Source organism: Cyanistes caeruleus, chromosome 2, assembly GCF_971803275.1.
Source record: "Cyanistes caeruleus chromosome 2, bCyaCae1.hap1.1, whole genome shotgun sequence".
NCBI lineage: Eukaryota > Metazoa > Chordata > Aves > Passeriformes > Paridae > Cyanistes > Cyanistes caeruleus.
In genome coordinates this window covers 15337702-15409790 of record NC_141702.1, presented here as the reverse complement: position 1 = coordinate 15409790, position 72089 = coordinate 15337702, and the positions used below count along the sequence as shown (strand labels likewise).

The following is a 72089-nucleotide window of genomic DNA, read 5'->3' as shown; positions in this document are numbered from 1 at the left end:
GAGCCTTTGAGGTTGCTGTTTGCTCCAGGCATAGCTGACTGCTTTGATGCATCTTTAACACAGGCATTTTCAATTCCCCCAAATATATAGAATTATATCATATAACTACAATCATATTAATTATAATATAATAATAACTGATAATACATACATAACATAAATGATCAAATACACTCGATGATGGTAGTCGCAGAGGACCAATGTGGTCACTAGAATACTTACAACGAATCCTTTTACAGATGTAATGGTTTCCAGGTTTAATTATCAGCTCTGTCCTGCTGTCTCTGTCTGACTGAGCACTATTGAGGCTCTGTGGGTGACAGACTGGTGGCTGAACACATGGCTAAAATGAGTACAGGTTAGGGAAAGGCTGGTGCAAATTATCAGAAAGCAGACAAACCTGTGGCAAGAGTAACCAAAAAAAAATTTACCATTTTTCCTGTGCAATCACAACCACCACAGTCACTTACAGCAACCAAAGGCAAGTTTTACACAGCTTTTATCTTTCTTCACTACCAGTAGAGAATTTATGCTGTAAATAGCCATGATTTTGGTTCCTATTGCACTAGAGGCTGCCACAACATCTGTGAATGACCTGAGCAATGTCAGAATGACCAGCAGGACTAGTTGGTCTCTATCACTCCTCAGTGAAAAAAGAGGCAGCATTTAGGAAGAAGGAGGCCAGTAGCCCACAGTACCCTGCACTATTAAGCAGACAGATATATTTTACCTCTTGTTTCTATATTTCAGAAAATCCAGAAGAAAAGATACAGTTTTTTTCTCTAAATTAAAAACTCCAAACAATCCCAAACCAAAGAAAACAAATGATTTGCAAGTGTTCCAGAGTGTTGAAAATTATTTTGGAAAGTGCTTAAGGCTAATTTTGTAAACCACAACAGAGCTGTAGCAGGTAGAAGCACACTTTCATCTTATTTATTTCTCTCCATCTTTAAATGCTGGGTTTGTTAAGGTAAGTTTTTCTTTTAAATCTGCTCAGCATGACATATACTTTCTTGGTTATGAAGTGTCTGGACACACAAGTACAGACACAGACATGTCCAATGAGTTTATGATCTTTCTGTCCCAGATCAACGTTGTGCCAAATTTGGCTTCACTTTTCCGCCAAGCTTTTCCCTTCCAGTGGTGCAAAAAAAAACAGGGCTGATTTTCCCTACACCTGGGACTGAGTTCTTCTGTGTGCTTGTAGCAAGAGGAGTAAATTCATGTCAAAAGGAGGAGGGATGTGCTGTAGTGTGCTGTATCCAGCAGGGAGGCTGCTGGGCAGATGGAATGATACACCTGTGCTTGACTGGGCTGAAAATCACATGGGTCATCAGCATCTTTGAAAGCAGGTGAAACCCCACTTCACACAGCTGTGGGTCTCTAATCACAGCAACCCCCTCTCTTGTGACCACCTCCAGTGTCTCCTGTGAGTCCTCCTATGCCAAAAAAGTACAAGCAGGGACTTGCACACCTTCAAGGTCTCAGTCATTGTACTTTATTTGTGACCAAAAGTGGCCAGCAGGTTCAGAAACCTCAGCTTTTTCCCTCCTCTCCTGATCATCCTTCAGGCTTAGAGAATTTCTGGGAACTTCTCTTGTCCTCTGCCTGTAGCAGAGTGTGCGTGCCCCGGGCTGCCTCTGCACGCTGCAGAGATGAGCACCTCCAGAGGGAGCATTCGCCCCATCTTAAAACACCATCCACACAAGGACAGGCATCTCCTTTCACAGTTCTAGCCGGTGAAAAACTGCTCTCACCCGAGCTTGTAAGTGCCAATGCTCTGGTTGACTTTTGCATGTCAGAGCGTGTAGAATTGGGGGTGAGAAACTGCTCTTTCTCTACTGCCAGAAGGTAAAGCAGTCCAGGAGGGATTGTAGACACCTGGATGCATTTACAGGCGAGTGACAAGAGTTCAGTCCCTGCTCATCTCACTGTATAATACATGAGTGGAGTTTTGAGCTGTGCCTCTCCCAAGGAGGAGAGTGAAACACCTGATATTTGGCTGTGTTGAGTGGCTGCAGAAGCACATACAGGCTTGAGAAGATTTGCAGGTCTAAGAGGCAAAGGAATCCCTCCACAGGAGGCAGAGAGCTGCTCCACATAATTTCTTGGAATTTTGGGGTGACCTGCAACTGGATTGCAGATAACCAGAACCCTGAGATGTACCAGCAGGAGGGCAGAGCCACATGTGAAAGAGAGAGTTCTGCCACATGTGAAAGCAGTTCCTCCTCAGCTGGCAGGAACTTGTTTGTATGTGGTGCTCACTTAGTCCCTCATACCAGTGACACACTGTTAAGTTTACAATGATGCCTTACAGTGCTGTAAAACATGAACTTCAGCTTCTCACTTTAGATTGATTTATGTGCCAGGCATTTTGTACTTTATGGAAAGTACATCAGGAAAGTGAGATTCATCATTTTACTGTTTGGGCTCCAGTTGGTATTATATCTGATTTTTGTATGTTTATATATGGGGGGAAAAAAGGAAGACGGAGATTGAGTTCTGCAGCAGATGAGCTTGAATTCTGCAATTGTCTTTGTAGAAAATTTCTTCTTTCAGCAAATTAAACTTACCTAGTGCCAGGGCAAGAGCATTTACTTCAAAAAGAGGAGCAAGTTCAGTGTTTCAACAATTGGGATCATATGTCCAGAAGAATGAAAGATCCCTGAACTTTTACTGGTTTTCCCAAATTCACAAGGAAATGGTGCTATGCTTTTAAACTTTTAAACTAAAAATACAAGCTTTTTGGACCGTTTTGTTTCAAAAAAAAGAGGAAAGGCTTAATAAAACCTGAAGACCCACAGTTTTGGTGACACACAACTAGTTCTACATCACTGAACTCCTTGATTAAACAAGACAGACAGAAGACCCAAAGAAAGTCTTTTCCTGTGTGGCATTTATACCTCTGCTCAACATTCACTCCTCAGGGATGTCTACGAAATGTGAGACCATGTTAACTGTCAAGCAGGTATGAAACAAATGTGTAAAATCTTCCAGAAGTACACAGGCTAAAACTGAGTAATTGCAGCAATCTCCAGTCTTCCCCAGCTCTGTCCCTTCCCTGTTGTCATCACTCTTTGGCTCAGGCACGAAGTTACCCTGTGGTGGTTTCTCTGGCTGCTGTAAAAAAGTCCTGCAGAGATGCAGGCCTAGGAATGTCAGATCTCTGGCTGCATTTATTTGCAGAGTAGCTAAAAGCAATGGACAAAATAGCCAGATCTGAAGGACCCTTCTGAGACCCAGCAAAAATTTTCATGGTGGATTCTGCAGCCCCCTCCAGGGTACAAAAAAGAGAAATCCAAATACAAGAATTCACCAATAGTTTTATTCTGAGGCAAGAAGCTGACTTCCTGCAAATTGAGGCTGATGGTAGCTGCGAAATGTCTCACCTTGGACAGAAATTTTGGGGAATGAGAGGCAGAGGAGCTGGGCAGGGAGTGCTCAGGGGCACCTTGATTCCTGGTAGGAAGAGAGAGCATGGAGGAGGGTGATGTGGGATAGAAAAAGAGCAAGCCCAGAGTGAGGAGGGGGAGAAAGGAGTGACCAAAACCAAAGATGTCTCCAGCTGCAGAGGAAAGAGGCAGGGCTGCAGGGCTGGGGTCTGTATGGTGAGCTCCAGCTCCCACAAGGGCAAAGGAGGAGTGGGATATCACCAGGCATCCCTCTCACTCAAAACTTCTTCTGAAAAGGAGTTGGGGGCAGTGGGGGCAGGCATCTTGCTTGCTTGCTTGCTTGCTTTCCTTTGAGACCCATCTCTTCCCCTCTAAAAGACAGATCCACAGAGTGCTTTACTGGGCTCAGTGCTTGCTCAGGAATCCCTGGAACATGAATCCCCTCTTTGTCAGACCAGGTTTGCTAAGAGACTTCCATGTGAGAGATGGGCTCCTGCACAGGGCAACATCACGTCTCTCACAAGAGCTCTGTGAAACTCTTCAGGAGAAATGCATTAAAACATCCCTGGGATACTGTCACAGAACTAATAGCACCCCCTCCCTTCTTTTTCCCATCATCTGCCCATCCACAAACCTTCCCTGATATTATAAAAAGAAGATAGGTTCTCTTTACAGTTTCTGATTATATTTTATAATTTAATTGGAAGTAATATCCTCCTCCTAACAGAATCTGTTATAACAGCCTTGTTCAAAAATATCAACTCCAAAAATGTGCTATAGGAATTTCTGTAAAAGTCCTGAGGCTTCTTCAATTAGTTTTTAAATAAATCCTGAAGTTATTGTGGAGCGGGCACTTCCAGAGAATTATGGAAAAATAATCACGATCTTGTAATTGGAAGTCAAAAAGCTCATAGATGCTCATGAAATCCTCATTTCTGCCTCTACAAATGGTGTGATCTCTGGGAACTTGGGTGGAAGAAGGCAGGACTGTCCTTATAGCAGGGTAAGGGTAGGAAATATGTAACTTTGAAAATTTAATAATTTACTTACATTTTTACAGAAAGTGGTCCTGATCATGTTGATTACCCTTTTTTAATCCATTCTAATGCATTAGATAATATTGATTTCCCTGCAGATTTGACCACTACACAGACATGTAAGTATATTATAACCTACTTTCCCATCAACTCTGCTTCTACATAGATTACTTCTTTCTCACCCATGCTGCACACAATAATTTTCAAAACAAAGTGAATAAACTAGCATAAGCATTTAAGTGCGTTTCCACTGATTCCCATACTTAAATTAAACATGCAAATGCAAACATTAAAAGGAATGACTTATTCATGTTCTTAGGCAAAGCATACATATTAAATTAATGTATGTGTATCAAAGAAGACACTAAGTGCTGACTCTTGGAAAGCCTGTGTAAGAAACTGTACTACCGACTGTTCGTTTAATATTTTTAATTGCTTAATATGAAACTTAGAAAGACTGACTGTATTGATTCTATCTTAAATATTTGTCAATATATTCTCATTTAGAGCAACCTCCTCACTTCCAAATATATATTTAATGAAGCATTATTGTACTCTTAAACATTTTAAAGAGTATATTTCACATGACCATCTATACAAGAGAGCAACTTTGATGTAGCATATCAGGTAGGAAGTTATCAGTAACACAAAGCAGCTAGGTAGAATTGCATGTACAAAGTTTCACCAACACAGAAAAACATATTTTTAAGACAGAGATTGGTTTTAATTTTCACTTTTTCTTTGAATCTTGTTTTTATTTGTTGCTCTGGTGAAAATTCCATGTACATGCATTTTTGGATCTGCTTATGCCACAAGAGAAGACTGGGAGGTGAAATCATCTGGTGATATTTTTTGTGAAGTTACTTCTTTTGTCTGCCAAAGGGGTGAAGGCTTAAGTGATCTGCAGTTTAAGTCTCAGAGTTCCTAGCAAGAAAAGGTGAAAGCTTGTCAAGCTTACAAAACCAACAAATAGCTCAAGGACAGAGCTGGAAAGGATGGTTTTGGCACATTCAATTACTGGAAAGCTTTCACAGGAGTAAAATTGTCTTCAGTGGCTGAACTGCCTTTTTACAGGGAGAATTAAAGTGCCAAGGTTAAGGCTGGAACAGACTCAAGTTATCTCACCCAGATTAATAGGTAGGAAACACAAAATGGAATAAGTGAAGAAGAAGGAAAAAACCAACATAGCTAAGATAGGAATCTGCAAAGCAAGGAGAAAACACAAAGTTGTATTCACAAGATGGGTGGCCAGGTAAGCAAAAGGCAGTGGAACAACTTCACTTGCAAGGAAGTTGAGAGAGCTTGGGGTGCAAGAGCTGATTGCTTGGACACTGCGCAATGAGCCCAGGCAGTGAGGTGCAGGAGCCAAATCTTCTGGAGCAGGACCTGAAACCAGGCATTTAGAACAGTGGGAAGTTCCTTCTGGCTGAAGCACAGTATTGAGAGCAAGGCAGAGGTAAGGAGGTAGGGGTGACAGAAAAGCACTTTACATTATTGATGTAGTAGCGTGTGCAGAAGGAAAAGCATGATACAATAAAATTATAGGTCAGTTGGCTTCTTCAAAGGCACTATAAATCTTCACGTTACTACAGCAGTAGGAGAGATCCACTAAACCCTCTAGATAAAATGTGACTGTGGTTAAGGGACAGTGGAATAGTATTAGACAGTCGACAGAACTGTGGGAGACCTCCTGCTCCCGGAGATATATCAGAGCATAATGATATCAATAATAAAACTGAGGCTACAGGTGATGACAGCTCCTTTATTCCTGATTCTGGACTGCTGGCAGACATTTTTAAGTACATATTTATTGAGCTTTCAGGAGGTAGTGCTAATTCAAACACAGTGAGGATGTTATCGAGGAGGTGGCTGTAGAAAATATCCCTGATCAAGCAGATCACAGCGCTTTCTGAACAGAAAGATAAAAAACACTGTGCTTTTCTGCCTTCTTGTGCTTGGCTGTTTTTAGTCTCAGAGGAGTGATAGAACTTTGAGACTTGGCTGCAAAGGAGATTCTTGAAGTCAAAGATATATAACTGTGTCTGCATTTCAGGAAGGAAAAAATCTCATGAAGAACTCCAGACCCAACTGGTGGCAATCCGACCAGAAAGGGATATGAGGAGCAGGCAAAGAGCCTGCAAGAAATGGAAAAAAAAGGTGCTGACTACCATGGAAAATTGTATCTTATAGGTCAGAAAGTGTGGGAAGAAAGTAAGATCTGTCAAAAGCTGGACTGTGTTATACCTTGCAAAGGAAATTAAAAACACATTGTAAAATATTCCTTAGTCATACAAACAAATAGAGAGCAAAAAGAATTTGAGGCAGTTATGAAGGAAAAATTGGGGGTTGCGATAAAAGGCAACCTAAGTATGGGCCAAAAAATTAAAGAAAACTTTGTTTCAGTTTTTAGTCAGCACAGTTACATGCCAAGATGGTGTGACTCAGGTGAATGAGAGCATCTGGAGCAGAAAGAAATCTAAGGGCTTAATATTTTGGACAAAGACAGCAATCTCACCTCTATCTAAAACCCTGACAGAACCAACACAGGAACCTGCCCAAACTAGTAAATTGATATGTTACCTCAGGAACAGATGCTTGGAGAAAAACAAGGATATCTTCTTTATTTTAGAAACCATGAAACATTTTGATCTAGCTAAACACCAACTGTTAGATTGATTTCAACAGCTGGCAGAGATAGACAGAAGAGTGTAGTTTAGCATGGCCTAATCCAAAGTGGGTTTCTAACCTGCTCTCTCTAATAAGCTAAATCAACTCTTAGCAGAGAAAATCCCCACTGGTTTTCTCATCCTAAGTAAAGTATTTCATATGATGTCGCCTTAGAAACAACTCAATAAGGAACATTTAGACAGGTGAAGAAATGGTTAATATGGAAATAGGAGCTAAAAAAACTATTGGGGTAGAAGACAACTATTTAGGGTGCTAATAAAAAACTGATCTTAGAATGAACTATTTTTTTATTAGTGAGCTCAACAAAAAACATGACATTGCTAATGACAGTCGTCACTGACAAAGTCAGGAGAATCAAAATACAGCTCAGAAACACCTGATGGGCTTTCAGGATTATAAGAATAAGTAAACAACAGACTTTCAAGGACAGAGCCATGCACTAAAAATATTTTTGTAGTTTTGCTTGTAAACTTGGAATTAATCTGTTGGTGGGCAAGAAACTTTAGTGGATTAGCTGACCACTGGTGCTTTTAAGACAGGTAACTATGGTGAAGGAAAATGTAAACTTGGTGTTTGCAACCATAGATTTCCCTAATAGTCAGTGACTTCCTACTATAAAATGAGAATAACCTGTGTATGGAACTTACCTTCAACTTAGACTACAAAGTTTGAATGTCTAAAGTTAGATTATATGAACATTCCCGAGAAATATTTGGCATGAAAGCCCTACTTCATGCAGTATTTCATCCTGTGTGGTGGTGTTGACTTTTTATTGAAGCGATTCATGGGAGGTAAGCAAGGCTGTAAAAGCCAGACACCTAAAGTGTTAATTACTTTTTAAAAGATCAAGTGTCTCAACTGTATCTATGAGACAGTTCTGCTGTCTGCCTTTGGGAACCAGTGGTGGTGGTGGTGAGCTCAGCCCCAGCAAAGTGCTGCTGTGGGTGAGGGCCCTCCTGCAGTGACATTCCCTGGGTAAGAGTGACCGTACGGATTCGTGCCATGAACAGCAGCTGAACGCTCGGCAAACACGTGGAGCCACACCACCAAGGTTTGGGGACATATTTCTATGCAGTTGGTGACCCCTACTGATGGTTGCACTGCAAAGATAAAGGCACTGGACTTAGCTGAAGTCCAAGGAAGTGGGTTGGACACAAGCATAAATGCTCTCCATTTATTTTGTATTCTCTTTTCCTGGAGAAAACTAAGGCAAAGAGGATACAAAAATGGAGGTGCTAAGGATTTCATGGGATTCCTTCTCCCCATGAAATGGGGCCCACTGGGTGTTGGGAGGTCATTTTGGTTTGCAGGAAAAACTGGGGTACATCACTCTCCTCTGCCAGTAGCAAAGATTCTGGAACTACCAGAGGAAAGGTCTGGGCGCTACTGCAAAACAAAAAAATTTGTTTCCAGGAGGTTTATGGATGAGGAGGAAACACCCAGGATCCTCCAGATGAAAGCAATCATTTGGGACTGCGAGTCAGCCACAGCTACTAGACTGAGAAGACAGAAAAACTGTTTGGCATATTCCACAGAGACTTGGGAATGAAATCATCCTGCACCAAATTTCCCTGGCCCAGTGAAAATCCCTCCAGAAGATTGCTTTGAGGAGAGTTTGGATCTCCACTGCAGTGTTAGGGTTGCTCTCAGAGCACCTGCCCTCGTGATTAGGCGCTAATTTCTGCCTTGCGATCTCTCATCAGGCCAACTAAGACCAACTGGCAATTAAATGCTGGAGGAAAAGATAAGGATCACTAATCAACTTGCAAATCGTCTAATCAAACCACGCTGTTCACATCCCACTGTTCCAGGGGATTTATAACTATAATTATCCTATTTTAATTTTTTCCCAATCAATTTTACATGAGTATTTATTTTTGTGCACTAAACATATTGTCCTCCATAGACTCAAGGAGTTTTTTATAGTCATGCTTCTTAAACAGCCACCTTGTGTGGCAACTCTTAACCTTGATGCATATCTAGACAGAGAAAAAAAAAAAAAACATTTCTAGGGTATGGCTCTTAGCTAAATTGAAGCATTTTTTTGTGTGTATATATATATATCTTGCTTACATATACACTTACTTTCCATAAGGGATTTTGTGAAAAAACTGAATATTAGTACATAATTTAGCTGCACTGTAAGAGATGACAGATTAAAAGATATGTTATAAAAGATTCCATGAATATTTTTTTTAGTGATTTGATTTTCAGAACAACTAAAATTCTCACATCTTCAGTGGTTTAGTTAGATCCTGTGCAGGCCTTCCCTTTTCACATCAGCTAGACCTAATATATTACATATTGCAAGAACAGTGTTAATGAGAAGACCATGAAAATATACTTAGGTTACCTAATATTTTATATTTTAAAGGTTTTTAAAAGAACTTTTGGAAGAGCTCTTTCTTTTTCATGTGGAACATATTCAACAGCATTGTAGCAGTTATCATGAGGTTTCCCTTAGGCCTCTGAAAAATCTCCTTTGACCTGAGGATGCTGAAAAAAATCAAGGATCCTTTCCTTTTTTCTGTTCCCCAGGGCAGAGCCCCTTCTTGTCTCAGAGATGCCATTTCAGGTGGATTCTGTCAGGTGGGATAGTTAAAAATGGAGCTCCTTTCTCGTCACTTCCACTCCCCAGCTGTGAGAGCATATTGGATATTCAGAAAAAGTGAGGCAGGTATAGGTTTGGGCCTATGTCTGACTGAGTCTAACTGACTCTTACAGCAGTGTGGTTTAATGACTTTTGATAGGATCTTGCAGATTACATGAGCTGTTGAATCCTGGCATGAGTTTTTTTAGGTAAGCAATGAAATTCTCTGGTCAAGAAATTAAGAAGATTCATAGATAAAAATGGGATGGAAGCCAGTGAGTTTGTGAATTATCCTTGTAAGAAAATGTAGTCCTGTCCATTGTACCGAGCCAATGTGCTAAGGACAAAAATAGAATGGAAATAATTTCTATACTTACCGTTTGTCCAAAAAATATTAATGATAGAACACTTGTCAGGCTTGAGTTGTGTGTAAAGGCATGGAAAATGATAGTTGTTCTAAGCTTATAGGTATTGAGCAAAGAAAGAGAACTATTTTCCACAGCTATAAATGAATCTTCATCTTTATGGTGCCCTATTCAATCTGCTCTGACAATTCCTCCCATGAAAACCCTTGTATTGATCTAACAGCTTCAATCCCCAGCCAAGGCTTTCTTCATTGCATAAACAAAGCAAGCAAATCACAGCAAATACCTGACACTCAGGAAATTGCAGAGCTTTAGTAAAAAGAAAATAAATCCCATTCTTTAAATCAAGAAGCTTTTATGACCATTTGTATTTTCCATATGTGTTGATACTGTATGCTGAGCCAAAAATATCTTTACGTCCCCAGTCTTAAAGCTGAAGAGGTAGCTGTAACACATCAAGTACAGCTCCGTGTTGCTACTGGAATAAAAGCTTCACCAAGCTGCCAAAAATAAAAATAAAATGAACCCCCACTCTAAAATGTATATCTCTATTCCAAATGGTAGTGAGAGATGATGAATAGCTGGCAAAGGCAGCAATTAATTCGATCAATAGATAAACCACACAAATTTCAGCAGAAGCCTGGAGAATACCACTATTAAAAAATAAAGCACGGTCACTAAGGCAGCTCCTGCAGTCAATCATACCACACATATAAGGCAATTCTGCCCTTCATGAGTTCAGGGAAAGTTGACTAGAATAAATACACGGAAGACATATAAAACAGCAGCTTCTGCAAGCCAGATTTTAGGACTTGACTGGGGGTTAATCCAGATCAGTACTTATAGAACAGTTTTATGGCTGGGCTCCTTTGCTGCAGCTTTACAAGCAGTAAATTCAGAAACACAAAATAAATGTGGAGACTGTGTAGCCCATAGCTCCCTATCTGACTCATGGCCAGCAGAGTTGCCTGCTCCATGGGATTTACCGTGTCTGGATTCAGCTGTCAGAGGAGAATACATATGGGAGATGGGAGCAGGTAAACCCCCCACCAAGGACCCTGGGAACCTCAGGGCTGGCTGCCAGAGTGCTGGGCACACTTGTACTGACAGCTAAATCACACAAAGCTCCCAGATGGATAATGGGATTTTTGAATCTGCTCAAACAGTAACAGTGTGTAGTCCTGGACAGATTTAAAAGAAATATTTGTTTCTCTTTCTGCGCTCTGCTTAGAAAGGAGTCTTCCAAACTACCTAGTTTGGCAAAGGCTTTTTCCCCTAGGAAAAGGATCATGGTCCCTCCTTGATGTTTGCCTTAAGAAAACTATGTGTAAACTGGAAACTATCAAAAATCCAAAAGCTTCCAAACTCACAAAGCAAATCAATGTAATAATAAGAATTGGAAGTCTCAGACTGATAAAAACACTGGGAAGCCAAATATGTTAAAGAAGTGGCTGGTTATAGTCCACCATTGAAACAGCAGATACATGCCCACAGTATTCAAAATGTATGGAATTATCTACCGTCAGTCACTGTAGTACAATCCAGATAAACCAATGATCTGTTTAATGGGACAGTGGCATGAAAGCAATATTGGAATCCAGCTAAAGAAAAAACTCAAAATGACAGTTGAGGATTACATTTTCATTGACACTTTATTCATCAATGATTGGGATAGATACCTGCCCCCCAGTAGGCCCCTGAGCTATTTATATGCCAGAAAGCTGAACCCCCTAAAAACACATAATTTGAAACCCCTATTCCTACAGAAAGGTCTTTGTTAAGGACAAGCTCTGAGATCTTCCAGAACAGAGATGTAAAGATGTACATACACCTCAAGAGAATTCTAAAATATTTGGTCAAGTGCAAGTAACAAATTATCTAAGTACAAAAAGATAAACAGAGTGTTCTGAAGACAGTGGCATTGCATCACTTAGGAATTCAGCCCAGTTTTATTATTTGGAAACACAGCAAATAATTTATTACTGTAACCATTTGCTTAGGGGCTCAATTAATAAATATTTATGCAGCTGTTTCTGCTAAATGTGGTTTATCAGGAGAATGTCAGTTGGTATGAATGATGTAATTTAAAATCATTATATATTTAATGGTCTGTTCAAGGATAAATTAACCTGTATAATGCAATATATGTTACTAATGTGATTACTTGCTTTTTTTACTAAGAGGCATCCAGATACATACATTTATTGGAAATCCAAGAATTTGATTATTTGATAGTTTAACTGCCTCAGATTAAAAAGCAGAATTATTATGAAAAGGTTTTGAAGAACATATTAGTACTTTGAGGCCGATTAGGTGTGCAATTTGACGTGAAAAAAGTATATTTCTAAAAACATTATGCCATAAGCACCTTTATTTACATTGCTTGGAAATAACACAGTGTCATTTTATATTGAAAAGTGTGCTGGGAGACCTCAACCAGGTGCTGCTTCCATCTCCAGAAGAGGTTCACTTTGAGAATCACCCCCATGCAGCAGCCTCCACAATGTCCTGAGATCTCTCTGAGAAGGTGACTCTCTAGTGGAAAGAAGGACACTGACTTTGCCATTCCCATTGGTTTGGATGCTGGAAAGGATTTTGGCAAGACCTGGAAAGGAACTGGACCCTGTTTCAAGCAGTCTGGTTTCCTTGCCGTCCTTACTACCTGAAACAACCAAAGGCAGCTGTGAAGGGAAGAACTGAAGCTCTCCTCCTGATTAAAATCTTGCTCATCTTTTCCAAATGCTGCTTCTGCCCACCAACCTATATTCCCCTGCTGAATGCTGGAATCTTACCTTAATGAGACAGCATAATTTTGCACCTGATTCATTGTCTCACCATAACACAAAGGCGCTTGTCTGCAGACTGAATCCATGTGAGATGACACAGCTCCAACCAGCAGTAAACGTAGGAGCTGTTGCACGCACATGGCTTAGTCACTCCATCAGTATTTCAGAAGGATGTGTATTTCTCCAAAGTGCTAAAATGCTGAAATCAAAGGTTCTACCATTGCTAATAGTCTTGGGGCTGCACCTTTTTTCCCAGCATGGAGAGAATAATTCATGTATCTTATATTGCTTGTGGGAGTGAAACTAGAAGTAGGTGCCCACATACAGACACTTCCTCACTGCTTCTCATTCTCTGAATCAGTTATTTCTTATTTTCCTTACTTTTTATAAGGCAAGTTCTCTGATATCTATTAAGTTTTTAGTTTGCGAGTGTCATCACCAGACCTCCCACAGCTGTTATTTATTAAGGACACAGAAAACACTGGTTGTATTTATAGCTCTGATGGCCACCAGCCAACCTTGCAGCTCTGCTTCAGGGCTGGGCACAACAACTGCAAACCAGGGCTACATTTGAAAGCCTGGAAACTCCTTTGCACTGTTTGTATTTGTTTCACCATATTTATTGTTTCTAACTTGGCAACCGACCATGTAAATGTGTAGAAGTATTGACTTTATTGGCAGGCAATCTGTGTTAAACAAGGCAACATAATGATACCAGCCTCGCTGCGATGCAGCAGCCAAACCTAACTTCTGTCACAGCATAGAGAGTTTCCTAGCTGTTTAATTCCTGAGAAACATTGATGAGTGGTTTAAAAGTGTACAGTGTCTATCCATACTGATGCTTTATAAACTGTAATAGGAGAAGTACTACCAGTGCAGGGGATGGGAAAGGGGAACAGGGTTTCCTTGGGGCAGGTTTGACAGCAGCTACTGCAGCAAGGGAAGATGCATCAGCAATACCCTGTGCTGTAACAAACCTCCACAGAAACTTGCTTTCATGTAGCCAGCATTATGGATGCTTAGAAAAGGAAATGGGAACTGATATGAAAATCTTTTTCACTTTTTCAGACAGGGAACTGCCAACTGTAGTATTTTTTGAACTATCATAAACCCTACAGTATACACATGAATGCAGGCACTTATGTGATTATGGGTATAGTGTTTCAGTGGCTTCTATCACTTTGGGAGTAAGACATATTTGTTTATCACACTGCTCACTTCAGGCTTGTAACCCAAATATGATCCAAATATTTGAAATTACGAGCTTTATTACTGATGTTCCTAATAAGCTGAAATTAGAGGACTGGAATGTACTTCCTGAGTGTGGGCACTACTGGCAGCACCAAGAGCCTACATTGCAGAAGCCCAAGTACAAGTGAATTTGGACAGAGCTATATCACAGAATAATAGAAAGTCCTGAGCTGGAAGGAACTACCAAGGGTCATTGAAGTCCAACTGCCAGTCCTGCGAAGGAAAAACCCAAAAGTCACACCATGTGCCCAAGAGCATTGTCCAAAAACTTGTTGAGCTCTTGCCAGGCTTGGTGCTGTGACCACTTGCCCAGCAAGCCCATTTCAGTGCCCAACCACTCTCTAGGTGAAGAACCTTTTCCTGATATCTAAGCTAAGCCTCCCCTGACACTTTATGCTGTTAATCATGTGAGATATCCTAAATACACCTGGCACCTCAGTGCAGCTGCACAGATGATTTCTCAGACAGATGATGCCTCAGCAGTCTCCATTCCAGACCTCCCACCAGCACTGGGATACTGCTGGCTGTCACCATTGCTTCTCAGCCACCAATAGCTTTTCCCTTCAGCAATACCTGAGATTAGGTAAGAGATAAGAATAAGAAGGAAACTGTAAAGAGCTGTCAGTTGTTCCCAAAGGGTCCTATAGTAAAAATCCTCAATTAAGATATTGCCTCCTTCAGGTGCTTCACTTTCTGTGTTTGGGGTTAACAGGATAATAATGACTGAATAGGAGACAAAAAGAGTTACCACTCCTGAGGAGGGAAGGGAAGGTGAATGGAAAAGAGGACCCAGTTTGTCATATACATTCTGTAAACAACAGGTTCCTGCCTGATCGCTGTGACCTGACCACAGCAACCACATCTCCAATGAACCTCATGCTCTCCTGATGATAAGCATCCCAGACAGAAAGAACGTGACATACCCTGAGGTTCAGTGACAATCAAATTGTGATTCATGAATAGAGTTTCAAAAAGAAGTAGCAAACATGAATTTTTCTATATCTTTCTGCCTCAGAAAAAGACTGAGAAACATATTCTCTATTTTCTGGTTCTAGTTCTTCATTATACTAGGCCCAGAGAATGTCTAAACTGTGTGTAAACCCATCCTCAAGGCCTGCTACTTTATACAAGAATCCCCATAATGTGATGTTTGAGTGGAGAGCTGTGACAATTGCAGCTACATATTAATTATTAAGATATAGGAATATTTAATTTTACTTCTTCTCAGTCTCCTCATGTATTACTTTACCTTCCTTAATGATGAAGTCTTTGGAGCCAGGAGTGCATAGGAGCATTGGTGTGGAAAGTTCCAGACAAAGCCAGGGAGAAGCAATGCCATGGTTCTGCCAGCCTGGCACAGCCCAGCAGCATCTCCCAGACACCGGGGAGTGCTCTGCAGCAGCTGTCTGCACCTGTGTGGGCACCCAGACCATTGACATCAGGGGGTGCTGTGAAGACCTGGATCACATTTTCCACCTTGGGTTTTTTTTTCATAGCAAGAATACATATAAATTTTAGCAGTTCTTTCTCTTGGTGGTTACACCCTCTCCAAGGAGTGATGGAGACATAAGGATCGAGAGTTCAGACATGAGTGGATGTCTCTGATCTGTTTGCCAGTTTGGAAGCTTTCTGCTATCCAGCAGAGAGCACTTTTTCCTTCACAAGGATAATTCTGGGCTAGACTGTTTTGTTTCCCTGTGTGCTACAGAGCTACTCCGCCATGTATGTTCTCCTGTGTGGGTGGAGATTATCTCTGTGCCCTTGCCAGCACATTCTTTACTCTTTTGAAGCTAAGGGTCACATTTGAGTACTTTCTGTCATTGTCAGCCCATGCTTCAAAGTTATTTCAGACTTGCTTTGTGAATGGATTATTTTAACATACTTTACTATATAATTTTGTTGAAAGGACCTTTCTGCAAGTTTAGAAATAACAAAACAAACTAGTAAACCATGTGTTGTTTTTTCTCATGGGTTTGAGAATGAGTAAGTGTGGAAAGTGGGCAGATTTTCACTTCAGATGTTATTTCTGCACCAGTTTCATGTATTTACCTTGCATATGCAGATCTTTTTGTTTGCCACAAAAAAGGTTGGACTGGGCTGCAGTAGAGAATAAAATATAGACAGTTTCTCACTGCCTTGGCAAAGTTTGAGGTATCTCAAAGACTGTCACCCTGAAATTTCAAAGCTCATGTGACAGGCCCTAAGTATCAGGGAACTATCACAAATTTCTTTGGAGAAAATTAAGTGGATTTTGAAGATGTTTCCAAGACCTTCTTTCCTTGGGTATAGATAGAGAAAAACTCTGGTAGCCCCACATTTGGTAAGTAGTTGCTGATACAGAAGTTCACATCCTATGTCTATTTCCCTTTTCCATTCCCCTTTCATTTCCTTACCCTAGCACTGTTCCAGAAACCCATCCAGTCCCAGGTGTGTTCCTTGGCTTGATCAGGGAGACCATAAAAGTCCAGAGAGGGGGGAAAAGAACACAGGCTCCCTTAGTTCACCCTCCCAGGTCTCTGCTTGCACAGAAAGACAAGAAGGAAGACAGATGAAGCCAACCTGAAACAGATGGGCTCTTCTGAGTACCTGTAGCTGGGATGTTAAGCAAGCTATGGCTCAGTAGGGCTGACAGCAAGTGCAGCCTTCAGTATCCAGGCCAGCAGCACCACACAGGATGACCCATTGCCTAATACTGTATGTTTTCACAGGGGAGTAAAAAAGATTGAAATGTGTATGAGCTAGGGAAAAACATTTTGACAACTTGACATGTTTACAATTTTGAGCCAGACAACTGTTTCACTGTGGATTTTTTTAAAAAAAACATTTCACACAAAAGCTTTTCTTACCTTTTTTCTCACCATTTCCATTGTCCAGGAGAAGAAAGTGTATGAAAAGGAGAAAAACATTTCCCTGTCACCAACCTCTAATCTATTTTTTCAAACCTTTACTTACCTACATCTGCCTTTTCTCTCCTTTCCCCATTTTCCTGCCTCTTGAGACCGAAACACCGATCAGATGGAGTTTCCCTTCCAGACTGAACCTTGTAGGACTTCTCCACTTCTCCCATTTCAAAGATCAGCTCTAGTCTCAGCTAAATGCTATGAGCTACAGGGGAAAAAACCCAACCAGCTAACAAATGTTGGCGAGACCACAAAATACAGATTGTGTCTGTAGGAGGAATATATTCTCATGCTGGGGAAATACTGAATTTTCACAACATTGAAGCAGATAATCTGGAGGAGGATGGAATTTTTTTCCCTAGCACTCCCTTATACAAATAAACACCACTGAGAAAACAAACTTGTTTAGGTGAGAGAGGGTTGAATTAAACAGCGGTATCCATTTGTGGTCACCTAAAGCTGCTTCTATGCAGATTGCTTATCTGTGTTTACTGCTCTAAATTGCCTAAATGGTGTGAGCAATTCTGGGGATGGGTGGATGTTGTTTATGCACTTGTTTAGGTTTGTTTGCCCTTGTCTTATGGACAGGAATAAATGAAAATAAGATTCTTGACTTTGAGATCTCCTTTTTCTTCCTTTCTGATGATTGTGAAGGATACTTAGAGTACATTAGAATTTTAAAATCAGTATATTATCCCTTCCCTATCTTGTGAATACTCTTGAATTAGCGTGTAGTATCTTATGTACGTGGCTAAAAAGCAGAAATGGGATAAAGATGGTGAAGGCACCAGTAATTTGGGCACGTGGCCTTTTACCACACATTATATTCATGTGAGAAAGCAAACATCTCTTCAGCTGCCATCGAAAAAAATAAAATTTCCCTGAGTAAAACCAAGACTCAAATCTGTACTCCATGAGGCCACATGATTCCCCATGCTACCTTCAGACTGTGAGCAGATCACTAAGCAAAGATCACTTTATTACACGGAAATGAGCTGGATTTTCCTCTGGGTGAGGGCGGGATTCCCAGAACACTCCATATGTTGGGGATTTGCATCCCACCTTCCTCTTTTCAAAGTATCTTCTAGTAGAACTCATTTAAAGAGGTGCTTTAGGTAGGCAGCAGGGATAGGGAAAGAGAATTACTATTTTTTTAAAGCTATATAGACAAAGTAAAATGTTTTCTGTGTGTGGACTGAATCAAGAAGGGGAGGCTTTAAGGAAATTATTACTTAAAAATTCTTCACCTGCCAGGAACAGAAAAGCAGGTATAAATAAAACAAACAAATAACAAAGATGTGGCAGAGAGCAAAATCCCTGATGCAATAGTCAGGTATCACTCCAGAATTACACGTTGATCTGACTAAGACAACTCGTGGTGTGCAAATCTACAGATCCATCTGCAAGTGGTGACAGTGATACTTCTGTTTCCCAAGGGTGAGATAAGGCTAAATATAATCTTCTGTGATAATTGCTGCCATATGCATTCATACATCTAGCCTGGGTCAGTGTCCAAGTGGACATGATCAAAAATCCACGAAATGGGTGAGAAAACCTCCACTGTTAAACTTAACTCCACGTTAAACTTTTAACGAGTTTTGTAAGGGATTTTGAAGTTTATGCTTTAGTGAAGAGCCAAACAGCTTTGTGATTAACACCAGAAAAACAGTCACTGCAGAAATACAATCAGTACTTTTAATGGCATTAAAAGGTCACCAGATGGACAACTTTCAATCATAATTAAGTTACTGTCCTCAAGTAGAAACAACACTATTTAAAAACCATTAAGTTTTAAGATGCAACACAAAAAGCTGAAAATAGCATGACTCATCCCTAGCTTTGTTCTTCTCATCCTCATTGCACAAAAGCTCTTAAAATTTGGCTTTTGCACTTTTCTCCTAATTATAATGCATGATCCCTTTGTCACTGTGAAATGCACCTGCTTAAGCTAAAAATTTGCTAGAACTGTACTGAAACACAATTTGCAGTACTCTAACAAGTCCTCACAGAGTCTCAGGTGCATCCTGACTTTCTGCACTTTTGATGTCCCCGTCATATAATTAATAACTAAAACAAAGATGTGCAGAAATAGGTTTAGGTCAGAAATTAGGAAGAAATTCTTCCCTGTGAGAGTGCTGCGACACTGGAACAGGTTGTCCAGAGAACCTGTGGATGCCACATCACTAAAAGTGTTCAAGGCCAGGTTGGATGGGGCTCTGAGCAAACTGACCTACTGAAAGGTGTCCCTGCCCATGGCAGAGGGGGGTTGGAACTGGATAGCCTTTAAAGTCTGTTCCAACCCAAACCATTCTGTGATTCTGTGATGATTTATGATTCATCATTGAAGGAGCAGAGCTTTACTCTGTGACCTTTCTGTGTATCTACAGAAAAAAAAAAAAAGTTCTTTTAAGTATATTATGTAATGGTGAGACAGAAAAAAGAACCATCACAGCTCTGTCCCTTAGTCATTAAGGTCTACTTAGTAACACCACCACCACAAATACCCTAATGCAATGAGGTGTGCTCAAAACAGCACTGAGTCTTGCTGAGACACAATATGTTCTAGGCCCCACAGCATGCTGTAACTTACAGACTTAATTTTGATTAGGGATGGTGACCTTTTCTTTCTTCAGAAAGAAAGGGACAGAAAAATAGATGGTGAGAAATAGAGGGCAAAAAACATTGGGGAAATGAGATTTTAAATCAAAGCAGATCTATACCTCAGCTTTACTATATTTTCATTTTTATTAATAGCACCCACTACTATGTTTTATAGCCCACCCTTTAAAAAATAGTTCATTAATTACAGGGGATCCTATAAACTGAATTGCATTTTTTTCTAAAATTATAGTTAGAAGAGAAAATTTATCTTTCTAAACTCTGCTCTTAAACTCCACAAACCTGCATATGAATTTACAATAAAAATTATCATAAAGCTGTGTATTATGGGTGGGAAATAGAAATTGAGAAACAATATTCTATTCTTTATTTTAAGGGTGTATTAAATACTATTCTTGGTTTAATTTTCTTCACAGAAAATTCACTTTGCCAAGACCATGTCTAGTTTAGAACAACATTTATCAAATATCCTTTGTAGCCTTGAACATGCATGTCAGTTTTGAAGAGTACAGCACCTTGGCTAGGGTGATCCTACTGGTTCTTCTGGATTCTCCTGAATGCTGCTATGTTCCTTTCTTGACAGACACAACTTGAAAAGTGTAGGCTTGAGACCAAAGCTTGGGAACATTGTGAAAAGAGGGGATTGCATTCTACTTATTTCTATTTCTTATAGATTTTTCCCTCCTTCACCTCTACTTATTATAATGTGGACTCACCTATCACAGTTTTTTTTGGAACATTGAAAATCTGCTCCCAGTGCTCTATGCATCCGTGTACCATGGCCTCTTGGAAGCATGATGGAAGGAAGTACAATAGGAAAACTTGCAGGGTTTTTTTCAAATTTCCATAGTTTTGAAACCAGAAGTTGTTGACTCCTTGCCATAGCCTTGTGGTGTCTTTTTATGAATTTTCTCCTACTACCACATGTCATCTTATAAGTGGTTACATTTAAATTACTGGGGAAAAAATTAATCCAGTCTGAAGCAACCATTAACAATACCCATAAATATCTCCTGTTTACCAAAACAACATTTGAACAAAAGGGAAAACTGAACTCTATTAAGCACAAAGGATTTTCTGGGTTTGTCTGTTAAGACTTGGTCTAAAAATAATGACTTCTCAGGTTGCTTTCACTTTCTACTTGCTTTGGGGTTTAGTGACTGCTTGGCTAACAGAAATTTTGAAAGTGGTATGTGATCTGAAATTTAACTTAACTTTGAGCTCTGCTATTGTGTAACTAATTTTAAAAGCATCTGGAACTTATAATTCACTCAGCAGAAAATGGGTAAAGCACATAGGACAGTTGTATCATGATTCAATAACCAGACTGATTATCAGTCATCTCCCAACCATTTGCCTCAGCACTGGCTTCTCTTGCACCAGAGGAATGACTTCTCATAGTCCTGGGTTTTTGGTTTGTTTTTTGTTTTTTGGGTTTTTTTTCTTTTTGTTTGTGTGTTGGTGTTTTTTGGATTTTTTTTTTTTTTGTGGTGGTGGGTTTTTTTGTTTGTTTGTTTGGCTGGTTTTGGTTTTTTGTTTTGTGTTTCTTCAGATACTTAAGGTCTACTACTCAGAGAGACTTTTAAAAAATTGTCCTTAAATAAAATATATTTTTAAGGTGATATCTAATATGCTGAGGATAAAGTTGCTGCTGCATAAAGGTCTTGGAAAAGACCAAGAAGATGTGAAAAGAAGCAAATACCATTTTTTTTTTGCAAGATCGTGTGCTGGTATCCACATATCGATACTGACAAGCAGTTCAGAGTCCATCATAAGGAGTGATGGGAGAGAAATAGTAAACAAGACATTTCAGAGTTCCTGCTGCAACCTCAGAGACTGAGAAGTAATGACTGCTCTTCTGTGAAGAAACAAGTCTCACATAAGTGATCCCATTTTTGCTATTTCTCTGGTTATGGAGTATTTGAGCTCTTGCAATCCTAATACTCTATGCTAATAAATGACTGCAGAAGAAAATAAGTCTGTGACAGAAATCTACACATAATGATTCCAAAACTTATCAGCATTTTTGAGGGCCTAATTAATTATATGGTGAAAAATGCCCTGTGAGCAACACCCCACACACACCAAGGCTGTGTAGGTCATAATGAGTATGTTACTTGGCTTCCCTGATTCTGCTGCTTTCTGCACTTTTCTGACAGTTTTACATTCCTGCCTGCCACTGCCCACAAATACATTTCTTTGCTACCCAGTCTTAGTCAGCAGAGGAGTTCTTTGATGCACTGTGCACTGAATATGCACAGACATGCGAAAGGTGCCTGATGATCTCCAGGACCACACTGGATCTGAATTTTCAGCAGTGAGCAGCTGTTCCCAGCAGTATTGTTTGGAACACCTTTGTGAATCCCAGCTCCACAAGGTGGCTCTCGATTCCTTTAAAAATACGACTGCTTTTGTGGATTAAATATATCCCAGAATGATCTTGAGAACAATTATCATGGTTCTGTGGATGCACAATGCTATAGTGGAAGCCAAGATCCCCTTAAGTATGTGGCATATTTTTCTTTCAGTAAAGCTGAAACTAGACAAAGTCTGACACTACTGAAGTATGACAATTTGAAGGAAGTTCTCATGTCAATCGCTCAATCCAATCTGAAAAACAAGAAAATAAATGCATTATAGATGCCTTTGTGAAATGGGACATTCAAATGCCCACTGCCTGCTCTGCTCTTGTGTAGCTTCTCTCTGACAAGTATCCTTCCCCTACTCCATACCTCTGTAGGGTCAGGTTAACACAGCCACCAGGTACTAAGGGGTGCTATCTCTGAGAGTATGGACAGCAGGATGGCAGTGTGATGCTCCTTGGGAAAGAGATCTTGCCTTTGAAGGCCAGGACACACTGTGAGGTATTTATTTAACTCCTGCCAGGACTTCAGCATCCCCAGGCAGACCTCCCAAATCCCTCTGTGGCTGGCCATGTGCTAGCATGGCCTCCAAGAGTTTTACCTTCTAGAGCACCTCATCTGAATGCGAGGTCTTGCCTGAGGTCTGTGTCTCCAAACCCCCTGGCTGGGTGATCATACAGCTGATTACTGCCACAGCTGACACTGGGACGGGACTGTGGCACCACAGTGTAACTGTGGGAGGTGGGCTGGCCTGCAGCACAAGTGCAAAGCAAGGGTTGATGGTGTGAACCCCCAACTTAGTGCATAAGACTGGATCAGTTTGCCCCCCCTCTTGGGTACAATATTGCTGCTTTTGGTAGTCAAAAATTCAAGTTCCTTTTGCTTACATCCTAGGAAGATGTTAAGAAAACCTGAGTAAACTTTGCTTTGTGTTGATTTGTATGTTTGAGGTCATATTTTCAGGTTTTCCTGAAATAATAGATAGAAATTTATGTAACTAATAAAATTTGAAAGCTGAAGCTGTATAACAAACACTATCACAAGGCAATGCTGGGTGTGTCTAAGCTGTAACGTTAAATTCATTCTCCTTGTCGCTTCCTTCAAAGCTCTTTTGAGCTCAGCCCCTCCCTGGTTATCCTTCCCTGCCGAGCTTGCTGTAACCCCTACGCCTTGCTGCTGCTCCCACCTTTGTCCTTGCACAACTTGCTGCACCTTTGCCTCCACCGCACCTCTGCTGGCCCAGCTTCTCCCCCTGACCCTTTCTACAGTGTGGTCTCTAAAGATCAGTTACAGTGAAGCCATCTGCTTCTTGTTCTCCTAATTTCTCTTTTGTTTTCTGTCTGCCTTTAAACATGTGTTCTTACATGCAGAGATCATGCAAAGATGAAATTTTGCATGTTAATAACTGTGTGCATTTTCTATAAACTTGAATCTGGTAGATCTGCCCTGTGTTCATGTGTACAATCTTTGGAGCAGCTGAGGATGCTGCTCTGCTCTAACTCTTTGTAGTAGGTGTCTGACAAAGGGTAAAGACTCTGGGGAAAACCTCTGCTACAGAAGTTTGTATCCTGGAGCCAGCACAATTTCATGAACAATAACCCAAAGGACAGGCCAAGGGACATATCTTTCAGTCCAATATGTATTTTTACATTTTCACATGCAGAAAGTCTGCAGTCAAGAACCAGAAATGTGATATCAGCAATGGAACTCAGTTCATTAAAAATTCAAATCAATGGAAGCAACAGGACGTATTATTTATCTAAGCCTTGAATCAATCTGACTACTATGCATAATGATCTTAATTAGAAAAGTGAGCCGAAGCAGGAAGACAGTCTGTCTCCTGGCTTTGAAATTATCATACACCTATCAGTATGCTTGGGTAACTCGTAATTAGGGACAAAGGTTACACATAATTTTATATGCTGAAAAACCGGTTTTATACATGTCATTTCAAAAAAATATTTAAGAAATAGCTGTAAGACTTGGTAACCCTATACTTTGATTTTTTTCTACCAGATAGAAAAATTAGTGCAGTAGTCTGCACTAATTAATTGATGGACTTCAGAAATACCAATAGAAGCTTTGCATTTATAGAGAGCCTGGACACTAATAAGTAACTAGCAATATCAGCAATATCAGTACAAGTTCCTTTCCAAAATTTGGTACTTTTTCACATATGTTTCACCTGCATGGAAAATGCAGCTCAGAGAAGCAGTGTGGGCTGTCCAGCAGCAGAGAATAAGGGCTTTCCTGTTCAAAAACCTTACTGGCATGTTGCATCAGTATGGCCACAATTATACCTACACAGCTCCTTGTGCAGACCCCCAAATCTTTCTTCTTTTCTTGCTTATCTTCAACTACTGCCATTGAATATGAAGTGTTCAGGTTTTGACAAAATGGCAGTCTTGTGATTACACTTCCTTTAATATTTTATTGACCAGCCATAATTAGAAATCAGAAGACCTAATTCAGAGGTCCTGCCTCATCAAAGCAGTCGGTTCCACACTTAATTTAAACAAATTCTTCAGTTTAGTTAAATCCACTGGGCACGCCCACTCCCCACTCACAGCATCGAGTCACACATGAGCACTTCTCTCAGCAGGAGCAATGCCTTGTCTTCTGCACTGGAACACACCACTTCCTCTCTTATCACAGGTACAGATGTCCTGATCTTTTTTTTTTCCAAGGTAGTATTTAATCTTAGAAATGCATCAGGAAAAGATCAAACCCGCTCTGTCACACAGAATGGCCTTGCTTTCCCAGAACAGTATTTCCACAAACAAAAAATATGGAAATTAAAAACACAAGTAGGATCTGTTTCATCAAAGTATTAGCTACATTTCTGTGAGGTTGACAATCACCGTTTTAACATGGCAGGAATTATATGCGTAATTCTCTTTAATGGGTGTTACAAATGTTCAGCCCACACTGAAAAAAGATCACAGTTGGTATGAGTAATAACCTTTTTCTTAAACATAAACAGTTCCCCTCTAGCTCTCTACATATCCACCAACATCAATGCAACCACAGCTGTCAAGGCAGCCTCACCTCTTTCTATGTATATTTTAACTTTAATTTTTTCCCATGCTTTCACTTAGTGGAGCTTTTTTTTTTTTTTTTTTTTTTTTTTTAAAGGACCTAAACCTGTTCTCCAATTTTGTGGGCAAATTCACTGCAATAACAGATCTTGGTGTTTAGACATCTTTAAACATTATTATTAGCATGCAAGAAATTAGAGACCTACATCAAGATCTAGAGGTTTGGGTGTTGTTTTTTAATTGAAAGTGGATTTCAGATTGTAGTTTCCCTCATTCAAGGATCTCAAAACACTTTTAAATAGTTAAATGAGTTTTTGTGGCCTCCTTCTTTACAGGCAGCAGCAGCCCCCATCCCACAGCTTTGGCACAGCCTTGGTGGTCACCAGCTGGGGCCACAGAGGCGATGCAGGGGTGAGGATGCAGGAGCTCTGTGGAGAGGATGGCGGAGGGCTGAGGCTCAGAGGGTACACATAGTTTTGGTCTTAAGCTGCACATGTAGCCACAGTCCTAAGATGTGCCAGGGGAGGTTTAGGTTGGACATCAGGAAGAATTTATTGACAGAAGTGGTGATTAGGCTTTGGAACGGGCTGCCCAGGGATGTGGCAGAGTAACCATCCCTGGAGGTCTCTGGAAAGACTGGACATGGCACTGAGTGTCTTGGTCTGGTTGACATGGTGGTGGACTCGATGATCTCAGGAGGTCTTTTCCAACCCAACTGATCCTGTGAATCTGTGATGAAATGTACCCTCCAGTCCTTGGGACACCCCACATCCCCTTGAAGCTGCCAAGTCCCCTCCATGGCTGAAGCACAGAAGTCACAGAATCATAGAACACTGAGGGGTGGGAAGGGACCCACCGACCAGCGAGCACCCCTGCCATGGCCAGAGACACCTCTCACCAGACCAGGCTGCCCAGGGCCCATCCAACCTGGCCCTGAACACTTCCAAAGAGGCGGCATCTACAACCTCCCTGAACAACCTGCTGCAGTGCCTCAGCACCCTCACAAGAAAGAATTTCTTCCTCCTATCTAATGTCTAACACCTGGATCTATGTCCCCTCAGTGAAGGCCGCAATGACCCCCCGAAGTGTCCCCTGGGCGATGCGCTGTGTCCCCGCGGCCGGCGGCGGCCCGGAACGCAATCGCCGGGGCCGCGGTTTCCAGGCGGGCCGCGGTGCCGCCCGCCGCGGTTGCCATGGTGCGGCCGCCATGGACGAGGAGGACACGGTGGGGCCGGCGGGGTTCGCTGGACCGAGGGCGATGCTCCGCAGAGCGGGCAGCGGCTGCGGGCGGTGGCGGGAGGGGTGGGAGGTGCCGCCGGGGGCTGCCTGCTCCGTCCCGGTCCTGCCCCGCTCGCAGCGGGGCCCGGAGGCGGCGGGCGAGGCCCTGCCCGGCCCCTCGGCGTTGGCCGCTGCTCGGTCTCGGCCGGGGATGTGCCGCCGGCCGCCCCTCGGCCCGGCCCGGCGGAGCTGCCCGGCCCCAGCACGCACGTGGGCGTTTCTGGAAACCACTTTGTTTTAATCTGTCCGTTTCCCTCTCCGGTTTGTCCTTGAAGAAGCGGCTCGTGCAGGCTTTCTCCCACTGCGAGTGTTTCTGTGCTGCTCTAGAAATTGAATTTTCCTTTCACCTCCCCCCCCGCCCCCCTTCCAGCTTTTGTCCCCTTTTTCATTTCTGATGGGTGGCTTTTTTAAAGCCCCGCCACGTGTGTGTGAGGCGTGGATCACCATTCCACTTGTTCTGATGCTCACACGCACGGCAGCTGGCACTTGACAGCTACAGTTTGGTGTTCAGAGTTACCTGTGGCTGATGGCAAGTGCGATGATCACTTGTTACCAACCAGAGTTTACACAAAGGTTGTAAACACTCTCCTCTATAAATAATACCAGAAGCTGTGCAGTTAGCCTAGTAATAATACCATTTGTTTTACCTGAACAATTGTGAAAGTCTGCTGTTTTTTCTTCCTTTCAGAGAGATTTTAACGAGCGCTGTGCCCAGTGTTCAGAAGTGAACTGGGGTCTCACTGACGGAGGCCGATTTTATTGTAGATCTTGCCACAACGTTACTGAGGTAAAAAGATGAGTTACTGCCTTGGAAAAGGTTTATTCTGATTGCTTCTTGACTTTATATAAAAAAGGAGAGATTTTTTCTTCTTGTAGTTGAGAGCACTATTTTTATTCTTCCTTTTTCATGCTTTAGTTCACAATGTTTAAAACTCATGTACCTTGAAATCACAACATTTAGAATGAGCCATCTTGGCCTGCTGTGTTGCTGTAGTTGTGGTGTCAGTGTGCTCTCTAGATGCCTTAGAAGCATTGCCTGAGTGTTGCTGCGCTTCATACAGTCCAAATCTAGGCAAACCCTGATGCATGTCACCTTTATGTCTGTGGTAGATTGCCTGTTTTTGAAATTTCTGAGTGAAAAGTTCAGACTGTTTTATCTCCTGTTAGTTTAGGAAATTTGAGTAAATGGCTCCATTATGTTTTATGATGGGGCAATGTGTGTGAGTTAGACCTGGCTCTTTTTCTGGCTAAAATGTATTCCTGTTTTGCAGAGATCTAGAGAAGTTGTAAACACTGATTTTATTACTAATTCAAGAGTCCAAACAATCTCCAAAGGTTCAAGAAAGCAGGAAAAGAAGGGTATGTATGAGTTTCTGTCTGTATTTTGCAAAAGCGTGGCTGTTCAGCCACTGTTCACCTATGCCATTATGTCTTTAGTGGAGAACAAAAGCGGATAGGCAGGAAAGACTGTAGGAGTGGGAATGAAATGCACCTCCCTGATGCTGTCAGAACCTTCAGAGATCACATTTGGTGACTTCCTGAGCCACCCATGACCTTGTGAGCCCAGTGGTGGAGGTTTTTTTGATTGAATAGAGCTGTGTTACTTACTGCTGCTTTGATTTGTGGAAGCAGATACTCACTGAAGCTACTGATGGCATGCATTCAGATGTGGTGATCCTTTGTTCCTTCCCTGTGATGGCTATCACAAAACCAGAGAAGTTGTTTGTCTTGGCAAGTGAGATGTGACGGTGGTCCAGCTCTTAGTGTCAGGCTGGGCTGTGTTACAGGCACTTGGCCCTGCATCCTACACACAAACTGCACAGAAGAGGTTTCATGCAGTTCCAATAGTGCCAGTAGCACTGCATCTTTTGTCCAGAGACACTTTTTTACTTTTCATTTCATGACTATTCAGAAGAATAGTGGTCATTATATATGAGGATCTGTTCCATAAGGATGTAGTGGTAAAGCTGCTGCTAAAGATGTGTGTGTATTCTGTGCTGACTGAATACATCTCTTACTGTTGTGACTACTTTGAGAAAAACTGCATTAAAATGCCAAATGAAGCAAGGGGTTATCTTTCTGATATGCTGATGTAACTTTGCTCTGCTGCAGAGGCCATGGATTGCTACATTCCTTTGGAAAGAGCAACTGTGTGGAAGTGAAAGGAGGTGTGAAAAGGATCCCTCCACTTTTCCTTATCCTGTATTGCTTCTAAAGTCTGGGCCATGTACCACTCATACTTTTCATTTATCCTGTTGAGAAGGTCATTAGCCAACCCCCAGGCTTCTTAAGAAATAAATCCTTATATTCACACAATCCCTTCTGTGAATGCAGTCATGTTACATTGTATTCCAAGAATGTATAGGAGTAAGCTGTGTCTGTGAGTTCACTGGTTAGCAGGTAAGAGCAGCACTATTAAAGAAGGGCAGAAGCTTTGAGCAGATAACTTCTAAGATGGTGAGATTCAAAGTGTGTTTCATAACAAAAGTAGTGAAGTAGTGTAGAAGGAATGAAAAAGGGAGTTGAGAAATGCAGAGAAAATTTCCAAACCCAAAAGCCTGTAGAAAAGGTTAGCAGTAAGTTTAGAGAGGTAAGGGCGAAAAGTAATTGTAATGCAGCCTGAATAAATAGTGAGTAGATTGGAGCAGGCCCAGTCCCTGTGAAATTCAAGTTGTGCTAGGATTTGTTAGAAGTTGGGATATTCTTTTATTTAAACATGTATGATTCTGTGTGGGAGTGGTAAAGCACGTGGTGGTATTGGTTGTTTTTTGCCTGACCCACTACTGTAATGTTCCAGTTTTCTGTGTCAGGAGTGGGAAAGAAATGTTCATATTTCATTTTTAATGGCATGTTCTCAGTTATTTTTAAACTGGTAATTTAACAATGCTCCACTCAACTACAAATGCCACACTAGACATTATAATGAATTATATTATTCTTGGGAAATGTGTGAAGTTCTTGTTCAGTAACTTTTGCTCTCATTTAAGGCTGTGAATAAATGGAAGGAAGTGTTCAGTGTAGCTGGTTTCTGCACTAGGATCTGAAATTATCAAATAGAGATATGGGAATAAGTGTGCTTAAGGTTAAAGAAACCCAAAATAGTACAAACACAAAATAGTACAAACAAAATAGTACATAGTCCCCCTTTTTTTCCCTTAGATGGAGGCTGTGAGTGGTATATTTGTGAAGGCTTTCAACTTGTACTCAAGAAACAAGTGGAAGCTTTAGAAGCATTAGGAGTATGTCCACAAATGAAGGTACGTAGATGTCAGTGTGAGTTGTACACTCTGTATGTGTGTGTGTTACAGATGGTGGGATTTTGAAAGATTTTGAAGTGAATCACACAAGACCCTGTTTAAAATCATGGAGCATATGAAATCAAAATTTATTTCTCTAGTAATTTTAAAACATATTTTATAAATCACAGTTAATAAAACTGGAGATGAAATATTATTCAGATTCCTGAGTTAGAAATCACACTCTGTGTAATTTCTCTCAGCAATTAATGGTCATGTAAACATTGTACTAATTACCATCCATTTGTGTTTATCAGGATGAAATTCTGTGCAATTTTTGGAGGTGTTACCTTCAGAAGAGCAAACAGGCATATTGCGAGAGACCAGCTGGGGAAACTGTCAAAGCATTATCAGTAAGTGGAAGCTCAAATCCCATGAGATGTTGTTTGGTATCTTTTTAAAAGCAACACAACAAAAATCTTCTTTGTTTAGGCTACATATCTTGCTGGTGATAGTATCACTTCAGTATGAAGGAGTTTGTAGAAGCAGGTTTGCACATGTCCATTTTATTGGGATTTGGAGTGTTTTACTTATTTCAAGAGGTGAATATTTCTGTAACTGAAACTGCTTATTTAAAAGTATTGCTTTGTCTTGAGATAGATAATCAGTAAATACGAATCACAGTGCAAAATGTATCATCAGCTATCATCCTTTCCTGCCTGCTGTCTTGAAGTTAGTCATTTGATTGAGCTTTCATTCTGCGTATTGCCAACTTTCTGATCATTGTAGCAGATTAAAATGTAGTCACTAGAAGTTTTTTTTTAATCTTGAGAAATCCTTTAAAAATAGTTCCTTTTTCTTTTTCCCCCCACTTACTGGTAATCATGGAGTTAAAATATGAACAGTTTGGGTTTTAACTTTTACTGTTAATTTTGCATCTGTCATGCTTTATGTGGTTTGCTAAGATCCAAACAGTAACTAAGAGTAGCTAATACAAACCTTTATTTACAAACTCCAGGTATGTGAGAGCAGTACTGATGTGGACAGTGATCCAGAGAGACCCAGCCTTCTGCACTTGCTGTCTCTCTCTGAAAGTGAGGGGGCTCTGCAGACCGACTGCAGCTTTGCCTCATCAGTGAGCAAGGTCTCAGGTAGGAGCAGTGAGCTGAACTATCTGAAAACCAGTTTTTCTGTAGTTTTTAAATATAAATAGATTTAAAGTGTATTTGTGTATAGTGAATTGGAGGAACTGGTTGGAAGGTGTAATGTTTTCAGTCTTGTTTGACACTGTACTACTTTATATTCTACCAGAAATAGAAGACTTCCTCCCCCCACCCCCACCCAAGGAGATAAAAGTTGAACAGGACCTGGAAATACAGTGGGAAATGCAGGAGGAAGTTCTGTTCTGCAACAAGTTTGCTCCATGCCTCCTGTTTGGAGTGGGAAAAAAATTGCTGTTACATCTGCCAAGCTAGATGTTCACAAACACAGCAGCTTCTTTAACCAATAGCAGAGCTGTCTCTTATGACTTTGATGTTAAGAAACATGAATTTGTTGTTCAAGGGGGTGTTTTTTGTTTCTATCATGTGGCTATATTTAGATTTTTAATTTTTTTCTTCACATTATTTTGGTATTTCTGTATCTTTTGTCTCCACAGTTTTTTAATGCTTTCCCAGTGACCCCTTCTATGAAAAATAATATTTTAGCATTCCATCAGTTTCTCTTTTCTGCTCACAATGGCAGCTGGAAAATATTTACAGAATGCTGGAATTATGTTTAATTAAAATGTTGTAGAAAATTGGAGTGTTAGGTTCTGCTAGGCAAGTGTAATACCAGTCAATGCTGCAATGTCTGATACTGGAAATGCATTGCAAGGCACATTTGAAAGATTTTGCTTATAGTTATGATGGTTTTCTTTCTTGCTTTATTCTTTGCTTGCTTTTTCCTTCTTTACCTGTGTTTCTTATTCCCGTTATGTACTATCTTCCTTATGTCATGTTTCTGTTCTTCTGTGATACTGCCTCTCTACCATCAGAAGAATACAATCTTGTTTTTTCAAGCTTTTCTCTTTATTTTGTAAAGTCCAGAAATGTAAGAGTGAGAAATTTGATCAGCAGCAATTAGAAAAAGAAATGCTTGTTTAAAACTCCAGACAGAATTAGGGAGGGGGGAAAAAGGTGTAAAAATGTTGATGCAAATTTTTTTAATATTATACTAGAGCCTTTCATCCTTATATATTAAAATGACAACATTTTGAGGTAAACAGTCACTGTATGTTTGTGCATGTAGACTCTTGAGTGTTATACAAATATAATACAAAAAGGAGAGAATTGAGTGAAAAATTTCTAGTGAAAGTATTCCCTTGAATTTTCTTCCAGTTTTTGATGTCTAGAGGAACTCCTTTCTTCCTCTGTACTTGTGCCTTTCATAGGTCTGTTGCTTAAAGTCTTAGAACAGCAAGGTAGTCTGAAGTAGGCCTTAATTTATTGTCTTGGTTGGTTGTTTCAGAGATTGAATTCAGTTTCCAGTAGTCATCAATTTCACTAAAATCACTTGAAATCAGTTATGAGTTCAGTGAATGCTTAAAGTAATTTTTGATGAAATCAGACAAACATAGAAACAGTTTTGTCTGTAGAAATTTAACAAGTAAACGTGTTCTAGTCTATTGCAAACTCTTGTGAAGATTCATAAATATTTTCTTCACTGTTGTTTCTGCTGAGCTGTTATTGCTACAGAGTAGAAACCTCAACACCCTTCTGTTCTTTCCCTAAGAGGCTTGTCCAGACGGCAATTGGGGTTTTTTTTGTTATTTTTGTGTAGGTTTTAATAGCAAATTCCACTGAGTATAGCACTGAGATATTGCTGGAGAAGCCTATAAAACTCTTTAAATTATTAGCTGTGTGTAACTGTGTGTTGTCATGCCTTGCATAAGCTGGAAGAAATAAAAGGAAGTTGTGTGCCATCATTAAGGCCACAAATATAATGAGGATTATTTTAAATTGAGTTGAATGTGAAATTAACAATGAAGCTTCAGTCACGAAGCTGCCTTTAAGCGCAAATATCCATGTGAGAGGTGAAGCAGTTGGCTCCAAGGAATAAACCGATGTTCCAGTGTTCCTTCCTTTGTTCCCCGGCGCGCCTGTGCGTGCTGGGATGCTCTGCTCTGCAGCAGGGGTTCGGGCCGGCTCTGAGAGCCGGGGCTGTGCCGGCTCAGTGCCGGGGCTCTGCCTGCTCACTGCCCGGGCTGTGCCGGCTCACTGCCGGGCCTCTGCCGGCTCCATGAGGGCTCCGGGGCCGGTAGGTGGCAGCGCAGGCCGGCCCTGGAGCTGGCTGTGTGCGGGGTCCCGGTGCTGCGGGCCCCGGCCGCTGCTCCTGCCCCGCCGGCCCTGCAGGTGTGGCTGCCGCGGAGCCGCCAGCCTCTCGGAGGGTCCGAATGGTTTTCAGCGGGCTCTTTGCCCTGGCGCTGCAGCTGCCAGCTGGAGAGCTGTGGATCCAGCTCTTGCCATTCCTGTCTGAGCAGGTGAACGGTTTGTGAGGAAGTGAAGTGAGGAAAATCTCTGCAGAGTCAGTGCTGACATTTTGTGCCGCTGCTCTTTAAATGCATTTTCCTTCATCCTGGCTGGGTCATGATGTAGGGAAGACAGGCTTACTGTGTTGGGTTTTTTCTATGTTTTTGGCCCTCTTTCCCTGAACTTGCAGGTTGCACTGCTGAAAAGGTTCCAACTTCATAAATCACTCTACTAAACGAAATTTTCTCTTTTCTTTGTTTCTTTTAATTTTCAGTGATTCACCTTAGTAAGAAAGTAGAGAGATTTGGATACTAATTTATTTGGGTTTTTTTCCCACCCTCTTCACCATTTCTTACATTCTTGTTCTAAAGTTGTTTCTTTGACATTGAATTTATGTACATTTTTTTAAAAAAAAATACCTGTGTCTCCACAGTTTGAGATTATAGGACAGATGGATTCAGGGCAGACTTTTAACACGAGTAAAATTTCTGCAATTGTAAATTACTTTTTCATTAAAGTCCTTCCTGTCTTGAAGTTTAAAACCCTGTTTTAATCCCAAATTCAGTCATTGATTCAAGTACATCAATTTTTTCCTGGTTTCCTCACAGTTCCTTTGTCTCTCAAATGGAAAACTCATAAGTATTGTTAGTTATATGTTATATAGGAGTTAATGTCCTAGTGAAGTGGAATAGCACTTTATGAAACAGGTTCTCTTCTCATATTGTGGTGGATGAATAAATTAGGGTTAAACAGTTTCATAGAAAAGTACACAAACAAGCAAAAAACTCAAAGTAATTTCAAAATGTTACTAGTTGCTGAACAAGTCTTGTATATTCCTTTATCTTGTTTTTTTGTATTCCATGGTTCATGTGTCTATCATACCAATTGCTTTTTTTCTTTCCTGTTTTTAACATAAATCCAAGAAAGCACCTCTGTCTGCTCTGGATCAGTAGATGGCAGCTTGTATTTAATGAAGAACCAAAAGGAGAAACTGAGGATGACGATGCCAATGACCCTTTCATTTTGTTACATGGCATTACTGTGGGTGAGAGAACCAATTACACTGTCTGAGCTCTTAAGGTATGAATAGTCTTTAGGGAAGAATTGTTGCTTTTATAAATAATTTTTTAAAAAACAGATCTGTACTATTTCCCTCTTCTGAATTTGCTCAGTTATAGTGAGAAGTCCTTTATATTTAGTTGTCTTGTCTTTCCTTTGTTATAACCATTTGTGCAGCTACTGTTGGACCTTCTCTGTTGATTGCAATGAATTTCAAAGACCTGTAAGGAAGAAGGTTTTGAAGTTAGAGAAGCATTTTATCCTTCTCCTTCAAAAATTCTTATGACTTGCTGATATGTGTATGGCCACACTTCCGCGATATTTGCTGTTGTCAGCATGTTAGAACTAAATGAGTAAACATTCTCCAGGACTTACATCAGTGTCATCAAGCAAACAATACCAGCAACGTACAGTGATCTGAAATGTAGCACAGTAACTTCATGCAATGGAGTTGAAATTAATAAAGGAAGATTATTTTGTCTTCATATCTTTGTATCTGTAATTATTAGAGTTCAGAATAATACCTTTTAATATGGTAGAAATAAATTGTTCTAATAATAGGGTTTGATGCTAAATAGAGACTGTCAGACTACTGATGACAATGCAGTTCCCTTCTCTCCCCTACAACAAGACCATGAACACTTTCCTTATTTACTTCAGGAATGAAAAAATTATTTATCAACAATTCTTGTTGGCAATAAATAATTTAAATCAGGCCCAAATAAGTTCAGGAATTCCTAGATTTTCCTTGGAAGACCTTTTGTATTCTTTTTAACAACTGTTGAAATACTGAGTATTTCTAAACAGATGGTGAAAAAACATTACTTGGCCAAAATTTAAGGAATAGAAATACTCAAGTAAATTCAGTGGCAAATCAGACTGAAAACTCAGACAAGAGAATGGAAAAACTGATTTAAAATTCAGAGCTTTCAGTTTTATTTTTCAAATATGTAAACTGTGAGTTAAAAGGCAAAGCAATGGGTACATTGTCCCCCACCTGTGGTGCTTACAACTGGTGTAGCTGCTGAAAGTGTGATGAATGCAAGTTTTTATGGAGGTTTTTATGTCTTGAAGTACAGTAGTTACTACTAGATAATCAGTTGCTATGCAAAACAATTTGACCCTTTGATTTTACTTTTGGGTTGGCTGTTGTCTTCATTGATCAGAATTGCATGAACCATCGCATATTTGCATAATTGGATATGCTATTGCATAAAAAATTACTTGTAAAATGCCATAAGATTCAGATTTCAGACTAGTACCCTGCAATACAAAAGTATTTCTTGAGTAGATTAAGAAATAGTAGAACTCAAAAGTGGTGCTCAATAACAAGAATTTTTACTGGCTACGTTCTTAATTAGGATTTTCTGTACAAGTCAGAATGACCATAACGTACTCTGTATTTTTGTGAATGATCAGCAAACAACGTAAAACCTGTCTGATAATATTTGTATATGGCAAAAATCTAGGTAGTAAATTACAATTTCTGGGACAGAACAACTGGTTCACATTAAAGAATTATTAGTTACTCCATCTTGTTTGGGGAGAAAAATTTATAATTAAATACGTATTCTTTGGCTGTTGTATTGTGGAAGCCGTCTCTGGAAGCGCTGTTGGCTCATAGCAGGCAAAGACATCTTCACATGTTTCTGTCTAAGTACAATGGTGTGGTTGGAAGAAAACCCAGCCAAGCAACAACTATTGAAGTCAGCTGTCAAGAGAGAAGATAGATTGTTTGGTTAGCATATGAATGGTGAATTATTGTATTTGGCACTTTAAAAATTAGAGACTGCAGAAAAGATCCTGGAAAATTATTCGGAACCTGGAGACTATCCTTTGGACTAATACCCTTAAGAGATGAACACATTTGAAAGGATTTAGAGAAACATGAAAGCAATAAAAAGTTTGGGCTAAGATTTTAAAAATCAAGCAGCAAATATACAACAGAAAGGTATCATCTGAAACTAAAAATTGGAAATTGAGATAAGATTATTTGAATGAGAAGCTGTAATTAAATTATGATACAATTTATGTGTGTAAGACTGTGTAAATAATAATGATTCAGTAACTTTAAACCCACTGAATATATGAACTGGATTAAGTACAGAAAGTGAAGTTTAAAAGAATGTTATTTGTATTGCAAAGTTTTACCATGATACGATAGTTATATAAGACTGTAATTATGTTATCATGCTTCCCTCCCTACCCTTAAGGTCTTTGCCTTTCAACAAGTTTGATGAAGAAGTAGAAAGAATTTTAAATTGCATGAACTACCATAAAATACTTGTTTTCTGACTTCTGAATATTTAAGTTTAAAAAATCAGACAATGTTCACATTTTTGCATGCATTAAGATACAAAATAACGACAGACTGAAGATGAAAACTATGCAGAGAAAGCATTAAGTATTCAGTATTACCTTTTAAGTCTTTGTAGGCAAATTGTTTTATTTAAACCAGCTGAATTAGAGTTCTGTTTAAAGTTCTGCCTTGTTTTTTCCTCAGTTTGGTTTTCTCTGTACCCTGAAGTCAGCTGACTACCACTCCTCCCTTGTGATACATGCTTAGGCACTATGGTCGGGCAATCTGCCAGCTTTTAAAGGATTTACAACACCAAAAATATACTCCTCCTTGCTACTTGACACACTTAGCAGAAAAACACTACAATTACCTCCTCTGACAGGAACATTTTGGTTTAAAAATAACACTTTCAGCAATGTTCTACTCAAGTCTTTGCTACACATTAAATCCTTTTCCATTGTAAATAGTCTTACATTATTCCATATGATGTATAATATTCATCTAAATAATAAAATAGTTGGGTTTTGGAAAAACTTTCAAGATGCTAGACTTTTGAGATACTGAGAAATAATACCTTTCAAATGAGGTTATAGCTAGTTGTGCTGGGAAGACTAAACTTATAATCAGTTTGTGGCATTACTGTGGCTTTAACAGATGCATCACTTCCTTATAGTGTGCTGAGGACCTAGGATTTTTTTCATACTTGGGCCTTATTAATGTATGTTGCTGCTGTAATTAAAGGAACATGGACTGTGTACTGCATCTGCCAGTCAAGTTTTCAAGCACCTCCCTGACAGAACATAGTCCTACAGGTGTTTTGACCATCTGTCTGTTAAATGAAAGGTTTGGAGGAACAGCAGACGAAATAAATTGTTCTGAAGTGCTATTCCAAATCTGGACTAGTGGATTAAGTGTTAAAACTTGAATCATCAGTACATTCTATTCATAACAGGGTATTTGTGCAGTATTTTTAGAGTGTAAGAACAACTTCTAACCTGAGAGAAAAGAGCATTTTTTTTTTTTTTTTTGAGACAATAATTTTAAGCTAGAAAAGATACTATTTTTTAAACAGTTGCAGTGCTTTGACTTGGTAGAACCAAATTAGTGCAGACTTTTTGTTTTAAAAAAAAGATGTTTTGGTGGACACTGCTTGTCTCATGCAGTGTGGGGATGCGGTTCTAGCATCAATTTAAGCTGCTCCAAGTTTTTGTTGCTGTGGACGTGCATAAACATCCTCTTCTTTCTCTTGCCATGGGTACTAGCCATTCATCCAGTTTATGGTTGATTAGTTGAAAGAAGTAGCTCTATAGAAGATAAACTTTGTAAAACAAAGTTTCACTGGGCATTTTAGTGCAGGTTAATATGCTTCACTGCTGTCCCTTTCTGCCTTGTGCTGGCAGTAATGTTCCTGCAGTCACCTGAGTCTGTTGGAGTGAAACCCTGAAGAGCCTAGTTCCCAATCTGATCCTCTGAGAAGTCACACAGGTGCTTTTGTCAGCAGGGAGGAGTGTGCGGCAGGGGACTGAAGGAGGGTGGGATTTCCCGTTTCAGAGGCAGCAAGCTGTGAGGGTGGTTTGGCTACATCACCACTACACCACACCCGAAACAAGGTCCTGATTGTTTGTCCTCTTCCAGCTGCTGCTGTGCTGGCTCAGGCGTTTGCTGCTCTCAGTGTCTTGGTTCCAAGTGTGATTGTGCCTTGACATGTGTCAGCCAAAGCTTATCATCAGCTGAGCCAGTAATGCATCACTGTTGCTGAAAGGGGAAGGTCCTGCTTCCCTTTTTTCTCTTCTCCTGCCTGTGTGATGCACCCCCTTCTCTCAGGCAGCTCTTTCCCTTGTAGAGCCATCTGTGAACCTCTTCACAGTTTGTTAGATGATGAAAGAAACCTTGCTGGCAGTAGGGTAGCAGGTGGTTTTCTGCTGCTCTTGTGACTTACATTTGGGGAAGAGATTGTCAACAGCAGCTCATGGCTGGATCACAAGGAGGGAGGTCCTGCTAGTTGTGTTGAGCTTTTAGTTTGACTCAATCAACTTTGTGAAACCATACCTCAAGCTTATGTTCCTCAGTTTAGTGGATGACTAAAATGAGCTAAGGAACTGATGTGCCAGCTGCTCAGCAGGTCAGGCGGGGTGGTGAGGACCAGCAGTGGGGGCTGGGTTTGGAGAACAGCATCACAGGAGCCTGGTGCACATCTCCACTCAGGGTGGGGAAATGCTGTTTCTGCTGGTTGAGGAAAGCTACTGAACTTTTATTAGCAAAATGATTGTTACACAATTTGATTAGAAAGGACTATGTACCACCTGTTACTTCTTCACTTCAGAGACTAATAAGCAGAGCTTTGGAACAAAGGCTATTGCAATATGATTTTTCATATTGCTGTTGTTTTTAAGGAATCATAAATTATTCTGAGACAGTTTGATCATGAGATGTATTTTTTATTTTAGTCCTGGGTTTAACTAATTTTTTTCAATTAGACTGAAAATTGAGGTAAGACTGCTTAAAAAAAAGTAGACTATAGCTGTAAACTTTGCAGTAACTAGCTTTTTAACAGAGTTTTAGTCAATTTTAGTAGATACACACAACATAATATGGAACAAAGAATGATGAGGGCACAGAACTGTGAGATAGCAGGTGAGCTCGTGAATTGCTCTAGGCTCAGAAGGGACATGGAATGTGTGTAGACCAAGAAGTTATTAGTCTATGTAGCAAGATGAGAGAGGTCCTGTGCAGATAACACTTATCAGCTGGGGAGGAAATTGTTTTCAGTCCTGATGTTAATTAATGAACAGTCTTCTCTGCTTATAATGTTAACTTACTTAGGTTTGATGTACTCTTTTAACAAAATTGGTTTGGAGGAGATGGGAAGGCATTTCCAGCTGAGCCCTATAGGAGACTACCAGTGTGCCCTAGTGTGGAATGAGTGTGTTGTCTTGTGAGGATCTGTGCTTGTTTGGTGCTTGCTTGGCCCATTGTGGGTGTCTGTTAAGATGCTGGATAAGAGCAGGGGTTTGGTGTAGTGGTAGCTTTTTATTGGTATCTATTGTCAAGTCTCATCTTTTATATATATATGTGTGTGCGTGTGTGTGTATTCAAGAAAAATATCAAATAATACTGTCAACCACTTGCCAAAACCTCAGTAATACTTCTTTGAAAAGTAGCATCATAGAAATATAATTATTGTGGCTTCAGTTCTATGTATCTGTTCATCATTCTGTGATTTTCTTCTCTATCACATTACCTGATTCAAGCTCCTCCAGCAGAAAGTCTTGTTTTAAAAGTAAAACTTGCTTAAAGCTTTAGAATTTTGAAAAAAAACCCCAAACCATTCAAAGGAGGTTTGAAGTAGTTCAAGAAATGCAATAGTTTCTGAAGAATCTGCAGAACAAACTCCATGTAAACTTGTTGACTGTATGCTTACTGCCATAATATTACCATTTGTCAGTCACATCTCTGAGCTTGAACTTAAAAGCCTGTTAAATGATTGAACTGATTTTTGTTCTGTGGAGCATTTTGGGTGTGCAGCTTCAGGTTGAGTTGCTTAGGTAGGATAATACTGATGTCATTTCAAATCAGAAATTGATTTGTATATGAATTTTATAATAAACATAGAATTTGTCATCCTATATATTATTTTGACTTGGTCTTCATTTTTTTTTAATGCAGGTTTGTTGTTGAAGGGCATATTCCATATTTGAATGTTTTCGAGCATTTTCCGGAGAACATGAGGTTGTGTGGACTTGATCTTAAGATCTTTTGTGTAGAGGTAAGTTTATTCTTAAAGGAAAAATTAAAACAAAAACCCAACCAAAACCTAGTTATTTAGTGGTATTTTAATTATTTTGGTCACTGTACTAATAAATTGATTAAATCTATTATTATGTAAACAGGGTTCATGTTTCACAGTATTGGAGCCTGGCAGAAGTCAGTGCACTCTGTGACTTGGAGTGCTTTAATCTTTAACCAGTCTTATTAAACTGATTACCTAAATTAGAATTAAATCAATAAGTACTTGTGGAGAAAAGGGTATTCAGAACTGCTCTCAAAACACTCAAAAATAGGATTTAGTTTCAAGTCTAAGGGCAATATATTATCCATTTTGGTGCTTATTTGAAATGTCTCTTGACTTTGTTTGCAATTCCATATTCTTTTAATAAAATATGGTTTAGATGCTATCTCTTCTGTTCCTGTACTGATTGAAAGATATCAAATCTAAAATCTGCATAATGGGACACAGCTCTTTCAGGAACTGAATAGTAATGGACAGTCTTGAGAGAAATTTAAATTTCCCTTATTTAAGATTCTTACGTATTGTGGTAACAATTGCCCAATGACATTTCTGTTGCAGATAAAAATTTATTACAGATTTTTGAAGTGTGCTGATAAAATCTTAGCTTTTAAGAGCAGAAAGCAGGAATTCTGCTAAGCCCTCACTGATGATGTTGCAAGTAACATCATTCTCCAATATGTAGCTTATATTCAGCAGGTCTTGAGTTGTTCAGGAGTTGTGCCTTCAGAAGTTTTAGCATTTATATTATTTTTGGTTTTATATTGCTACTATTCTGTCTGGATAAATGAGAATTATGACTTCAACTTCTGAAAATCAGGAGATAAATTTAATATAAAAGCTCTTGATTTTTTTGTCTTAGGTATTTCTGTAACAGAAAAGATGTTAGGTTGAAATATGAGTATAAAGTTGGTTTTAAGTCTTTGTCTTTCTTTGCCACTGTCTTCTGGATGAGTTTTTGTTCTATGAATTGCTACTGTAAAGCTTGTACCATACCTCAGAGTGGGAGAACTGGTTTACAGAGAGGAGATGACAGTTTCCTTTGGAGGATCCTACTGTTTACTTTTGGGATAGGTCTGTTCCCTTCACTTCCGGAGCACAAGTAGATATGTAGACTAATCAAGTAATCTCATAATTGTGTCTTCACTGAGATATATAAGTACAGCTCTGTAAGCTTACTGCTGTACCATTTGTTTTCCAGCCACTCCAGTATTATTGTGGCTTCTTCTTTTTAGAAATGTCTTTTCCTTACTCTACCTTTAATGTTAGTTTAGTAAGGCATCCTCAGTTTTACTTAGTTTTAATGGTTTGTTTACTACATCATGAGACTGCTAATTGCAAAGTCCTTACTAGCTTTTTCCTATATCTCATATTTCTTACTGTAGCACTGAGATTATCAATGTCTTACTGCATCTAGTTTTGGCATCAGAGCTTTTAGAAATTTGAGAGATGAGGTTATTGTCCTGGAGTAGGAAATGAGATTGTATAATTCTCCATTCTGAAAATATAGCTTACATTCTTTTCAATTTTGTGCTGCGTATAGAATATTTTGTAGACAATTATCTTTAAAACCTTTATATTATGGCTGTTAGAACTAGGCATGTAAGTTGCTCTAATGCCATTATTTGTTGTGCTTCGAGTCTGATGAGTATAAACTGCAAATATGTTCCAAGATATTGATAACTGACAAATACTCCATTTGTCTCCTTTTTTATTCTGAACGTATTTTTAGTGCATTTAATTGTGTCCTATACAGCTAAAGTCTAAATCAAGAAGTAATTATGTTACAGTAACTTGAAAGATATGAAATAATACTAAATATCACTTTATCAGTTAAGTGCAGATGAAGCCTAACTTGATGAACCTCATCTTGCATATAAATATTCTCAGTGGCTTAAAGACTTTTTTAGTAACAATTTCCCAGATACCCGAAATATGCTGAATTTGTACAAGGTTGAAGTTGTTACAGGTGTTAGAAAAGTAAATGCAACATTACTATGAGGTGAGTCATGCCTATGTTCTGTGCAGTGGCATGTGTATGTATAAATGCACAAAGGGTGTTTTATGACTTGTCATTCAGAAGTGGTTTTCCATACACAAGGAATGGGATTAGTTTCAGGCTTCCCAGCTGTGATAAATTTCTGTGCTGTGTAATTTAGGAATGGAGTCTGTATCAGGCAGTTTTCCCTGTGTTGCATACTGTTTAGCAATTAGAGGTGATTGCAGTCCAAGGAGAGGCTGAGAGAGCTGGGGGTTTTATCACTGAGAAGTGAGAGCTGGGGATGATTTCAGTAAGGTGTATAAATGTCCATCAGGGAGGAGTGAGGGTGGCATTGGGCTTTCTTCTTGGTGGTGTGCAGTGTGAGGACGGGAGACAACTGAAATACAGGGTACAAACTGAAAAACAGGAAATTCCATTGAAATATAAAACTTTGTGTAAGGGTGATTGAGAGCTGGAACAGGCAACAGGAGTCCCTATCTTCAGAGATACACAAAACCTGATGGGACACAGTCCTGAGCAGCTTGCTGTAGTTGATCCTGCTTCAGCAGAGGTGTTGGACTCCATATATAATCTCCAGAGGTCCCTTCCAACCTCTAGTATGCCTATTATTCTATTCCACATTCTCAGTATACATTGCAGATAGGCCCTTCATGTTTTGGTAGTGGAACAGCTAACAAGGGCATAATTCTTCGTTCTGCTGAAACTGAACTTTATTTGAAATAACTGCCACAAAGGTATAGTTGTATCTGAACATTTCCTGTCCAGAGGTCTGGGAGCCATGGGCATGACTGTCATAAAGAGAAAAGGAGCCTCCAGCTCTCTGTATCATCTTTAATCATGATGCATAACTGTATAACATGTTATACAGAGCCTAACTAGAGATAAATACTACTCAAAAGTGTTCTATGAAGGATACAGGTAGTTTATAGAAGATCTTCAAGAAAAATTACTAGTTTATCTTCTATATGTATTTATCTTTCCATTTTTTCAAGTCAGTTTTCTAAGCTTTTACTTAATTAGTCATCTTATTTATCCTTTCCTCTATTAAATCATGTGTGTATTAGAAGTTAGCCCTTGGGAAATTTGTTTTGCCTAAATGTACAAGGAGAGGGTTAACAGGGCAAACAGCAGTAGCAGCAAGATGCTGCCGTTCTGTTCAGAAGTTCTAACTTTCCAACACAAGGGAGGAAAAGCAAAATTTTCTTTTCTAAAACAAATGTTCTTATTCCATTTGATTAAAATCTTTTTGTATGTATGAAGAAAGAGTAAGATATGTAAGTTTTTGGTTTTGTTCTGTGCAGGAGTTCAAGGGTTTTTTTCTTATATTTGCAAATTGTTTAACTGCAGTAAATCTCTTCCCATCCTAAGGCTTGTGCCAGTATCCAGTACATCTTTTATAAGTGCAGTCATCTTTTTCCTTTAGGTGGAAGTCATGTTTCTTCCATGTTTTTAATGCATGTAGGATATCTAGGATTTCAGGATATCTATTTCTTTTAAAACTCTTTAGTGTAGGAGTTAAGATGTATTTGTAAATTGGTAGTCATATATATATGAAGTTCACTGGATAATTTGTTTTCAGCTTGTATTATTTTATTGTCTGTCCTCCAGATGCATACAAATTCCCTCTTTTATATCTGCATGAAGTAGAGATACTTCTTTAAGATACGCATCCTCCATTTTGCTTTTAGGGATTTAGCTTTATCCTTATACAAAATGGATTAAAGCATGCCTTTTGTCTTGAACTGTCAACAACTTGTCTTTGCCATAGGTCTGTCTCTGCCATGCATTCTTGACTTGGGACTGTATACCCAATTATCTCTTAAGTATTATTTTGCTTGTGCTTAAAAGTTGGTTGTGCATTGTTGCCTCAAATTTACCTTTAACTTTCATTACTTTTTATAAAACACACTATTTTTCTGTGTATTTTACCTTGAACACATTGTAAGTGGATGTTTTTTTTAGTGTCCAAAAGTAATACTTGTTTTTGATTCTCACATTCTTCACACACACACAAATTTGAATGTATGTGTATATATAGGTAAGCAGGTCACTCCCATGGATGTTGGGCAACATGATTTACTGAAGTACTGAAGATAACAACTGTGTCACTTTGGAGTATGTGCTGGGTACAACAGGATAGGTGTAGTCTCATAAGCATCTTTCAGATCCTGTTGTGCTAAAGAGCTTTGGAGATGGTTGTCTCTCAATGCACAAGTGTCTGCACTTGGCAAGGAGCACGATGTGTGACCTCAGAGAAGTTCCCTTCTCTCAGTCTCTTCTCCAAATTTAAAATAAAACTTTAGGAAGGAACGAGTTAAGATTTTTTTTTTTTTTTTTTTTTTTTTTTTTTTTCTGCAAGGATGGGGGGCCTGGTGAAAGTTGAGCTTGGTGAGTTAGTTGAATTCTGTTCAGACCTGTCTTGTCCCTGAAGACAAAAGGAATGAATGTTTACAGAATTATCCTTTCTACTTCTTCTGCCCTGGGGTGTGGTCATGGAATGGCTTCTCTATAAGCCTTTCTCCCTTACTCTTAGGTGGAAGTAGCTGCACAATTCAAAATCCGCATGTTTTACAAGGCCACTGAATATTTTAGTGTTGACAGCATTGTTGATACACCTTGCTGCCTAGGAATCTGTATCTTAAAAGTACTTCCTTTTTTGTTTTGTAATTCAATCCCATCCTCTCTTTTTTCATGGTTTTTGTTTGTTTGTGTTTTATAATCCAGAGTATTGCTGCCTATAACAAAGAATGTACTTATTTAAAAAGATTTGACCTTACCAACATGATAAAATTACCATCTATACTTTTCAATTGTCTTAGTGTAGCTTTTTGTTTGTTTCTTTCTTTCTTTTTACACACCCAATTTCCAACTTAGATTAACAGAAGCACTGTTTAGTTTGAATTCTGCTCTAATTCACGTATTTCCATCCCTGGATGTCTTGATTCTTAAATGACTCCTACTGTTAGTCCTCAGAATTTTCCATGGTACAGAAATACTTTCCTAACTTCCAATTGAGAATAGTGTTAGCATTCTTCCTTACCTTTGCCTGTAGAAAATTCTTGAATACATCCTGGTAAAGCAGCAGAAACATACTCTGCTAGTCATACATCACTGTTGTGGACAAGAGAGAGGAATAATGAAACTCAAAGTCACGTCATGATTTTTTCCCTTTTATCCCCCCTAGCTGAAAAGCTTCTTGTTCTTACCTTCTTGTTGATACCTTGTTTCTTTCAAGTTTAATGGTTTATCATTCTACGTTAAAATTATATTTCTTTCTGTCTGTGTTGGATTAGGCCAGTAGCTCTGGGCAGCTCAGTTTTGTTTAGTTGATTAAGGGCTTTTAATTAATGCTCCATTATGAACTGATGTTGGCTTTGATGGAAAATTGAAGAGTTTGAAAACAAATGTTTGCTGCTCTATAATTCATCCAAGCCTTCCTTTCCCTAAGGGTAACCTCTGATACATGTTGAAGTAGATGCTATAATGTATTTATAAAGTAGACTGGAAATCTTCAGCTCTTTTGAGAATATGTCACTTGAACATTGAGTGTTTTATTCTGTATGATGCTTTGGCTTTATTGCATTTGTGCATTTGTGTTGGAGAAGTACATACCTTGCATTCACACACACACCCTCCCTAGCTTGGATTAGTAAATTTCTTTCCTCTTTTATTTAGGAGTGAAAGGTTTCCTTGAAAAACTGAGAGATGATCATTCTTCTCTATTCTGCCTGGAAACTTTCCAACTCTTTCATTTCTTCTTTTACAGTATTCTATAGTTTGTATTTTCTTCTTGTTCTTCTCTTCCATTTTTTTAAATGTTGCTTGGTTTTATTCTTGGCAGCATTTTGGTATCCATATTCTAGCACTAATCCTTCTGTCACCTATCTTTCTGTGTCATCTTCAATCTCACTTCTGCTATGAGAGATCTGATTACTGAGATGAATTTACCCAGGCTGCTCCTCTGCTCTCCAATCAAGCATGCTTCTGTTTTGCACCTTTGTTCTCCATGCTTTGCTTTCCTGCAGAGCAGCTCTTGAGTTTTAATTAAATTATGAGTTACATACTTCCAGTGAGACTTAGTGGTAATATTTATTTGGTTCCCCTTTAACTTTCCCATGAAAAAGGAAAAGGTTTTTAATATCAGCTTCTTGTGGGAGCTGGAGCTCCAGTCCACTCTCTCCTTGCTTCTCCTGACCTTACAAAGGTTGCTTGACTGACAGGATATTTTTAGTTTCTGTTTTTCCCATTGCCATAGTATTAATTTGTTCAGGATCCATGCCAAGCTAATCATTCTACAGTTCCTGAATCGCCCCTTTTACATTTTTTTAAATACTGCATATTAAAGTGGAGAGTCCTTTGATGTTTAGAATTTCTTAAGATTATTTAAAAAAACAACATTTGTGTTTCAGAGAACTCCTTAGTTATTTCCTTGAAGCTTCTTGTGTGTAAATTATCTGGGCCTCTCCTTTGTAAAATACTCCATTTTATCAGATAGTGGTTTACTTCTTTGCAGACATAATCTTTCTCTTCCTTGCATGTGATTTTAATTGCAATAATGCAATATTCTTTTTCCAGTTATAGCACAGTCTTGCTTTTCTTCCTATTTCACGACTTACCAATTTACCTGTTGCATTGAAATTCAAGATTTTTCTTTAGGTTTTTAAGATTCCCTGCTGCTTACAGCTTAGCCACCTTTACACTGTGTTTCATTGCAGAATATCTATAGTTTCGTGTCTTTTTTTTTTTCCTCAACTAGGAGTTTGTCTCTGAGCACTGCAGTCAAATGCCCCCCCCGCCCCCCGCCATGCTTCAAAAGGGGGATCTTTTTTGGTGTTTTTCCCTTTATCCAATTATCCCACAATAAAAAGAGGAATCTGATGGATCTGTCTGGGAGTGTAGTGACCTACCAGGACTGTATTTGGAGAGGTCTACTTGAGAACAAGTTTTCAGCTTGGGACTTGTATCCTTGTGTACTACTATCCATGTGGGACTTGTATTCCGCATTAAAAATTACATGAAAGGTTAATAATTTATGTTACAATATGATTAAATGTTCCAGAGTTTTACTACTGCAGATGGGTTAAAGATATGGAACCTCACATTTATATCCTTTTTCTCATTCTCTTCATTACAGGCAATATTACAATCAGAATATGGTTGTTAATACTCATTCCATATAAACACTTTGGGCCTTGTGACCATCCAACAACTCAGCAGCTCAGTAAAACTGCTTTGAATTACATGGGGATGTGCCACAAAAATGTATGTGAATCAATTCAGCTTTGTTCAAGCATAGTAAAAGCCATTTTGTTTTGTAAATTTAGCTGAAAAGTTTAAGTAATTTAAGACGCCTCCTGATTTTGATTTCCCTGTGAATGTTGGGGGCAGAAGAATTGTTAGGTAGCCTGGAGGAAAACAAAGATGCAGGGTTTCTCATGGATTAAGGAAAGACAATTTGTGCTTTGACAGTTACCTGCCATATACAGCCAAAAGCAGGAATTGGTTAGTCCTTAGCTTTCGAGCATAATGGCTCAATTTTAGAAATAATTTGGCATTCAATCCCCAGTAATTTCTAATAATCTCTACCAGTTTGTTACAAAGTGTGAGGGGACTCATGTAAAATACACTGCAAGGATTGGTTGAATAATTTATCTTCTGACCAGAAGTAGCATCAGTATTATGAGTTTATTGAAAACTAAGTCTTCAAATTTACAGTACCAAATAACACAAGGAAACTATCACTCCTTTATCTAAGTGTATTGCTTGGCTTATTCACATTAGAAACACTTGTTTGCATTTTGGTTTAGATAGTCAGAGCTGCTTTTGTTTTGTTTCCTGCAGTCAAAAGCATATCACAGATATTTTACTGTGTTTTGAAGTATATGAACTTCCCTGGGAAGCTTTGAAAAGTAGCTGCTCTCTCACTTATTAAGAGTATTTTCATTTGATCACTTAAATGTGGATAGCAAGGAAGGACAGAGAGAGATAAACAGAGTTGCTGTTATTAGAGTATTGATACTTCTCTCTTCTTGCCTACATTCAGTTTTCTGGAGGTCTGTGCAAGCTTGCAAAGGTTGTGAGCTGTATTCACTCATGCTGGTAATTCTTCCTACCTTACACTAATAACAAAGCCTAAAGACTTCTTAATCGTTCTTTTCAATACTGAAAGAATTAATATCTCCTCACATAATAAAAGATCACTGGTAACACTCATTGCACTGCAGGGACGAACGTGTTCTGTCCTTGAACCATGAAACGCTCAGGGAAAAGCAGAGCGTCTGTGGGGATTGTGTTACCTAGGAATGTCAACAGAGTGTTCTGCTCATGGCATAAATTCATATGAAACTCTAATATTGACCACTGAAGATCCTTGGAAATCTCACAATGACTATTTTTAGCATTGCTAAAAATACAGGTACTTGTCTTCCCCTTCAGGGCAATGTCTCCCTTGGGTTTCCTGCTGTAATTCCTTGCTTTGTACCCTAAATTGGATGCAATGTGGCTGAGTGCTTTCATACAGCAAATGATAGTTCATTCTTTGTGAATGTTTTATATCAAAGATGCTATTTATGGTACTGTAATTTCATCAACTTAAAAGCAGAAGGATTAGAATTTACTTCATTACAGAGTTTGAGTATGTGAATAGAAGTTTATAAACTTGACAATATTTCTTAAGTGCTGGTGTTTCTTTAGTTGTGGGTGTGGATTTAGTCGCCTAATTATAGTACTCTTCTAGGAGGGACAGGTGAAATGAATCACTGTTCTAAGGCTTTATGCTTCTTGTCCCACTGTCTAAGGAGGAGTGAAATTCTCTGTATGCTTTTGTATTGTGAATATTGCGTGAGGTCATTGTACTGAAATTGTTATTGTGGAAATGATTTATACTGTTTGGTGACTGTTTTAGTGTTACTAATCTGGTAGATGACAACAATAACATGTTAAATAGTTTTCTAGTCTGAAGAAGGCTCTTTTAAATAAAATGGTCTTCTGACTGTTTTTGATGAATAAAACCATGTAGGAAAAAGTAAAATGCATATCTCTGATATATCCAAATATTACTTACACTTGCAGAAGGAATTTGTAAAGAATGATAATTTAACAAAAGTGTAACAAAAGTATACCTGCAAGTTCCTTAGTTTTCATCATTCTGTTCAGTCTGTTTTTTTCACTTTTCCTCTCTTTTTTCCTCTTAATAAAATTCTGAATCCTGTGTGAGGAGTTTGGAATAAGTCAAACATTCCCCTTTTTGTATCTACAGAGATATATAATTTTGGAGCTTCATATTTAAGAGACTGCAGATGGAGAAATACTGCTTGAAATTTCTCAAACCTCCTTCTTGTCCAACAGCTGACATGAATATCTTTATTCTAGGTAGAAAAAATAGTATGATGTAAAGAAAATTTGATTTGTACTGTTCTCTGAAAGCTGGTGTTATCAATGCTCCTATGTTCATGTACCAGCCTTAGTTTAAATACCTGTGTGATCTTAATTATACAAGTTCTTGTAATCCCTTAATGATGCAGTTTTCAAACACACAGTGGTTTTAGTCCAGCTACATTAGAGTTATTTTCTAATAACTCCTGACATCTTATAAAAGAATGGAGATGAAAAAAACAAATTATGTTAATGTATAAACCTATAATGTACTGTATCTTAAATACTATAAAGTTTTGATTGGGCATTTTACTTTTCTTACCCTCCCTTTTGTTGCAGAAGAACTGAGAGGTACAGAGAGTCACAACATGGATTATCAAATGTAGACAATTTTCCTACAAGGAACAATATTATCTACTTATCTTTAAACCTAAAAAAGAGGTGACTAAGAGGAAGATGTGGTGATAGGTTGTAGAACATGTTCAGGAGGCAGTTGTTCAATGTCTTTTCCAGTTCAGGGACTGGGAGGTGTAAGCAGAGGTTGCTGGTTTGCAGGTTCACAATCAAACAGCAGGAGATGTGACTTCATATATTTTGTGGGTAACTGGTGAAATTTCTTGCCTTAAAGGATTCTCTGGATGTTAAAAGGGCCAGATGTTGACTGTGCAAATGCCATGGAAGAATAGAAATCTGGAACAAAAGAAGAGAGAGATCTCAGTGCTGAGTCAGCCACAAATGGTGTGAAGCTGGACAGATGTTTGGTGGTGTTGTGGCTTGCTTGGTTCATAAATTCCTCCCTGCGCATTTTGCTTGCTTCCTTCTGGGTGCAAGGCTAAATAGATTTTTTTTGATTGATGTGGTACAGTCCCTTTTTTAAATTTTTGTTGTTGTTGTTGTTCTGGTGTTTCAGTTTGTGGGTTTCTGGTGTTTCAGTTTGTGGGTTTTGTGTTCTGGGGAGACTTTTTTTAAAGATCGTAAAACTTCATTTTTCATTAACTAGTTATCTTAGAACAACTCTTTTAAAGTCATAGTTCAAGCCTTTGAGTTAGGTGAACTAAATATGGTCTGATACAGTTTCACATTTAGAGATCTCAGGATGTTTTGTATTCAATTTTAGAAATGTTGAGGAATGATTAAGTGGTGAAAGTATACAAAATCATTGCATAAAAGGGGTATGTCTACCCTACACCAAAGAATTCTAAGTAATAAATATTACACATTTTTCTTAAGCAAAACTTTGCTATTTGAAAATAGATTTTTTTGTGCTTGAATTTTTCTAGTGGCCTTTTGGTTTGTTTTGATGGAGGAACTATAAAGGAATTGCTTGTTTAATAACTCACAATGTAAAATTCCTTACTGTTGAGTAGTAGTGATGATCCCAATGCCGGGAGGAAGCAGGAACACTTGCAAGAGGCCTGGCCTAGAAATGTGGTAAGAGAAACACGAAAAGCCATGTAAAAATAAATAAATTCTAGGTCATGGGGCAGCCATCCTGGGCTGACAGGGACTGCAGCTTAAGGGGTTTTGGACTTTACCCTTAATATTTCTAAACAGTCTTCAGTTCTGTGCAGTCATCTTTTGGCCCTAGAAGCAAGTACAGGTCTTGATTTGTGAACAGATTAAGTTAATACTCTATCTTCTTTTAATTTCTTTGAACAGCGATTAAAGTTTTATGGTTGAGCATATGAAATTCAGGAATTACTGAAGAGAACATGCATTTAGATGAGACTCTGTAAGTGCACTAGGGAGTACTCATTACAATTTTATCTCATATTGTTTCTAACCAACATAGCATCTTAGCTCAGCATGCAGGAGGTAGTGAGCTGCTCTGAATCTTTCCCTTCCTATGGAGTTCAAGCCTGCATTAGTACAAGCTAGGTGAAACCAGCTCAACTGAGGAATATTTGGTTCTTTCTCCTCCTTTGATGGTGGTCATTCCCCCTGGTCACATGGCAGCTGCTCCTGCTGGGCTGGGCTCTCAGGGGTGGTGTTGTGCTGCTCTATCCCAAGGTGGAAAACTGGGACAAAGACACCTGCCTGAGGGACTGGGGTGGGTTTGTGCCACAGTCATGAAGAAACCTGAAGATTTTCTAAATTCTGGAAAATGGTGACTGTATTTAATTATTTTTTTCCACGTTGGCTTTTTGAAAGGATTTTGTATCCCTTAATAATCTGCTGCTGGCTAAAGCACATGTCTTCAAGTCATCACACAGCTCTTAGGAAACTGCTGACATATGGATTGTCTAACACTCTGGGTTTTGGTGGATTGCATATACATATATTTTAGTTTGGGTCTGATTCAAGCAGAGTAATACCTGACTAAGTCTGTTAGTGAACTCATAAATGCAGGTCAAAATATTTGCTGTTTTCTCCTGGACAGCTTGGACTGGAATGACAGCAGCTTTCTGCTTCCCTGGAAAGCGTATCCATCAGACTGGCTATTAGACATGTTCCTCTGTTTGGTGATGTCTTCCTCGCAAAATATTCCAGGTCTTATGTATAAGAGCCTCTATTCCTGACTAAAATTTGAATTACCTTAATTGCCATATGGTTTTTTTATTTTGTTTTTTTCAGTGGTAACTATTTAAAGAATTCAAATTAAGATAGAAGCCGGTCATTCTTGTTTATTTAAAACAAAAAAAAAATCTTTTAAGAGGGATAAAATTCTATTTACACAAATTCTGCTAACCAGCTATGCTGCACTTACTTTCCCAAACAATCAGGGATCCCTGCTTTGGTCTGCTGGTATTTTGAGATACCTTGTAATCTTTTTTGAGGGTGGGTGTGTATCTGTTGGTAGGGCTTTTTTTCCTCTGCCTAACTCTGTGTTTTTTGTGCATTTTAGCAGGTGCATGCAGTACTTGTTCAGGATAGAAGGTAGTGCAGAATGAAAAGAAGCAAGGGTGAGGCTTTTATTTGAAAGAAAAGAGCTGAGGAGGAAGTTCACTGCTGAAAGGGTTATTGTAATCAAGTTTATCATGAGAGCTTGCTGTTGTGTAACAGAAACTCTAGCTTGTCCATACCTGTCTTTAAGCATTACTTAATGAAGAAAGAAAACAAACCTACCGAAGTATTTATGAAATTCAATAAAATTCGTTCTCAAACCCTTAAATTTCAATACATTATGACAGTTCAGCTCCTTATTGAAATCCTCTATGTACTTTTAGAAAGACTACATTTTTTTAGAAAAGTGATATTTGACTGTGAGCATGAACAAGCTAATGCTCAAGCACATGTCTCTCGTGGTTTAATAATATTGAAACTCATTTATTCAAAAACCACTTTAACTGGGAATCATATAATGAAAAATATGTCTTCCTCTGAAAGTCGCCCATTAAAAAGCCTTTTAGGCAGACAGAATTTTTTTTGTCCTAGTGAAGGAGTACCTCTGTATTGGATGTTCAGTTGGCTTTGTTCCCTTTGTATGTAGGTTGCTGGCTCATCCTTATGCTGTCTTGAATTCTCCAGTAAAGACTGCCTATATGAGTTTAATGCAGTCTAATGCCCTAGCATCTATTTTTTTCCTCAAAAAGGCTTAAGCTTTGTTTATTGAGTCATTTTCTAAAATTAATCTTTTTGCTATATAAAGACCCTTCTCACTTGCTCTACAGCAAAGAGTAATTTGGGATTTTAGGATGTAGTAGTTGTTGCAGCTGAAACAGTTATTAAAAGGAGAGAGGAAGTGAGAGGCCGCCAGTATGACTTCTATGATTTTCAATTGGTATCCTAACTTCTTTTTTCTTCCCTTTTGCCTATTTGTTGCCAGATAGATAACTTGGGCAACCTGTCTGCCTGTCTTCCAGATGGACAAATTGATTTCCTTTTATTTCTTCCTTCTGCTTGATGGCATGCTTGTAAAGGAGCAGCTTTACTTGTGTGCTTGGTCCTTTGTCTTTTCTAATGGAAGAAATTTCACGAAGTGCATATTTCTTTGCAGTTATCTGAATGGAGTTATAGCAGTTTCACCTGTCTTCTTTTCATTTGGTTCCCTTTTAATAATTCCAGGCACACCCTCTCGCTGTTACATCAGCATCTGTATGTGATTCATGGATATCAGGGTTTGGAGAAATCTATCCACTCATTTAGTCCATGTAAAAATGAGTGCACTGAATCAGACACAGGGCTCGTGGAGTCAGTTCTGTGTCAGATGTGACCGAGGAGAAGAGGCAGGAGCAGGGTGCAGGAATTCTCCTCATACATTTCCACACTCACCAGCAAATCACAGAACACTGGGGTGTTTCTACACAGCAGTGGTGACACTCCTGACAATACCATGGAATCTCAAGATGGTTTGGGTTGGAAAGGACCTTTAAAGAATCTCTTCAAACCTTGCCTATGTCTCTTCTGTATAGCTTTTGTCCTGGAAAACAAGACTTTTCTGAAAAGACTAAACAGAATCTAACTGTGTAACAAAGTTGCCTACATTAGTTTTTTTCCTGCTAGGTTAAATGGCAAAAAAAGTTTCAGTATTTCCCATTTTTTAAAGTTTGTCTTCATTGTAATACATGGTGTTAAAGTACCTTTATTGTGTTTGATGGCTATTACATTAGTTTGTGGCTGTTCCAGGTGTGATGGTGGTTGTGCCTGAGATGTAGATAGAGGTCAAGCAAGGGGGAAAACCAATGTTGTTTAAAAATAAATTGACAGTATTTGTTGGTGTAGATTTATATGGGAGGTAGCCAGATTAGTAGTACTGTAAGAATGCACAAAAAACATAGAAAAAACCCATCAATAGTGACTGATCATATTAATGATCTACTATGTAATGATTGGTCCACAATGTCATTTCATTCAGCTTTAAATACTAATTTGGGTGTAAATTTCACAGTTAATACAGTTATTGTCTCTACTGTCAATTATTTTATGCAATCTGCATGCACTGTGGCTGGTGTCATACCACATCAGGCTCATACTGCAGATGACCAGATATATCTGAACCAGTTGAGCAGCAGAAGCAAAGTAAGGTGAGCCAGGTGCCATAGAGAACTTGACTGCTATGCTCATTGTTGGTACCTAATTTTACCTTATGTAAATGTAAAGCCAGCTTAGGTTCCTGGGAATGTGTGTTTCAATCCAGACAGCATTCAAAGATCTTTATACACACTGGGGCAACCATTTGGTTTATTATTTTTACAATAAATATCTTTTATTTTATGGGCATGCTCTGCTTTACACAAGGTTTCAGGATTGTGTTGCAAAAATCCTTTCTTCATATCTCGTAACTTGTTGTCTTCCAAACCTACAAAGTTAAATGGCTTTCTTAATCCATTTCCTGATAAGTTTGGTACACTCGTTTTCCAAACTTGGTCTAAGTTGAATTTGTCATCTTAAAAACGATGAAGCCTTGCTGAGTTTTGGATTATTGTCAGCATATCCAACTCTTAACATTAGATGATTCCCTGAGATTGACACAAAGCTGATAATGAAAAAATGAGTCAGACATTATTAGGGTCCAGTATTGAATGGTCATTAAACAAATCCCTTGGGGAAAATGTCCATTGTGGAATATAAGCAGCACAGAGCAGACAGAACTTCAGAGAATGTGCAGACATGGGGGAAAAAAGGGTCCCAGGATGGAAATGCACAGGTAGAAGGATGATGAGGAAGGGAATTGTGCTGCAAAAAAACTACTGAACAGACAAGAAGGATGGAAGGGGAAAATACAAAATTAAGAATTTAGAATAACTGTATAATTACTTCTTTTCAGAAATAGTAGAACATTATCATTATAACATAAGCTGAATTGTGAATTTGTAAGTAATGGGATATTGTCCTGATATGGGAGAAGGAAATAGCTTATACAGTTATCCAAGAAGAGAGTCAGTCAAACCACATTTAAAACAAGAAGCTATGGAGCCTGAAAATTATTCTAGAAAGCCAGCCAGTGCATACTGTTTTCTACTTGTTGATCAGCAACATTCTGATATTGTCCAAACAAGTAGGAGAGGCTGCAATCTTGGCTTACTCAAAACAATTACCTGGTACTGTGATCTGATTATCATACTAATAGTTTGGCTCTTCTGCTCCTGAAAACCAGTTTGTTGTTTTCTAATACAGGTGAAAAATGCTGTGTAACTTTGAAAGATAAAGACAAGTTATTTAAATAGTTTAATGAATATTTATCATCATGAAAATCTTGTTATAGACACTTTTTCACCGACTCAACAATGTGTATTTTGTTCTCCTGTGCTCAGGGGGCAGGGAAAAGTACTCTCAAGTAGAGCTAATCTTCTATACTGCTTTCTGGAGAAGACCTGTAGTGACCTTATTTGTCACATTTGGGAGTAAGATGCAAAGATTTTAAAAACAAAGCTTAAGAAAAGATCTTGGCAACCTCTGTACCCCATCTGGGACAAGTTACAGACTCTTTCAACGTTGTTGATCATCTTGAAGGAATCCCATGTTGCGAAACACCTGAAAAGGCTAGCAGGTGGCATAGTTTTAAAAGGGTTTTCTGTCAGTCTTCCTGGAATTATTAGGTGCCCTTAAGGGTTTGTAACTTGAGTTTTATATGTGGTTTTTATTGTGTTTCCCAGGCTCCCAAAACAAGGTGAGAGCTCAGTAACTTCACGTGGTGATGGACAGGGGAGTTGTCCTAATATATAGCACAGAAATACATCTTGAATTTTTTAATTTATGATCGGATAAGTGAAAGTTATACTTGGAGAGTGTGTGGCATATGATCTAACACTGTCCTCTATTGTCCAAGTACTCCTCCCTTGGGGTTTAATCATGGGTTGCTGGAGGCAGAGATTTTACAACTGAAGGAGGGAGGCCCTGGCTCTGGGTTCTGCTTTCCTAGTGGATTTGCTGGTTGACTTCCAGTGCAACTTGTTTTATCAGGGTTTTTTTTTTGATTTTTTTTTTTTAAGAGATACATAGCTAGGTAGAAGGTGTGGTAACTCAGTAATTTTGAGCCTGCTTGCTTGTTTGCTGCATCTTTCTTTTTCTTAATATTGTCTCAACATTTGCTGCGTTGGTTGTGTGGAATTTGGGAGTTCTTTCTCTTTTAAGCCTCCCAGTATGTTTAAAATTTTGCAGAATAAAAGATTTTCTGTGTGAACTCACAGCTCTTTCAGAGTCAAACAGAGTGTGAACAGGGCATACAGTGACTGGTGTAAACAGACAATGTTTGATTACTGCAGAAACCCTTCAGTGTCCTTAGCCCTGACCTTTCAGCTTTCACCCCTTTGCTGTGTCCCAGGCAGGTGTGACCTTGTGCTGGATGCAGCTGTGCTTGCAGCTCCCAGTTCCAGAGGTGACTGTGCTGCTGGAAGCAGGGCTCCATTCAGCCTCACCATCATGACACAGCACTGCATTGTAGCAATGGGACTACAACAGGGAGTGTTTTTGAACTTAGGTTTAAACTCTGGGAAGCAGCAGTTGGTTTCATTGATCTTTATCTTCTATTAGGATGCACGTTTCAAGTGTGTTCAGATCTCTTATGAATGCACATCAACAAAAAACAGTCTTTGTCTGTTAACACTGCTTTTAAAATAAGCCAAATGGTAGCTCTCAGTCTTAATTTTTATTTGTAATTTTTATGCCATCTGTTTGCCTTCAGAAAAAAGAAGGCATTGGTTATCATTGCAAAGCAGAGCATTCTCTAGCCATTTTGAAAAAGAACTAAATTGCCTTTTGTAAATTGCAAGCAGAAACTGTGAACCAAAAGTAGATGTTGGGCAGAGGGAAGAAGCTTTGATTCACTAATACCTAGGATAGGAAAGCTGTCTCCTTGCCCTGGTAACAGGGAGAGAAGCTCTGGTAAAAGGTAATAAAACTGTCTATTAGAGTCCTCCAATTAAGATCTATATTCGTTAAAGTAGCTTGGTGTCAAATTAGACTTTGGATAGTTCTATCGGTGATAGTTTAATGTTTGAGAATGGGAATGCTTCAAATGACTAAATCCCCAGTGTCTTTATTTTCATATGTGCTATATTATTAAGAAGCTACTAATTCAACTCTTTTCATTAGGGGAAAGCATATTTCCTTGCTATCTAATTATGAATAGTATTCATGTAATGTTCTTACTTGAATTATGTGGGACTTTAATTTTTCTCCCAGTACACTCAAGAGAAGTTACATATGATTCAGGTTCTGTTCCAAGATTGGTTTGTTACTCAATTTAGCACTGCTTTTTAGAAGGAATGGAAAGTACTGTGAGCCTGGTCTTCTGTAGAACTCTTGTAATGCAAGTTTTTCTTGTTTCTCAAGATAGTCCTGGAGCAGTCTAAGCCAATTTCAAGACTGTTTAGAAACTATAATGAACATGATACAACTTCCTAACTGTTACAAAAAGTTACATGTGTAATAGTAGGTGACATAATTATTCATTTGCCCTAAGCATGTGTTCATGTAAGCCTGAACTGCACTGAGGAGAGATAATTTTAAAAAAGACAGTGTAATGTTGATAATCATTCAAAATTTAAGCATTGGCTACAGAGCTTATATTAAAATAGATGAAGGCAAATTATTGAGTAGAACCACATTAGGTCACATCATGTCTTGTTGTAAACATGGTTACTCTGTTTGTAATCTGGGCCAAAAAAAAGAGCAGAAGCCTGAATTTGCTCTTGTTCAGGTATGTTTTTAAGCTGTGCACAAAGCATAAAGCCCTGCTGAATTTCTTTTAAAGGAAGATTACATATGAAAAAATTGACTTTATAAAATATGGATACATAATAAAGTGCTCTTCTGAATTAGAACCACTGGCTAAAGCAGAAAAATAATAGTTTTTATACATTTAAAATGGTAAAGTAGCCTGGACAACTGAAACTGATGCTTTTAGAGGTAAATTCAAGTAATCATTAAAACTATAGGAAATTAAGAATGTTTAATGAAACAGTTCAGGTATTGTGAAATGAGGGTCAAACCTTACATCCATACTTATGCAAACTTCAGGTCCTGCTGAGTTCATTATGAACAAACATGTCAAAATCTTTTTGTAAGTTATATTCTCCTATAGAAGCAAACCTCAGTACAAACAGAAAACTGTCTTCATGCAGACAATGGTTTCAAAAAAAGAATTTCAGAATAATAGTCACTAATAAATATGCAAATATGGAATTATTATACTTTTAAAGCTAAATAACATGAGAGATTCTGTGGAAGGGTTCTAGAGAATGTGAGCCTAGTGCTGAATGGGAATATGGTCACAAAGACCAAAGAGAAGGCTAAAGTAATGATTTTTTTTTTTTTTTTTTTTTGCCTCAGTTTTTAAGAAGCAGTTTAGGGAATGTGTGAGCAAAGTGGATGTATGAAGGTTTGTGGGCAGTGGTGAGATGCTGCATGAGTGTTGAGACAGCTGGCTGGTATCACTGCAAGGTCACCATCAGTAAGTTTTGACCTGTTCTAGTGACTGCACAAGTCCTCGAGGGAGGCAGGGGATCCTTCCTCTCTTCTTGGCACTAGTGAGATACATCAGGAGTGCTGGGTGCTCTTCTGGGCTACCCAGGACAAGGGAGACATGAATGCAGTGGAGTGAGTCCAGTACAGAGCTGTGGAGATGGTAGGGTGGAGCTTGACAAATAAGGGAAGGCTGAGAGAGCTGTGGCTGCTCCTCAGGGCACATATGATGTGGTACCTGCAGGAGGGTGCAAAGGAGGAAAACCAGATCCTCCTTAGTAGTATCCAGTGACTGGATGACAAGGAATGGGCACAAATTGAAATATAAGAAATTCCACTTAGTGTAAGGGAAAACAAAATCTTTTTTCCTTTGTACAGTGAGGTTGGTGAAACACTGAAGCAGATTTCCCACAACCCTTGGAAGCTGCCATCTATGGACATGTTCAGTATCTGGCTGGATGTGGTCCTGGGCAGCCTGCTCGAGCTGACCCAAGCAGGGCTGTGGACCCAGTGGTCTCAAGCAGTCCCTGCCAACCTTCACCATCTGTGGTTCTCTTACCTCTTTAGACAGTTCACCCTCAATTGCAAATTGCATCTCTATTATTTCTTCTCAAAGCTCTTAGTTTTGGATCATCTGGACACATAATGAGCATTTCACAAGAAAGGTGGTGGGAGATGGGAGGCAACTTTCTATTTGTTCCTTGTATATTTTATGGAATTTAAAGCTAGCACATGTTTCTCTTTGCAATATTGCAGTCTGGCTCCATTCTTGCGCGTGTTTAATCATAAAGTGCTAAAAGAATCAGTATAAATAATCCTGTATTAAACAATTCAGAATTTAACATCAATAACTAATTTTAAATAATTGACAAATATGGTAGTAGAACAAATGTATAACCCCCTTTAACCCTGTTTTTCAGTCATGGCCTGTATATGAGGAAGTATTCAACAAAATGCATGAGCTTGCAGCATTTTTAGACCTGCCTCGTTTTCCAGATATAACAGAAAGCTGCTTTCTTCATCCAGACATGCTGTGCATGAAATACTTGATGGAAGCTAATTTACCTGGTAAATATTTTCCCTAGCCCAAACTGATAAAATTTTTCTGTGGTTTATTAAACTCTAGCAAAAAGGCTTAAATTACTTCTTCAAAAGTCTGCTTTTGTCCTTCTAACTTATTCCCATTTCAGCTTGAATCGAAAGATACTCTTTCTATAGAAAGCACCTTCATCAAACATCTTTAGAGTATGTGTTACAGGCCCAGATATGCAAGGGCACTCTGATGTTGGCTCTGTAAGGCTGTGGAGTGGATACTTCATTTTAAATCTTTCAGTGTCCATGTGAACTAAGAGGCACCTCTTGAATTCATGTGATATATTAACTTCAGCTAAATGATTCATGAAGTTGGGACCTGTTTGCTTAGCTCTGGAATTCTCATATGTAATAATGACTGTATATTCTTTAACAGAATACATTTTGTGTATTATATAATATTGTATATTACCATTTATTTTAATATTAATTGATGGTGTGTGACAGATCAGCTGCTGTCTCTCTTGATTTATGCTTTAGTTCTGAAATAATATATAGCAAAATATTGACTCATTTTGTCTATCTTAAAATTAAGTCTTGAATATTGGCTTGTCAAAGAAAGGCCAGTATGTCCTAGTATGTGAACTCTGTATGTTACCATACTTTCTGTCAAATACCACTGTGACTGAAGATGAGTTACACAGACAAATGGCCTTTAAATTATTTTTTTTTCTCAAAACATTCCAACAGTTCAAAGTTGGGGAGGGAGTTATTGTCATATTTTGCAATTAGTTACAATGAATAAAGTGTCTGTTTTTTCTGTTTATTTACAATTGAATGAAGATAACAAACAGATTTAGGGCTAAAATTCTGGAGTAGTAATTCTGATTTCGTAGTTTTACGCCAGTGTTGTGATCCCATAGAGGATTACATTATTTTAGAGATTGTGAAGTATCAATTGAATCAAAAAAATGGCCACAAATTTGTCACTTTCAGGTTTTTTACAGATAAATGCAAAACTATATACTCTTTAAAAACTTACTGCAGAAGAAGAATATATTGTCCTTTTCCCTGCAACCAAGGATTTTATCGTGTATAAGCATTTTTTAAAAAATTTAAAAAGGGCTGCTGTTGTTGTCTTACAACTCCAAAAAATAAAAAAAACCCCAATTAATTAGGAGTGTTAAAGGACACTAAATACCAATGAAGAGACTATGTATCTGAAATAAAACTAAATATGCTGCTAATATTTATAAGAAAATTTAGTTTCCACATTTTTTTAACTTTTACTGTTATGTGTGGGAGATTAAAAACGAGTTCCTACTGAACTCTTTGTAAGCAACAAGAGAGTATAAGCACAACTGGATTGAGGTTGTACTTAGTCATACACTGCTAACCTTTGTGGAATCTGATGGTGATGTAATCAACTCCTGTATTTCTTGCTGAACAGGAAAGGTGAGAAATTTGGGGGATTTGTATCTGTGAAAAATAAGCAGAGTAATAAGAGACCGTATAGATAGCCTGCTGTGTGTCTTGTGGAGCTGCAGCTGGATGTCCCTGGCGCAGCCTGCGCGTGCCGCCCGGAGAGCCAGGTGTGATCCCGGCTGCTTTTGCTGGGGGAGCAGCCAGTGCTGCCCTGCCATGACCAAACTGCTCTCCATGCCCAACCAGCTTCTTTACAACCAGCCCTGTTCCTCCTCTGTGCAGTGCTGCTTCCTGCCATGGGGGTTTACTCAACATGCAGGAAAAAAAGTTTGTGACAAATTTTTTGCTTTTGGGGATTTTTTGGAAAATATATTTATGTGGATTTGTAATGGGCTGTCCCGCAAGAATGTTCGGCATGGTCTCACTTGTGTTATTCAAGTAACATCAAAACACTATTAAATATGTGATTTTTTTATTCTCCATATGAATATATAGTAAGTCATAGGTGTTTTCTGTGTAAGTACAGAGTAGGTTGCCCAGTATTTTTAAAAGTATCCAAAAATACTCCTCAGCCTGAAAAATGGCTGTCAAATGGTCCTAAAAGACCTAAGCAGTGTTTTCCTCAAATGGCCAACATATTTGCACTGTAAAAATATTTCTAGCTTGTCTTAACATTGTATATTTTTACTTATATTAATCAGATGAATTGCATAATTGGACTTGTCGAGTAGTGAAAAAGACCGGTATTGGAGAAGTGGATTTCCTGACTCTTATGCCTGGAAATAAGTCAACAAGAAAAGTAAAATATGATGTTCTTGCTGCAGCAGTTATTATAGTTGTGCTCAAATTATTGTTTTTATTAGATGATCGCTATGAATGGTAAGTGTACAGACAAATCTGTAGCAACCCCCAAATTTCAATTAGTACAGATGCTTGTCTCAGATCATTCTTTCTTTGGAGTTAAATTTATACTGCTGGAATTTCAATTAAGTTCAATAGCTTAAACCATACACTTGAAGGCATTTTAGACATGAAATAATAGTTTATTTTAAAATTCGTTGGGTTTTATCTGATTCTTGGAATAAAATTAGGATGTCATTTTTTTGTCCATTGTAATTGAACTTCATGTGAAAAATGCAGTATATGGATTTACAAAACAACCTGATTTTTAAAATTTTTTTACAGGTTACTTTCAGGGATTGCTGAAGAAAGAAATAAAAATAACACAGAAGGTACATAAATATTCTAGTAGAAGCAGTGTTATGATTTTGTAAATGAAACAGTTTTGCAGTCAGGGTTAGAAAGACTTTTCTTACTGATCTTGACAATGTGTTTTTGTCATTCATTAAAGGCAAATTTTATTTGGAGAAAAGAGTAGATCCTGTTCATGTAAAATGGCCTCAGTGTACCTGCACAATTCTTACAGTTCAGGATAGGGGAGTTTGGTACACATTTTGTTGAGTGCCTCTCTGCTTCTGCTTGTGCATGTTTGCCTCTTGGTTTAGAGTTTTATGCGTGGTAGGTGGAGATAAATGGATACGCCATGAAAAGGGAACACACTTTGATCCTAAATAGCAGATACTTAGTAGGGGCATCAAACCACATTTATGATAAAATCCAAACTTGTTTCGTCTTGTTAAATAAAATGTCTTAGTGTGTAACATATTTCAGATTTAATCTAGTTTCTTCGTCCAAATAATCCTGAGAGAGTGTGGAAAAGCTAGCAGCAATTAAGATAGAGAAGATAATGGTGTGAACATGGTTCTTTGAGGGCAGAAAGACCAAATCAAAGATTAGAAATCTTCAGGAAGCTGTTCCATGGCCTGATCCAAATCACAGTTGAAGATAAGATCCAAGATGTGTTACAGTGGTTTATCTGTTGGACCTTTTATCCAGTTTTGGGTCATTCTGACCCTTCTGTTGCTTTGTTTAAAATTTAGGTCCATAATAAAATTATGGTGTTAGTCATGTGGGAGCTCAATTACTGCTGGAACTAGAGACAGTCATCACTGTTAACTAAAACTGGTAATTTTCACATTCAGGTGGATACACAAACATATGGTGGGTTTTTTTTCCTTTTTACTTCCCTTGAAAACTTGAAGTACATGATAGTGACAGGAGTGGGGAGTTGTGCAACTGCTTTACAAGCTGAGGCTCAAAGTTAATGTCTTAATGGGGTTTCTCCTTTATTAACAAGTCTCATTGCCTTTGGGAGTTAACAGTTCATTCTTTGCCCACTTTTTTACTTTAAAATCTGCTGGTGCAAGTGATCCATATGCTCTGTTTTGTTGTCCCTGTGCTTAAAATGTTGGGGTGATGGTGAGCAGCTGCACAGAGGAGCTGGTGTGAGAATTTCTGTTAGACAACTGATCGGTGCCAGAGCTCAAAACTGCCTCTGGCACTTTCCCAAAGTTGGAGTGCTGAAATGAATAATGGTTAATACTGAATTTGAAAGATTCAATTTATCTTGACTTCGTTCTCAACTTAACTATCCATTCTCTAGTCCTTTTTTATTTTTTTTTTAATTAAAAAATAGCATTTCAGCTCCTACGTTTCTTCAAGTCGCACGGGAAGCAGTACAATAGATAGTTGTAGTTACCTACTGTGTGTGTTCTGTGAACTGCACACATCCACAATATGGGTTGTTCAAATAAACATGATTGAGATATGTATAGATGTATATGTATGTATGTATCAGAGCTGTGTATTTTCCAGTCAAGTGTGAGTCAGCTCAGCTATATGAATGTCAGACCAGCACTTGCCAGGTGAAGGATTATTACAGTGTAGCACCATGTCTCTGACAATGGGCTTGCATGTGACAGATGCTTAATAATTCATATGAAGTTTAACACATATTTCTACCACCTCCCACATTGCTCTCCCAACAATTTAGGGGTATTTACTTAAACCTTGGGGTTTAGGGAGCTGATAAAAGAAGTTGTATCCAGACCTTTAGATTTCAAGGAGTACTGAGGGATCTTTGTTACTTTCATGTGTTTCTTGGTTTTTGAGACTATCTATGTTTTTAGCATCTAGACAGTCTGAGGCAGGATAATGCAAACAGCAGAAATGCAAATAATACAAAAGGTATGTAAGTTTGATTGTAAGAACAGTATATTCACCTTCAGGAGAGTTTAAACAGCAGGCTGGCAAAGCTGAGCATGACGCAAGCATCGCACGCAGTGCAACTGGGGCAATGGGGAAATGCAAAGCCTGGTTAATTCACAATGCAGATATTCCACCCACACAGAATAAGAGTTGATTATTGTTAAATATATAAATCTACACCATATTTCAGTTCAAAATTCTTATCCTTACTTGGTCTCCTTCAGTCTTGTGCCTCTTTAGAGGATCAGTGAAAAAGGTGCTGCTAAAGGTCCTATGTCTTCATGTTTTTGCATGTGCTGGTAAATACTTCTTCACATATCAACAAAGTGAAGTTCCTGTCCTCCAAACCATGAGAGGCTGATAGGAAGTGAATGCCATTGTCTAGTTTATCTTTCCAACCCTGTAAGATTTCATGGGTAGTAGAATAGACAGTGAGGAGCTAATGATACCATGTGAAATTTTGCATATGAGCTTCTTTAGATTTTGTTTAAACTTAAGCTTGATGCATAGTTTCATTAATCCCTTGAATTCAACTCTGAAACAGTTGAAGGCCACTCCACACAGTGGAGAACTAGTTGATTTGGTAGAGAGGAGGTAGTTTCTAGGCTTAGCTTTCCAGAAAAGAGGGAAAAGGTTTGACTAGTGTTAAATCTGTGAAATCTAAGATTGGGGCTTCTTTGCACTTCTTATGGCATGTTGTTCTTTCACTCCATTTCTGTATTTCTCTTTCTTACAGAATTATTAGATCAAGTATGTTTTCTTTAAGCACATAGCTTTTAGGGTGCAAGATGCAGGGTCTAACTGCTTAGAGATGACCTTCTCTGTCATTCTTTAATTTCTTCCCAAATGAATGTGTGTATATTTTATTCAGGTGGCCCATATTTTGAGTTTAAGAAGTGGTATGAGGTGGTAAAACATTCCTTGGATGTGGAGCAAAAGAAATTGGATGAAGAAAGAGCCAAGTAAGAGGTTTTTAAGTACTTCTTTTTTAAGGTAGACAGTTCTACATGAACTCCTGATCCCTACTAAATAAATAATAATAAAAATCCCTAATAAAAAAAAATAGAAATTTGCTCCCCATATTCACCCACCAAGCTTGAGTGAATAGAATGATTAAATCACTGTCTTAATTTTCTATTTGCACTCATAATGTTTATCCAGGTTATTAATTAAATGCTCACTTACTGTGAAAAATAGCTTCTACAGCTGAGCAATTAACTGGTTACGGTAGATCTAGGCTAACATGTCTTGGTTTGCCTACTCAGGAAAAATTTCCTTTATATGTTGGAGGGGCAGTGGCTTTTTATAGCACTAAACATTAGATGATTTTGATTTAAAACTCTAGCAGTATTTGTAATAAGTTATTATTCTTTTATTCATTTGGTCCAGCTTTCTTTTTGTTAACAGTTCTTATGTCTCTTACTGGTAGGTATCTGTGGAGATGTGAAAAGCCATTGTTTTATTCAGTCAAGAATAAATCTAAAGTTCTAAAGAGAAGACGTGAGTAAACTTTGCTTCTTCCCAGCAACACAGAAATCTGCTCCAGCTTTTCCCACCATAGGAAATCTTCAGCTGTGACTGATAACATTTACATCGTAAAATATTTTGTCTTCTCTCTTTCATCTCTGGGTACAATTAATGTAGTGCTGTTTTACAACCCATGGCTGGAATTTTTCAAACATGCTCAACTGAAACTGCCTTTGCCAGTCTTCCTAACAACCTACTGAACCATGTCTCAGGATGAGTGCTCTTGTCCTCATCTTCTCTAGTTTGCCTTTATATCACTGTTCCTTGTGAGTTGTTGGTCCTCTGTAGCTTTCCTGTCTGTTTCCTCATTTAGAGTCTCATATGGTTTGTTATGAATATCCCAGTGTCCTTTGGTAGATCTCCTACATCCCTCTCCTCTCCCACTCCTTGCAACCTTCTACAGAAAGCAAGGAAGGCTTTAATTGCATAGCCAGCTCTAGGTGGTCGGAATGTAGGTACAGCTACTGTTTTTAGTAGCTCTGGAAGTACTTGTGAGAAGTTTCTGGGTTTGTGTTGACAAAGAAAGAAAAAAACAAAACCCCAGTTGTCTGTAGAAAATAGGAAAACCAGAATTTTATTCAGCCAAATTAGATCTGGAGTTCTTCATTCTACATTTTTTGTTATCCAGAAAGCAGCAGGCATTTGAGAGAGATAATAAGTGTTGTAAGCAGTATTTTTCCTTTTATATGCTCTTTCAGTTTCTGGAAGTGACAGGTTCAAGGACTTCTAAACAAGTTGTAAAATCCTATTTGGTTTGAGTTACACCTGTTGGATTTCTCCTTCAAGAATGCAGTAGGGGTTTTTCTAAGTACTTACTCTTCAAAATTCAGTTGGGGTGATCCTGCAGTCAAGTCATGTTCCATGGAAAACCATGCTTAGATATAGTTATTTAAAGCTGATGATTTACTCAGATGCCCTTTAATTCTTGCATTTAGAGGATTCCTTGTCTGGCTCTGCTTCTCTTGGAGCTAGAAGAGGACCACTTAGATTACAGAGCTTTATCATAATGTGAGCAGGAATATCACATGATGGTAACTGGGCAGGATTCATCTTAAAACAAATGTACCATAATAGAGACAAACAGTGCTCTAGAACACTTCTGTGCCAGGTACAGATTTTCAGAAAACTTCCTAAACCTTTGATTTCGATCACAGATTTTAGTGTCATCTTGAAAGATAAACTTCTCAGTCCTTGGATCATTTTAGTAGGTTTTTTTCCTGTGTTTTAGGGTTTTTTCCTTCAATATATGAAGGAGTTTATTTAAATACAGCTCATAAAAAGAAGTTGAAGTTCCAACAATAATTTTTAACATGCATTTTATCCTAGGGAAACAAAGCCTCAGGAACTTAGGAAAGCTTGTCATTCATTCACTAGCAGTGGGCAAACATGGAGTGGTTTTTTTTTGTTGTTGTTGGGTTTGTTTACCAGTTGAAGTTTGCACCATGAAAAGCTTAAGCTTGAATCCATGTATGTATGAATGTGCTTTCTATCAGGATAAAAATCCCTGGCAGTATCAAACGGATTTTACAGGTTTTACTTGCAGAAATGTTTTAGAGTGCTCCACTACTAATATCATTAGGTATAAAAGACATGGCATTGTTTCAAAATGTTTCACTAAAACCCTTAAAGAGGGAGGCAGAGAGAACCTAGAGACTTACAGGATTTCTCAGTCTTATATGCAGAGATTTAAAGAAAAAAACAAAAGAAATTTAAAAAGCACAAGTACCCCATTTTCTTCTTGTATTAATCATCTCTGAACAGTATTCTGGTACTTAATACTTTTGTATTTGTTTCTTTTGTTTCTCTTTGCACAGAAATGGTTGTGAACTTACAAAATCAGTTTGGCAAGCTGTCTGGTTCAGTACAACGTGCTGAAAAGCCAAATCCTTCAAGTTTTCAGTTAAGTTGGTCTGAAGAAAACACAGATGGGAGTTGTTTTCACGGGCATAGCCTGAAGGGAATTTTGCAAGAAAAACATGGTTTACTGACAGCCATGAACCCTGACTATTGGCTGTGTACAGTTAAACTATGTAATGAGAAGTAAGTATTCACATTTTTGCTAAATACAGTTTGGAAAGTTCTCCTGAAAGTAAAGTCCTGTACATATATTTTTGCAAACAACAAATACAGGGTGTGTGCACAAGCTATGTGTTCGCATATAGTTACATTCATTTCTAGAAAGGGGTGTGTGAGGAATGGATAGTCTCAGACTGTGAATAGACAAACTGTAACAAGAAGAGTGATCAAAGTGAGGTTATGAGAAGAGAGGAGATGAGACAAAATCAGCAACTAGAGTCACATAGCAAGAGTAGCAGCTAGGTGCAAATATTCACTTCATTTCCTCATAGTATTTTATGAAAATACTTGAGATAAAACGCTCCAGAGAATGGAAAAACAGTCCTATTCATCTCCTCCTTGGCCTCTAAAAAAAGCACAGAGAATTTATTTTCTAAATCACTATACTGATTTTGTTATGGTCTTAATCACAGTGACTTCTTGATCATATGCCAGACTTCGGTTCTGCCATTGGTTATATTATGATACCCTAATCCAGAAGAGGAATGTATTGGTGAATATCAGTGAAAAAGATCGACTCTGTAGCTGGCTTGGATTCTCCTGAATTTCTCATGCATGCTATTGGAAAGTGTTTTTTTGGAAAGGAGGCTGGGTTACATTCATGTGAAATGAGATTTCATTTCTCTGTTGAATAGCAGGTGAAATTTTTACCTGGTATATAATTCAAAATGGCATTCAGATATCAGTAGCCTCTATGCAGTCTTAGTGATATGGTCTTGATTTTTAAAACATTACATTTCCCTTGAAAATAACTGGGTTTTACAAGTATGCAGTCTTTTCTGTCTTTCTGTGGATTTATTTGCTTATCTTTATTTTCCTTTTCACTTTACTCTTCACGTACTCACCATGACAGAAATGGGTTGGAATAATGTAAGCACAGTGTTATGTTACAAGAGGTTTGGCTATATGGATTCATTCTTTTGTATGAATAAGAACCTTTTTTTTTTTCTTTAAGGGAGTAGAGGTAATAATCCTTTTACCACAGATTTGCGTAATCTTATGTACACATTGAAGGAGTGGATATTTCGGTGTATGTTTGTGTGAATAATCTTCCATGCAAAGTCTGGTTTTAAACCTACATTTTCATATGTAATATATTAAAATGTTAATGGCAAACTGTCATAGCCTTCATGAAACAAGATTTGAATTTAAATTCTTACCAGTTAAATTTCCCATTATATCATTTGCAATGCAAGTAGTTAAGTATACATCTGACACTTACTTAACATTGGAAAACAACATCTACTCCCTCAGATATGAGGGTTTATCCCGTGTATGTAGAATAGAACTAAAAAAAAAAAATCTTACAAATTCCCTTTCTCTAAAAATCAGCATGGCCTAACTGGACTGCTAACATGCTTTATTCCTGGGACTAAAGTGTGATTACTGTGTTAACAAAGCTGAGATCAATCAAATGGTTAGTGAAATGCTTTTACATTTTATTTTAAAACTTTCTGGTGTAAACTGGATTCTAAACTGATTTACTATGGAAGTCTTTAGGTGGCAGGAGTTATATTCAATGTTGATAAAGTCTTTTCCAACCTAAAGGACTGTATGATTCTATATGCGATGAGATATTACAGTCTGTGAAAAATGTTGTAATGCTTTTGGGGGGTGTGAGGTAGGGCAGAGGATGGGATATATGGCATGAGAGACCTAGTTCCAGATTTCCAGTGTGCCAGACTTTGGGAGGCTTTGAACAGACTGCACTCTGTGAAGCGTAGCTTGCCTGGCACTCAGGACAGGTCTGGCTGTTCCTCCAGTTTGAGGGAAAATGTAAATGTTTGCTGGGCCAGAGGGAGCGAGCAAATGACTTTATAGTCTAGTAATTAGCACACTTACCCATAAATTGGGACAGACAGATCCCAGTTGTTCTGGTGAATATTTAAGATAGCTGTTCTGAATGAGACACAGGGAACATTTTAACTGCTTCTCCACATCCCAAGGCAATACTTAGTAAGTTAGATGTATAGGATTTGTAGGTGAATATAGCACCTGTACCCCCATATCATTGTACATGTTGTACACAATTTAATGTGTTTTTATTTAAAAATTGAAACTTTGTAGTATTTTAAACTAAATTTGGGGCTTAGCCAGTTTGGTGTTTTTCCAACCTAAGTTGCTGAACTTAATGTTTACAGAGCTATCTCTGCAGCTCATCCTCTGTGTCATCTTTTTTTTTCAGTCTGACACTTGTTACCAGCAAGTCTAGTCTGCTCTTTTCATTATATACTTCATCAATAAAACCACCTCATCATTTTCATTAACATTTTCACTACAAAAGCGACAAAATAATGAAGCAGAAGGCTGCTACAATGCTAATTGCGTTCTGTTGATCTCATCAGTTTTGCTCCGATGTTTCCTGTGTTACTCCCATTTACTTAACTTAGCTTTGCTCTCTTGTTTCTCGACATGTAATTTGTAATTAGCACACAAAGGCAATGGACAATAAATGAATGGGTTATTATCCCATGACATAGTGTCAGGAAGATGAGAGGGAACCCTCTGGAAGGAGAAGAACAGAGTAAAGAGCCTACAGTGTCTGGATTGGATAGTCTTAGAAATTTAAAAAATAGGGTGAGGTAGACATTTTAATACTTTGCTACATTTGCTAAAAGCTGGAAAAACAGTGATTCCATTTAGTCCTGAATGGCAAAGAATGTGTGCTTTGCCTGGCCGAGTAAGATCCTGATTCATAGTAGCTTTTTCTTCTTAGTTTGTTTGCACCAGCTCTGGAGATATCTTGGATCAGTCCTATACTTCAGGGTTTTGCAGGAGTGGATCACCTCACAGGAATCAACACTGTAAACTAGAACAGTGACTTATGCTGTTGGTAAAATGTAGAGTTTGTCTCTAATTACAGTTTAATATATAAATGCTAGCTAAATGCACTTGTAATTTAGGGCTTTTGTTTTCTCTCCATTTCTTTTCAGATTGTGTGGTCATCTGGCTCATTACAGAGAAGTAGAGTTTCCCCAGAGTTACCATTTTGTACTAGGGTTGTTCTCCTTTCTTCTGAGGATTCAGCCCTCTTATATCCATGATGAGGTGTGTATGATAGAACACAAACTTTTTAATAAAAAACTCAGTAAAAAAATAAAATACAACAGAGTCCTAAGAAAGTAAAAAAGGCCTAAAGCACCAGTATAAACCCCATGCAAATTAGTTGGTTGGATCCCAAACCAGGGTCTTACATCTAAACTTACACTGATTCTTTTGTCTCATGGACATTTTTTGTTAAGATAGTAGTGCTGGGATCTACTACTGTACTTGAGTTTTAGTGTCATTTTATCTGAAATTTAAGTCACTGATATTGGGAAATGAAGCTGCCAAGGCAACTATTAATTACCATTTATTTCATTAATTTGCATCAGAGCCAACAGGAAGTTGTGAAATTACCATTTTTTTGGGTATAATTGTACATATTTTGAGTGTACTGGACATTACATTAGCATAATTACATTGTGAGATTTTGCATTTTAAATACTTATTTTTTTATTGCCATTGTATGACAGTAAATATATTTCTAGAAAATAATGTTTATTTTGTTTTTAAATGCTATGTGAACAAATAAAAGAAGCAGTCCGTTGATGTTGTTAATTGCAGTGAGTTTTTTTCTTTATACTTTCTAAACCACATTCCAGTTGTTCTGGAACAACTCTGGCACTGTTTTCTATATTTCCTTGCATACTGTATATTTCCCAGTCTCTTGTTATGCCTGAGCCTCTCATTTAGGTTAACACCATTCAGGTCCACATTCCACTTGAGGCTTCACAGATTTTGCAGATACTTTTGTACCTGGTGTAAAATCTGATCCCATTTCCTATGCAGCGGTAACTGCCAGGTCCTCCTGTCATTCTTTTGCAAGGCTACTGTTAAAGCCTTGAATTTCTTCTGACCACTTGATACTCCAGCAGCTTGTGCCCTGGCCATTCCATCAGTTTCTCATGCTTGATCTTACTTATGCACCATGTTTTTATACTGTTCCAGACAGCATGTAAAT

At 38.5% G+C, this 72089-nt stretch overlaps 1 protein-coding gene and 1 long non-coding RNA gene across 5 annotated transcripts; one reads left to right on the top strand and one right to left on the bottom strand.

The window, feature by feature from the left end:
* The first annotated feature begins 21163 nt into the window (after window positions 1-21163).
* On the top strand, window positions 21164-71681 carry TAF1B (TATA-box binding protein associated factor, RNA polymerase I subunit B). 4 transcript variants are annotated; one of them, XM_086875887.1, is made up of 15 exons: window positions 21164-26254; window positions 26996-27094; window positions 27579-27666; window positions 29467-29564; window positions 29861-29956; window positions 30562-30694; window positions 33976-34132; window positions 40077-40176; window positions 59839-59986; window positions 62077-62254; window positions 62561-62607; window positions 65355-65445; window positions 65913-65983; window positions 67825-68050; window positions 71020-71681. In XM_086875887.1, exons 1-15 carry the CDS (start codon window positions 26060-26062, stop codon window positions 71210-71212), a joined length of 1920 nt encoding a protein of 639 aa, XP_086732013.1. In that variant the 5' UTR covers window positions 21164-26059; the 3' UTR covers window positions 71213-71681. The 4 variants fall into 4 exon arrangements, with proteins under 4 accessions (XP_086732013.1, XP_086732014.1, XP_086732015.1 ...); XM_086875888.1 differs by having other exon boundaries at window positions 68500-71681; XM_086875889.1 differs by lacking the exons at window positions 65355-65445; window positions 65913-65983.
* Window positions 33786-37873, bottom strand: LOC147654628 (uncharacterized). The gene is made up of 2 exons (XR_015282760.1): window positions 36530-37873; window positions 33786-35822 (listed from the first exon to the last, which is right to left on the bottom strand). It is a non-coding gene; the product is annotated as an uncharacterized LOC147654628 (long non-coding RNA).
* Window positions 71682-72089: the final 408 nt, after the last annotated feature.

Excerpts from the sequence above, each read along its gene's own strand:
- TAF1B (XM_086875887.1), top strand. The coding sequence starts at position 26,060 with ATGTCTAACACCTGGATCTATGTCCCCTCAGTGAAGGCCGCAATGACC. Across the intron at positions 30,695-33,975 it reads ATCAGTGAGCAAGGTCTCAG|AAAGCACCTCTGTCTGCTCT; the intron begins GTAGGAGCAGTG and ends CATAAATCCAAG. Across the intron at positions 65,984-67,824 it reads TAAAGTTCTAAAGAGAAGAC|AAATGGTTGTGAACTTACAA; the intron begins GTGAGTAAACTT and ends CTCTTTGCACAG.